The 72089-nt window shown below is 38.7% G+C and overlaps 1 protein-coding gene and 1 pseudogene across 1 annotated transcript; one reads left to right on the top strand and one right to left on the bottom strand.

Moving 5' to 3' along the window:
- Window positions 1-26001: 26001 nt before the first annotated feature.
- Window positions 26002-27812, bottom strand: LOC112616526 (annotated as a pseudogene).
- Window positions 27813-29270: 1458 nt separating this feature from the next.
- LOC112616002 (nuclear RNA export factor 2-like) lies at window positions 29271-51048 on the top strand. The gene is made up of 21 exons (XM_025372956.1): window positions 29271-29490; window positions 40770-40869; window positions 41197-41329; window positions 41928-42011; window positions 42123-42227; window positions 42346-42426; window positions 42535-42604; window positions 42763-42851; window positions 42972-43079; window positions 43266-43375; window positions 45086-45122; window positions 45530-45598; window positions 45677-45732; window positions 45880-45987; window positions 46104-46162; window positions 46271-46386; window positions 46498-46540; window positions 47217-47289; window positions 47782-47964; window positions 50566-50626; window positions 50772-51048. Exons 1-20 carry the CDS (start codon window positions 29454-29456, stop codon window positions 50585-50587), a joined length of 1683 nt encoding a protein of 560 aa, XP_025228741.1. The 5' UTR covers window positions 29271-29453; the 3' UTR covers window positions 50588-50626; window positions 50772-51048.
- The last annotated feature ends 21041 nt before the right edge of the window (window positions 51049-72089 follow it).

Consider the following 72089-nt stretch of genomic DNA (forward strand, 5'->3'; position numbering starts at 1 on the left):
CTAAGCCAAAAGAACAAAGCTGGAGGCATCACGCTACCTGACTTCAAACTATACTACAAGGCTACAGTAACCAAAACAGCATGGTACTGGTACCAAAACAGAGATATAGACCAACGGAACAGAACAGAGCCCTCAGAAATAATACCACATGTCTACAGCCATCTGATCTTTGACAAACCTGACAAAAACAAGAAATAGGGAAAGGATTCCCTATTTAATAAATGATGCTGGGAAAAGTGGCTAGCCATAAGCAGAAAGTTGAAACTGGATCCTTTCCTTACTCCTTATACGAAAATTAATTCAAGATGGATTAGAAACTTAAATGTTAGACCTAAAACCATAAAAACCCTAGAAGAAAACCTAGGTAATACCATTCAGGACATAGGCATGGGCAAGGACTTCACGTCTAAAACACCAAAAGCAATGGCAACAAAAGCCAAAATTGACAAATGGGATCTAATGAAATTAAAGAGCTTCTGCGCAGCAAAAGAAACTACCATCAGAGTGAACAGGCAACCTACAGAATGGGAGAAAATTTTTGCAATCTACTCATCTGACAAAGGGCTAATATCCAGAACCTATAAAGAACTCAATCAAATTTACAAGAAAAAAAACAAACAACCCCATCAAAAATTGGACAAAGGATATGAACAGACACTTCTCAAAAGAAGACATTCATACAGCCAACAGACACAGGAAAAAATGCTCATCATCACTCACCATCAGAGAAATGCAAATTAAAACCAGAATGAGATACCATCTCACACCAGTTAGAATGGCAATCATTAAAAAATCAGAAAACAACAGGTGCTGGAGAGGATGTGGAGAAATAGGAACACTTTTACACTGTTGGTGGGATTGTAAACTAGTTCAACCATTGTGGAAAACAGCGTGGCAATTCCTCAAGGATCTAGAACTAGAAATACCATTTGACCCAGCCATCCCATTACTGGGGATATACCCAAAGGATTATAAGTCATGCTGTTATAAAGATACATGCACACGTATGTTTATTGCGGCACTATTCACAATAGTAAAGACTTGGAATCAACCCAAATGTCCATCAATGATAGACTGGATTAAGAAAATGTGGCACATATACACCATGGAATACTATGCAGCCATTAAAAAGGATGAGTGCGTGTCCTTTGTAGGGTCATGGATGCAGCTGGAAACCATCATTCTCAGCAAACTATCACAAGAACAGAAAACCAAATACCACATGTTCTCACTCATAGGTGGGAATTGAACAATGAGATCACTTGGACACAGGAAGGGGAGCATCACACACCAGGTCCTATTGTGGGGAGCGAGGAGGGGGGAGGGATAGCATTAGGAGATACACCTAATGTAAATGACGAGTTAATGGGTGCAGCACACCAACGTGGCACATGTATACATATATAACAAACCTGCACGTTGTGCACATGTACCCTAGAACTTAAAGTATAATAAATATATATATATATATACTTCTCTAAAAAAAAAAAAAAAAAAAAAGACTGTTTTTCCCCCATTGAATGTGCTTAGCCCCTTTGTCAAAAATCAGTAAAGACTTTCAATTTTCTGTTCAACATATAAGGAGCTATATTCTTCCCATCCTCACAATACAACAAAAGTAGAACAAGCTGAAAATCAACAACTCTTCCTAGAGCCATCAGAGAATTGAGGTCACAGTGCAAACCACTGCCTGCAAAATTGGAGAGACAGGTGAACACAGAGAATCAATGCTTATCAGAGTAGAAACCAAGAAATAAAAGTGAGTCATTGAATTGTGTGCCTGGGTAGGAAAACTTTGACTACAATTGATAGGTTACTGGAAGCTCAGTTGAGAGCAACCAAGAGGCCCAGTCATAGGGGAGCCCCCACATGTTAATGAGTTTTCCTTTCAGGAGCCTCACTGGGATCTCAGATGGCAGATCAGAGAAAAATTCCCTAATGCTTTCAGCAAGATTAAAGGAAGAGTAACCATGTTGAAATACACCTAGTATATTCTATTTTTGTTAATAAAAGCCTTCCCTTGTGGGAAACTATTTTACCAGAGCGTATCTTGAATATTACCAGAGTCTAACCTACCTGGGGAAAGGGAAATACCTCACTACAGTCTCTTTTAGCCTTTAATGTAGGGTACCAAGAAATAAACTCCATTGAGGTCCCATTTAGAATTTCTATCTCACTAATAGGTGAAGAGAGGAAACTAATAAACACATTTGAAGATCACAGCTTTATAACGCAGGAGCCACATCAGTAGGGCTCCTGTGTTATAACAGGGAAAGAATAGAAATAAATCTATATCTCAGACTTTATTTAAGAAAAAGTATTTAGGGAAACTCAAAGACAATAAAACATATAAAAATAGGGACACAAAAGGAAATTTTAGCATATTACACCTATCACTGCAGCAAAGAGTAAACATAGTCCAACTCCTAGCCAGATAAACAGAAAAGCTCATACTAAAGGCCTATTTACCTCAGTTCTTCTTACCCATGTCTGGCTTTCAACAACAATTACAAGGCATACCAAAAGACAAAAGATGCAGTTTGAAGAGAGAGAGAGCAAAAATTGAAACAAGACTTAGATATGGCAGAGATTTTGGAATGATCAGACCAGGCATTTAAAATAAGTATGTTTGATATGCTAATGGTTCTAATGGGAAAAGTGGACAGCATGGAAGATCAGAAGAGTAACATAAGTATAGAGATGAAAACTCTAAGAAATATTTTTTAAATGCTAGAAATGAAAAACACTGTAACTGAAATAAAGAATGCCTTTGATTGGCTCGTTAGTAGAGTGGACACAGATAAGGAAAGAATCAGTGAGACTGAAGATAGGTCAATAGAAATTTCTGAAACAAAAATGAAAAAAATTAGAAAATAAACAGCAGAAAGAACACAAGATCTGTGGGACAATTACAAAAATTTAACATATGCATAATGGGCGTACCAGAAGGAAAAGAAATAATAAAGGAAAATAAGAAATATTTGAAAGGATAATGTCTGAGAGTTTTTCAAAATTAGTTACAAAAACCAAACCATGGATTCAAGAAGTTCAGATATTACCAAGCAGAATAAATAATTTTTTAAGTATCCACACCTAGGTATATTGTACTCAGGTTGCAGAAAATTAAAGACAGAGAAAATCTTGAATGTAACCAGAGGGGGAAAAATCTATAGAAAATCAAGGATACTAATTACATAGGATGTCTCTTCAGGAACCATGCAAACAAGAAGGGAGTGGAGTGGAATACTTAAGTTGAAAGAAAACCCACACCAACATAAAATTCTGTATTCAAGTCAAGGCTATTAAACTTCCAAAATGAAGGAGAAAGACTTTCTCAGATAAGCCAAACAAAAAAAAAAAAAAAAAAAAAAAGAGGGAATTTGTTGCCAGTAGACCTGCCTTGCAAGAAACGTTAAAAGAACTTGATAAAAGGAAAACTATATTGTTCAAAAACTTGATCTGCATGAATAAAAGAAGAACATTAGAGAATGAATAAAGGTAAAATAAAATATTTTAATTTTCTTATTTGATTTAAATGGCAACAATGTATTCAGTGATTACAATTTATGGGTAAGTGAAATTAGTGACATCAGTGTTATAAGGAATAGGAGTGAGGAATTGGGAATACTCTGTTATAAGCTACTTGCACTATCCATGAAGCAGTATACTGTTTTTTGAAAGTGGACTTGAATTAGTTGTGAATGTATATTACAAACTCTAGGATTACCACTTAAAAAGTTTTTAAAAAGAAGCATTATTGATATGTAAAGAGAGGAGAGAAAAAGAATTTATATAAAATGCTTACATAAAAGCAAATAATGCAGGAAAAGAGTGTAAGACAAAAAAAGAAACAAGAAGGGCAAGTATAAAAAGAGTAAAAATAGGGTAGATATTAATTCAACTATTCATATGTGATCATCAAGAGACACACTTTGTCTAGGACAAGCATAGATTGAAAATGAGGTGGGCAGAGCAACATGGCAGAATAGAAGCCTACACCATTTATCCCCACACTAGAACACCAACTTTAACAACTATCTACACACAGAAAAGCATAGTCACAAGAACCAAAAATCAGGTAAGCAATTACAGCACCTGGTTTTAACTTCATATCAATAAAAGAGGCACTGAAGAGGAAGCAGAGACAGTTTGCTGCCTCCCTCATACCCAGCACCAGGTGTGCAGTGCCAAGAGGGAACCTGTACACTTTGGGTAGGAAGAGTGCAGCAACAGGGGGACTGTAAATTGAGCTCAGTGCTGCCCTGTCATAGAGCAGAATAAAGCCATACTGGTCTAAGCCAGCACACAAAGTAAGCATTTGGACCAGACTTAGCCAGAGAATTGCCTGTCCCAGCAGCTAGAACTTGAGTTTCTTGGCAAGCCTCATCACTGCAAGTTGAAGAGCTCTGGGTTCCTAGGCAAACTTGAAATGCAGTCTAGGACACAAGGACTGCAATTCTTAGGAAATTCCTAGTGCTAGGTTGGTCTTAAAGCTAGTGAACTAGGGTGGCATGTGACCTAGGGAGACACCAGCTGGTATGGCTTAAGGGAGTACTTGCACCATCCCTCCCCCAACCCCAGGTAGTACAGCTTGCAGCAATGAAATTGAGTCCTTTCTTCTGCTTAAGGAGAGGAGAGGGAAGAGAAAAGAGGACTTTGTGACTTTGGCTTGCATCTTGAATATCACTTCAGCCACAGTAGTATAGGGCACCATGCAGAGTTGAGACCTCCATTCCAGGCCCTGGCTCCTGGATGACAATTCTAGCACACACTGGCAAAATGGGAACCCACCACTTTGAAGGGAAGGACCCAATCCTGGCAGGATGCATCACTTGCTAACTAAGGAGCCCTTGGGCCCTTAATAACCAGCAGTGATACCCACGGAGTACACTGTGGGCCTTGGGCTCTGAGATGTGCTGGCTTCAGGGATGACCCAGAACATTCCCAGCTGTGGTGGCTATGGTGAAAGACCCCTTCTGTTTGAGAAAAGTAAAAAGGTAAAAAAAAAAAAAAGGGGGGGGGGGGAGTAAAGGGGACTTTGTCTTGCACCGTAGGTACCAGCTTGGCCACATTAGGGTAGAACAACGAGGAAGTTCTTGGGGTCACCAAGTCCAGGCCTAGGCTTTTAAACAGCATTTCTGAACTTGCCCTGGGCCAGAAGGGAGCCCACTGTTCTGAAGGGTGAGCCCAGTCCTGGCAGCATTTTCTATATGCTGACAGAAGAGACATTGGGCTTTACGTGAACATCACCAGTAGCCTGGCAGAACCCCTGTGGACCAGTGGTGGTGGCCACAGGAAGAGGCTCTACTGACTGTGGAAAGGGGAGGGAAGAGCAAGGAGGATTTGGTATTGAAGTGTGAGTGCCAGCTTAGCCACAGTAAAATAGAACATCATGTCAACTGCTAAGGTTTTTGACTCCTATCCCTGGATCCCAGACAGCATCTCTGGAAATGCCCGGGACATGGAGGAAGTTGCCACCCTAAAAGGAAGGGCCCTGGGAAAGACCTCAGTGCTGTGCTGGATTCAGATCTGACCCAGCACAATCCCAGTGGTGGTGGCCACAGTGGTGCTTGCATCACCACAGTCCCAGGTCTAGGTAGCTCAGCACAGAGAGGGAGACTCGGTTTGGAATAAAGTAAGGAAAAAGAACAAGAGTTTCTGCCTGGTGTAATACAGAGAACTTTTCCAAATCATATCCAAGTCTACCAACACAGTACCTCTATGAGTCTGAAATAAACACAGTATTATTTGACTCTAGGCCCAAGTCTCTTTGAATACCCGGAAAGCCTTCCCAAGAAGGATGGGCATGAATAAGCCCAGATTGTGAAGAATACAATAAATACCTAACTCTCCAATACCCGGACACAGATGAACATCTACAAGCATCAACATCATCTAGGGAAATATAGCCTCACTAAGTGAACTAAATAAGGTACCAGGAACTAATCCTGAAGAATGAGAGATATATGACCTTTCCGAGAATGTAAAATAGCTGTTTTGAGGAAACTAAAAAAAACTCAAGATAACACAGAGAAAGAATTCAAAATTCTATAAGGTAAATTCAACAAAGAGACTGAAATAGTTAAAAAGAATCAAGCAGAAATCCTAGAATTGAAAAATTCAACTGGCATATTGAAGAATGCCTTTAATAGTAGAATGGAACAAGCAGAAGAAAGAATTAGTCAGCTTGAAGACAGGCTATTTGAAAATACACAGTCAGAGGAGACAAAAGGAACGAGAATGAAATACAATGAACTGTGTCTAAAAGATCTAGAAAATAGCTCCAAAAGGGCAATTCTGAGTTACAGGCCTTAAAGAGGAGGCAGAGAAATAGATGGGGTAGAATGTTTATTCAAAGGGATAACAACGGAGAACTTCCCAAATCAACATTCAGAAAGAATATCAACATTCAAGAACACCAAGCAGATTTAACCATAAGAAGACTATCTCAAGGTACTTAACAATCAAACTCCCCAAAATCAAGGATACAGAAAGGATCATAAAGGCAGCAAGAGAAAAAAATAGTAATAAAAATAAATAACATACAATGGAGCTCCAATATGTCTGGCAGCAGACTTTTCAATGGAAACCTTAAATGCCATGAGAGAGTGGCATGACATATTTAAAGTGCTGAAGGAAAATAACTTTTACCCTAGAATAGTATGTCTGGCAAAAATAGCCTACAAACATGAAGGAGAAATAATGACCTTCCAAGACAAACAAAAGCTGAGGGAATTCATCAACACCAAACTTGTCCTACAAGAAATTCTGAGGGCATTCTTCAATGTGAGAGAAAAGGATGTTAATGAGCAAGAGGAAATCATCTGAAGGTACAAAACTCACTGGTAATGGTAAGCGCACAGAATATTATAACACTGTAACTGCAGTGTGTAAACTATTCAAGTAGAAAGATTAAATGATGAACCAATCAAAAATAATAAATACAGGCTGGGTGCAGTGGCTCACGCCTGTAATCCCAGCACTTTGGGAGGCCAAGACGGGCGGATCACGAGGTCAGGAGACCAAGACCATCCTGGCTAACACGGTGAAACCCCATCTCTACTAAAAATAAAAAAAAAATTTAAAAAAATTAGCCGGGCGTGCTGGTGGGTGCCTGTAGTCCCAGCTACTCGGGAGGCTGAGGCAGGAGAATGGTGTGAACCCAGGAGGTGGAGCTTGCAGTGATCCGAGATCATGCCACTGCACTCCAGCCTGGAGGACAGAGTGAGACTGTCTCAATAATAATAATAATAATAACAATAATAATAAATACAACAACTTTTCAAGATGTAGACAGTACAATAAGACATAAAGGAAAAAAAAAAAGTTAAAAAGCCAGGGGATGAAGTTAAAGTGTAGAGTTTTACTGCATGTTTTTACTCATAAGAGGGAGTTGAACAGTGAGAATGCATGAACACAGGGAGGGGAACATCACACACTGGTGCCTGTCAGGGGGTGAGGGGGAGGGGAGGGATAGCATAAGGACAAATATCTAATGCATGCGGGGCTTAAAACCTGGATGACGAGTTGATGGGTGCAGCAAACCACCATGGCACATGTATACCTATGTAACAAACCTGAACGTTCTGCACATGTATCTCAAAACTTAAAGTATAATTAAAAAAAAAAAAAAAGGCCGGGCGCGGTGGCTCATGCTTGTAATCCCAGCATTTTGGGAGGCCAAGGCGGGCAGATCACCTGAGGTCAGGAGTTTGAGACCAGCCTAGCCAATGTGGTGAAACCCTGTCTCTACTAAAAATACAAAATTAGCCTGGCATGGTGGCGGGTGCCTCTAATCCCAGCTACTCGGGAGGCTGAGGCAGGAGAATCACTTGAACCCGGGAGGCAGAGGTTGCAGTGAGCCAAGATTGCACCATTGCACTCTAGCTTGGGCAAGAAGGAAACTCCATCTCCAAAAAAACAAAACAAAACAAAACAAAACAAAAAACAACTGCAAAATAAATAAATAAATAAATAGTAGAGTTTTTGTTAGTTTTCTTTTTACATGTTTGTTTGTGTGTTTATGCAATCAGTGTTATCAGAAGTTTAAAACAGTGGGTAGTGTGATTGGATTTGCAAGCCTCATGATAAGTTCAAGTTGAAAAACATAAAACATACACCAAAAATGGAAAAAATTAAAGCTTACCCTCAGAGAAAAACACCTTCACTAAAAGGAAAATGGGAACAAAGGAAAGAAGGAAGACAAGACTGTAAAACAACCAGAAAAACAAATAACAAAATGGCAGGAGTAAGTACCTACTTATCAATAACAACATTAAATGTAAATGGACTAAACTCACCAATCAAAAGACATAGAGTGGCTGAATGGATGAAAAAAAACAGAAGTATTACATGCTTCACCTATAAAGACACACATAGGCTAAAAATAAAGGGATGGAAAAACATATTCCATGCCAATGGAAACCAAAAAAAGAGCAGGAGTAGCTATACTTGTATCAGACAAAATGCATTTCTAGACAAAAACTGTAAGGAGAGACAAAGTCATTATGTAATGATGGAATCAATTTAGCAAGAGGATATAATTGCAGATATGCATGCACCCAACAACGGAGCACTCAGATATATAAAGCAAATGCTATTAAAGCTAAAGACAGAGATAGGCCCCAGTAAAATAATAGCTGGAGACCTCAACACTCCACTTTCAGCATTGGACAGATCTTCCAGACATAAAATTAACAAAGAAACAACTGACTTAATCTGCAGTATAGAACAAATAAACCCACTAGATATTTACATAACATTTCATCTAACAGCTGCAGAATACACATTCTTCTACTTAGCACATGGATCATTCTCAAGAATAGACCATATGTTAGGTCACAAAATAAGTCTTAACACATTCAAGAAATGGAAATAATGTCAAGCATCTTCTTTAATCACTATAGAATAAGACTAGAAATCAATAACAAGATGAATTTTGGAAATGATACAAACACATGGAAATTAAGCAATATGTTCCAAAATGACCAGTGGATCAATGAAAACAATTAAGAAGGAAATTGAAAAATTTCTTGAAACAAATGATAATGGAAACACAACATACTAAAACCTATGTGATACAGCAAAAGCAGTACTAAGAGGGGAATGGATAGCTATAAATGCCTACATCAAAAAAGAAGAAAACCTTCAAATAAATACCTAATGATGCACTTAAAGAACTAGAAAAGCAAGAGCAAACCAAATGCTAAATTAGGAGATGAAAACAAATAATAAGAATTAGAGCAGAAATAAATGAATTTGAAATGACGAAAATACAAAAGATCGACGAAAATGCAAAAGATCAACAAAACAAAAAGGTGGTTTTTTGAAAACTTAAAATTGACAAACCTTTAGCCAGACTCATGAAGAAACAAAGCGAGAAGACCCAAATAAATAAAATTGGAGATGAAAAGGGAGTCATTACAACCAATGTCACAGAAATTCAAAGAATTATTAGTGGCTACTATGAACAACAATATGCCAATAAATTTGAAAATCTAAAAGAGATGGATAATTTTCTTGACATGCAGTAAAGTAAGACTGAACCATGAGCAAATCCAAAACCTGAAAATATTAATCACAAGTAACAAGATTGAACCCATAATGAAAATATTCCTAGCAAAGAAAAGCCCATGACCCAATGGCTTCACTGCTGAATTCTACCAAACATTTAGAGAAGAACTAATACCAATCTTACTCAAAATGTTCCAAAAAATAGCAGCAGAAGGAATAATTTCAAGCTCATTCTATTAGGCCAGTGTTACCCTGATACCAAACCCAGACAAAGACACATTACAGAAAGAAAACTACAGGCCAATCGCTCCTATGAATATTGATGCAAAAATCTTCAACAAAATACTAGCAAACAGAATTGAACTATATTTGAAAAAGATCTTTTATCATGACCCAGTGGGATTTATCCCAGGAATGCAAAAATTGTTCCAAAAATGTAAATCAATCAATGTGATACCTTATATCAACAGAAAAAAGGACAAAAACATGTAATCATGACAATGGGTGCTGAAAAAGCATTTAGTAAAGTTCAACACCCCTTCATGATTAAAAAAAAAAACTCTCAAAAAACTAGGGATAGAAGGAACACAGCTTAATAATAAAAGCCATATACAACAGACTCACAACTAGTATCATACTGAATGGGGAAAAAATGAAAGTGTTGGGGTCCGCGTGTTTCCTAAACAAAGGAATGAACACACAAGACAACAGAGGACAAGACATACATGGCGGCCGCCCCGAACGGCACACACTGCTTTATTTTATCCAGCCGTTTGTGGAATGTTGCCAAGTCACGGGACCTGTGTTGCTTCTCTGACCTTTCCTTGACTCACAAGATCAGTAAAACACTGACCAGTTCCCAGAGCCCACTGTTTACAGCTGGCTCCTTTATCCTTCTTGTTTGCAGAGAAGGAATGTCCTGCTTTGTTTGCAAGAGCAGGGCTTATCGGGAACTTCTCATTTTCGAGCACACAGTCCTCTACATCTCCCCCTTCTTATTTACAGGTTTGAATTTCTTTCAAAACCATCATCACATGTTGGGCTCGTTGGGATTTGGTGTTTGCCCTTTGGCACCGTTTCTAGTAGACTGTGAAAATGACAAAGGCAAAAACAACAATCAATACATTACTAGAAACAGAAGTCAGTAAGGTTTTTACAGGACTCATAGGGTTTAAAGATTTCAAGCTTTGCACAATACCAGTCATTAAATCTGCGCCAGTCAACAATGGTAACTGATTATGAAATGTTTCAGAAATATTGTGTGTTAGTTCTTGTATTTCCAGGGAAAGATTGTTATGGCCAATTAAAAGCCTTTTTATCTCTGTCCAATTATGTACAGTGCTGTTAAAAGGAACAGGGGTAATACAAAATTGAGTAGTATTCCAGTCACATTTTAACAAGGCTCGAGTATTTAACAATATCAGCTGATCCTCTATCCAAGAAACCACTTGTTCTAAATTATCTACTTGTTCAGTCAAATGAGCATCGATGTCTCGTTGTTGTTGCCACAATAAGTGAGATTGTTCATGCCATTGTTGCACGAACTCTGCATTTTGGATATTCTGATGTAATGCCAGTCCAGCAACAGCAGCGGTGGAAGCAATGGCCACAAGTCCCAGTACTGTTGTTACGAGGATCCCAACTGCTCTCTGGCTGTGGTGGACAAGATCTTGCATTACTTTGTAAATTTGAGTAACCCCAGTAAATTTACTCCAGGTGCGTGTCAAGTTTACAGGTAACCAGGTTTCTTTTTCAGCTCTTAAAATATATATATTGGAGAGAGTCTCATTTTAATTATTATGCCATCAAGTAGTATTTATACAGCTTAAAAATGTACAATTGTCCATACAGTTAACAACTCCTGTATTATTATCCCATTTAAAGATTTTTACTAACAACAAGTAAGGTTTTTTAACACAAGTAATGATATATTTAGATCTCTTTTGATGTAAAGATATATGGAAAGGATTAGAAAGATTAGTGGTATTTAAGGACATGTTTCCCTTAAAAGTAGACCTTGGTTTGCCAGCAGCTAGTAACTTTTATATATGACTTTGTATTTGTGAAGTGTTGGCCAAATGTGGCATAGAGGGTGACAAGCCACCATCATGCCAAATAGTTTCGTTACCATCAGCATAAATGTTGTGATTATTTTTATGCCATTGTAGGCTAAAGTGGCTAAACTTACTCTAAAAATCTCCATGCACACTCCAGTCAGTGACAAGGTATCTATAATTTCTACCTTTTACCTCTAATAATAATCGTGGTCTACTTCTTTTACATCTAGTCCACTTTAATTGGGAAACACCTCCAGACACGTCAGGAGTAGGACATAAGGATAATGTAGTAGGCAAGGTTTTGTTAAGTAGAGCAGTATGATTATATTTAAAACTCTGAGTAACAATAATCATAGTAAAGGCAGCAGTGTGACTATGATTTTTAGCGCACAGCCCAAGCCTCATGAGAAGGATGTAAACAATGTGGACTGTTCCCAAGACATATAGGTAACCCTTTCACCCCAAATTGGTATGAACTGTTTACTGTACCCGTGTCTAACTCAGGATCCTGATTTTAAAAAGGTGATGGCATCCAAGTAGTAGTATTAGTAAATACTAAAACTTCTTTGTCTCCCTAGGCCACACCTTGATATAAGGGTGGAAAGGGAATATAAGTCCAATATGTGAATTCTCCAGCTGTTATTTGGCAACTCACTACAGCTAGTATAGCCAGAAATAAGGTCAATGAGGTTTTGGGCTGTCCAGCTTGTTGAACAACTCCTTCAGCTTCTTGAGTAAGTTTTTTCAGCTCACCCCATGTCGGGGATTCCGCTCGACGGGTTTCGTAGGTGAAGGTTTTCTGAGTACTCAGATTTAATTTTTGAAATGCCGCCAGGAAGTCTTCTGGCCGGCTCCTCTTCGCCATGGCACTGCTTTAACCGTCGGGATGGGAACCACTCGTCTCCAGCACCTGTACAAACGAGAGCATAACCTCGACCCCATTGTAAAACTTTTCCTTTTAAATATTGACCTTGTAATGAAGGATAGTACACCCACAAATTGTTAGATTGTGGCTTTTCTAATGGTTGTTGAAAATGTTTTATTGCTGAGATTGCTGTAATTGGCGCCAATAGTTAAGAAAATTTAAAGTAAAAAGAGCTTTCAGAATTTGATGTTTTGGGGAATCTCATCCATTTCCCCCTGTTTGTTTTAAAAGTTGTAATTTTAAGGTAGTATTAGCTTTTTTAATAATTGTTTGACCTTGACTGTTAAAATGGAATACTAGTGGAATGACGAATGTGGTATGAAGAGAGGAAGGCAGCCAATTTATGAGAGTAATAAGTAGGAGCATTGTCAGTTTTTAATTTAGTAGGAACTTCTATAACTGTAAAGGAAGTAAGTAAATGAGTAATAACAGAATTAGCTTTTTTAGAGGGTGATGGTGTAGCCCATTGGTAGTGTGACCAAGTATCAATTGTATGATGAACATATTTTAAACGACCAAAAGAAGAAACATAAGTGACATCTATTTGTCAAATATGATTTTGTTGAGTGCCTTGGGGATTTATACCTGGACTTAAAAAGGGTGCAATAATAGGAGCACAAGATGGACAGGCTTTGACAATAGTTTGGGCTTGACGGCGTGTTATAGAAAATCGCCCTTGTAATTTTAAACTGTTAGTATGATGTAATTGATGTTTATTTTGAGTTTGTTGGACATTGTCAATAAGTAAAGAATTAATTTGGCTATTACCAAAAGTTAAAGGTCCTGGTAAAGTTGAATGTGAACGAATATGAGTGATAAAAAGGGGGGTTGTACAGGAAGTAAGAGTCAAGAACAATAAGGAAAATAGTTTTTGTAAAGGGGTTTTTGGCAGTAATGGTAAAGAAGTTTGAGAAACATACTTAGTTACATACACAGTATATTGGGAATTACTAACTATATTATAAGGGGTTTGAGGCCAATTTTGTAGTACCATAAGAATGGCAAAAAGTTTTTGTTGTTGTTGTTGTTGTTGTACAGATTTAAATGGATAATGAGAAAATTTTGAATTATCCGATGCCCAGTATTTAGCTTTTCTATTGTTAGAAGTGTTAGTAAAAAAGGTGGGACCTTTAACCGGAGTATTAGAAATAGGATTATAGGGCAGGAAGGAACATTGCTGTAGAAAAGCAAATAATCTATGACTGGGATAGTGCTGAGAAAAGGAACCAGTATATTCAGCGCAAGCCACTTGCCATCTTTTATGAGTTTCTAGTAAAGATTTAATGTATTGATTAGATAATTGGGTAATAATTTTTACAGGGTCAGTTCCAAGCAATTGACGAGCTCTATGTCGCCCTTTAATAATTAATTTAGCCAATTTATCGATATAAGGGTGAATTTTTTTAATGGCTTTATTAGCCAAAAATAGCCACTCCAGAACGTTATTATCCTGATGTAAGATGGCTGTTGGTGAATGAGGAGTATGAAAAAGACATAAAGAGAGTGGAAGATCTGGTATAATATAATCAAGGTGAGCTTTACTAATTTTATTTTTTATAAAAGACCTTTTTTTTTTTCTTTTTTTGTAGTAGGGGATAATTGTCGAGAACTGTTTAAATCTGAATTTCCTTTTAAGGTAGCAAACAAATGTTGTAATTTATAAGTAGGAATATTTAAGATAGGATGAAGTCAATTAATATTTTCCAACAATTTTTGAAAATTATTAAGGGTCACAAGTTGATTTTTCCTAATTTGAACCTTTTGTGGGTGGATTTGTTTTTTAGCCAATAGATACCCCAAATATTGAATGGGGAACTGAGTTTGTACCTTTTTAGGAGATATTTGTAAATTATAATGAATTAACTGTTGTTGTAAAACCTTAAAAACTTGATTTTGGAGGGTTACATCAGGGTAGTCAATAAAATATCATCCATATAATGATAAACTAACACAGTTGGAAACTGATTTTTTATAGGATTTAAAGTCCTATGTACGAATTTTTGACATAAAGTAGGGCTATTAAGTATACCCTGGGGAAGAAGCTTCTACTGATATTTTTGAATGGGCTGTCCATTATTATATTTAGGAATAGTAAAGGCAAACTTTTTACAATCTTGAGGTTGTAATGGAATAGAGAAAAAATAATTTTTGAGATCTATGACCATTAATTTTTAACTTTGTGGGATAAGGGCAGGATTCGGAAGACCAGGCTGTAAACTTCCCCTAGGTTGAATGTAAACATTTATAGTTTTAAGATTAGTTAATAAACGCCATTTTTCACTTCTTTTTTTTTTTTTAACATGACAAAGACAGGGGAATTCCATGCAGAAGTACTTGGCTTTATATGCCCCTCGGCCAATTGTTTTTTGACTTACTCTTTTAAAGCCCTAAGTTTTTCTTTAGATAATGGCCACTGTTTCACCTAAATAGGAGTGGTAGTTTTCCACTTTAATTATAAAACTTGAGGCTGGTGAACAGTGGCTATGAGTTTAAAGGATTATAGCCCATTTTGAACATCATATTTTTGGCAGCTGAGGAAATATGAGGAATGTTTAAAAAAGCACCAAATTGTTGTAAAAGATCTTGTCCCCAAAGATTAATATTGATAGGAACAATATAAAAAAACACTTGACCTTGTTGACCTTTAGGACCGACACAGGTTAAAGGTTCTATGTTTTGATAAACCACAGAAGCAGCACCCAAGCCAGTGAGTAAAACTGAAACTTGTCTTTTTTCCCATTGTATAGGCCACTAATTTAAACAAATGATAGACACATCCACCCCCGTATCAATTAACCGTTCAAAAACTATTCCATTAATGTGCAATGAACATAAGGGCTCTTGATTAGAAACTAAAGTTTCCCAAAAAACAGTTTTTCCTGTGCTACCAAACCCTCCCTGTCGAGATACCTCTCTAGATAGGAACGGAAAAAAAGGCAATAAAAGTAATTGTGCAATACGCTCCCCTGCCTCTAGGTGTATAAATTGTGAGACTTGCACCATAATAAGAATTTTATTAGTAACATCAGGATCAATGATTCCTGGAATCACCATTAACCCCTGTATAGCACTGTTGTTTTGACCTAACGAAAGTCCTACATGTCCTTTTGGCAAAGGGCCACACACTCTAATAGTTAATTTATATACTCCTCTATTAGGAGACAAGGTATAAGGCTGAGTAATAGCTAAGTCAGCAGCGGCGCTCTGTTTAGTTGCTACATAAAGTTGAGAAACTGGGGTAAGGTGTGGGATCCTTAAGGGGGACTTGAATTCATTCCTTGATGTTGTAGGCCATTGCTCACTGGGTATTGTAGTAGACTTGTATTGTAATTGTTGGGGCCCCAAGCTTGTGGGCCCCGGCTCCCATTTCCCAGGAGAGGAGACAGTAAATTTCCACTTTTATCAGTTTTGGAACGACATTCATTTGTCCAATGTCAGCCTTTACCACAATGTTTGTACACCTCTGAAGGCAGCTTTCTGCCTTGAGGGATAAAAGTGTTCAATTTTTTACGACATTCTTTCTTGAAATGTCCAGGTTTACCACACTGAAAGCAAACACCTTGTTTGTTATTTTCTTTTAAGGCTTTAGACAAAGCTCCAGCAAATAATTGAGCATTATAAATAGCCCCGCCAACACCAGCACAAGTTTTAATATATTTATCTAAATTGGCCCCACTGGCCTTTAACGGTCTCAACAATTTTTGACAGTCAGCATTAGCATTTTCAAAAGACAATGTTTGTAACAAAATTTTTGAAGCAGGGCCAACAACCACAGTTTTCAAGACAGCATCTTGAAGATGGGCTACGAAATCGGAATATGGTTCATTTGTGCCCTGTAAAATTTTCACAAAGGAAAGGGAAGATTTTCCTGCTATCTCTACCTTATTCCAGGCCCTTAAAAACAAAGTCTTGATTTGAGTAAGGGCAACATCATCTAGGCCAGCCTGAGCATTAAGAGTAGCATACTGGCCTGTGCCTGTGAGTTGTTCCTCAGTGGGTCCTGGATCACACGTAGCATTTTTTCTAGCCTGTACATGCGCCTTGTCCATCCACCAGCTGTGCAATTGTAACCACTGAGAACGATCAAGAAAAGCCTTCCCCAAAGTCTCCCAGTCTATAGGAATCATCAAATTTTCTGATGAAAAAGCATCAAGAAGACCAAGGATGAAAGGAGATTGAGGTCCATAGTTAGAAATGGCAGCTTTCATTTTTTTCAAAAATTTAAATTGTAAGGCATTAAATTGGACATTATTGCCACCATTTGGAAACTGAGCATTAGGAGCAAAAGAAGCACGAATAATTGGAAACAGATCCAGCTCCTTAAATTTTCTTATCTTTTTCTTTTCTCCCTCCCCCAATGGCGGGAAAGGCACTGAGAAAACTTTGCCAGACAAAGGTAAGGAAACTGGGGGATTGGAGGCACTGGAAAATCCTCTTCTAACAGGGCAGAAGGAAAAGAAACAGGAAAAGCTCGCAAAGGTGAATTAGAAGAATGTATCTGTAATATCTGTTGAAGCATTCCCATAATACACTGCATGTTAGAATTCCCTTTAGAAGAAGGAAGAGCTAGCTCTTCCTCTTCTCCCCCTTTTGCTACCCCCCCCATCCTCTGTTACCCTGGCATAAATGGGCTCCATTTCAGATTTATTTTTTCCCAAATCCTCAGATGCCTTTCCTCCTGTGGCTACATCACCACACTCTGAATCAGTCTCAAGTAACTCTAATGCCTGAGTGATAGAGTTACACAAGGTCCACAAATTTAGAGGCATAGTATCCCCTAACTGGTGAGCTCTAAGCAAAGTTTTACTACCTGTAACCATTCTCTCCAATTCAGCTGCACTTTAGTCTGATACTGAAACCAGTAACAATGGCGGCCGCCATGTATGTCTTGTCCTGTGTTGTCTTGTGTGTTCATTCCTTTGTTTAGGAAACATGCGGACCCCAACAGAAAGCCTTTCCCCTAAGATCTAGACATGACAAGGATGTCCGATGTCAACACTGTTATTCGACATAGCACTGTGAGTCCTAGCTAGAGAAATCAGACATGACAAAGATATAAAGGCATCCAAATTGGAAATGAAGAAGTCAAATTATCCGTATTTATAGAGGATATGATCTATATTTGTAAAATCCGAAAGACTCCACAAGAAAACTATTAGAACTGATCAACAAATTCAGTAAAGTTGTAGGATACAAAATCAACACACTAAAATCAGTAGCATGCGAGCAATTTGAAAAAGAAGTTTAAAAAGTAATCCCATTTATAATAACCACACATAAAATTAAATACCTAGAAATTGACCAAAGAAGTAAAAGATCATTATGATGAAAACTCAGTTTTTATCTGCAAATGTCTTTATTTCTCCTTCATGTTTGAAGGATATTTTTGCCAGATATACTATTCTAGGGTAAAAATTATTATCCTTTTGAACAAACTTTCTATCCCTATCTCTTTCTCTACCTCCTCTTTAAAGCTAACATCTCTTTCTCTAACTACTCTTTAAGCCCAATAACTCTTAGATTTGCCCTTTTCATGCTATTTTCTAGATCCTGTAGGCATGCTTCATTGTTTTGTATTTTTTTTCTTCTGTCATTTGTGACTATGTATTTTGAAATAGACTGTCTTCAGGCTCACTAATTCTTGTGATCAATTCTGCTATTAAAGCGTTCTTCGGTATGCAGCTCCAAAATTTCTGCCTGATTCTTTTTAATTACTTCAATGTCTTCGTTAAATTTATCTGATAGAATTTTGAATTCCTTCTCTGTGGTATCCTGAATTTCATTAAGTTTCCTCAAAACAACTATTTCAACTTCTCTGTCTGAAAGGTCACACATCTCTGTTTTTCCAAGATTGGTCCCTGGTGCCTTATTTAGTTTGTTTGGTGAGGTTATGCTCCCCTGGCTGCTCTTGATGCTTGTTGATGTTGGTTGGTTTTTGGACATGGAAAAGTTAGGTATTTATTGTACTCTTCACAATCTGGGGAAGGCTTTCCAGGTATTTTAAGGGACTTAGGCCCCAAGCTCTATAACACTGTGGTTCTTGCAGACTCGTGGAAGTAACACCTGTTGGTCTTTGTTAAGATTTGGAAGAATTCCCTGGATTACCAGGCAGAGACTCTTGTTCTCTTCCTTTATGTTCTCCCAACAATCAGTCAATCAGTCTCTCTCTCTCTCTCTCTCTCTCTCTCTCTCCCCCCTTACCCCTGCCCAACCCATCACCTGGAGCTGGGGGCGGGGTGACACAAGCACCCCTGTGGCCATCACCACGGAAACTGCCCTGAGTCAGACCTGAAGCTAGCACAGCAAGTGGGTCTCTCCCAAGGCAAGCTGTACCAACTACCTGGCTCCACCTGTGTTTGCTCAAGGCTCTAGAGTTCTACCATCAGTAGATGGCAAAGCCAGCCAGGCCTGTGTCCTACCCTTCAGGGTGATGAGTTCCCCAACGCCCCATGTGGATCCAGAGATGCTGTGTGATTTTGGATTTTTGTGAAGGTGCTTTTTTGTGTGCAGATAGTTGTAAAATTTGACATTCCTGCAAGGGGAATGATCAGTGGAGCCTTCTATTCTGCCATCTTGCTCCATCCTCCAATTTCTTTTTATTTTCTGGGGTTTTGTTTGTTTTGTTTTTTTTTTTGTTTTTACTTAGTATATATAACCTTAAATATTTAATATAATATACTTATTTTGTTGACTATGTATTACCTGTCTCCCAACTACTCCCCACCCCCACCCCAGAATGTACATTCTCAGTGACGTTTCCCAAGAATCTAGAACAGTATTTGGCACCAAGTGTGTGCTCAATTCTTAGTGGAAAGCATTAAGAATAAATTAAAAAGACAAAAAGTAAGGATAACACAAAACTCTGTTACTGAGGTTCAAATATCTGGAAGCTTAAAAAATACATACAAATATATATTTAGTAAAACAAGTTTTAAGAAAAACAGAAAAACAAGAGTAGTAAGTCCTTAACAAAGTTTTGAGTTGACTCTGGCTCCCTGTAGATATTTCTAGTCAATTTTATTAAGTTCATTTTATTTTTATATGTCTACTGAGATTTGTCTATTACATTGTGAAAATAGTAAAAGCAAACTAGATGGATAGAAAAAAAATATCATGAGGAGTTAAGTTTACCTAACATAAATAAATTTCGATAACTATATAATTAGATAAATTAACAAGGAAATGACACTGTAGTCTCATATATGGTGTAAAGTAAGTCCAATACTATACTTTAAAAGACCAGAAAGATAATAACATTTCAAAAAATCTGTAAAAGTCTGAAGCACATATTATATTACTAAGTGGTAAGTGAAGACTCCTCATTTTATTCTTGTAAGTGGTTGTATCAGTCAGGATTCTCCAGAGAAATAGAACCAGTATATATTTTCAAAGAATATATATTTTCAAAGTATTTTTAATTTAAATTTATTTGAAAGAATTGGCTTATGCAATTGTGGGGGCTGGCAAGTTTGAAGTTCATAGAGCAGGCCAACAGGCTCATACAGGAGCTGATACAGTCTTGCATCAGAATCTTTCTTTATCTGGGAAACCTCGGTTGTTGCTCACGAAGCCTTTCAGCTGGTTAGATGAAGCCCACTCATATTATTGAAAGTAATCTCCTTTACTTAAAGCCAACTGATTGCAACTGCTAACCACATCTACAAAAAAACCTACACAGCAATGCCTAGATTGCTGTTTGATTAAATAACTGAGTATTATATCCTAGCCAAGTTGACACATCACAATGACTAAAATGCTCTCATCAAGAACTTTCTCTGAAGCATCATGTCAATTCCCGGTCAAACTTCTACTCAGATCTGCCCCAGTGACTTTCAATGCACATATTGCCACACACTACCCTTTCAATTCTATAAATATTCATTGAATATCTACCATGTGGTAGCCACTACAGGAATATCTGTCCCCAAGGAGCTCCAGAAATTTGTTTTGTGTGTAGTAACTTTATTTGATATATCAGTAACACTTACTACTTTCAAGTGAATAAGTCAGCTTTCAAAGGATGCATCTGAGTAAGCTACTGAAAAAGTTTTACCAACAAGATTTAATAGGTTATTTGTCTATCATATCATTTAGTGTCCAGCATTAAGAGTCACTTTGTAGTCTCAAAAGTTTCCTCTACTGTGTTGATTGAAAATTTAAAGACAACTTCATCATAATGAGGACACACCATCTTCTTTATATTCTGGCCTCTTGTATGATTTATATTCCGTATCTTTTAAGTCCATCCAGTTCTGTCTGCACCTACCTTTCTTATTTTTAATACACTTTTACTACACTAGTTGGTCTTTTCTAAAAATCATAAAGTGGGACCAAAATAAGGAATTTGCGTCACATAAAAGCTAGAATGTAATGGGGATGGTGTGAACTCATTATGTTGACCAATTGTAATAGCATTTTCTTTTTGGCTTATGTTACTGAAGTTGCATTGTAAGAAACAATTAGAATTCTTATAATATTACAATTGTTGAAGTGAGAATACTTGCAATAAACTTTGTGGCTACTCTGTTCCTGCATAATTTCTGTGCTGGCAGTCAGATATTTTTGATCCTGCAACTGTGGTCCAAACTTAGGTTTAGGGTCATTGTCAGGCCACCTTTATTGTTAGTCCTCTCCTATCCTTGACCAAGTTAATTGAGCTTTTTGTCTTCCAAGTCTCAGAAATTGGCCACAGTCTTACTTCTCCATATTTTCCCCATTCTGTCATGCTGCTTAGGATTAAATTCCTTCATGAACAAGTTTCCTCCAGCTTCTTGCCAATCATCTCACATCTGGTCTCATGTCTGAGCTACAGTCCCCTGGTGTTAGATCTCCCTTTATCTGACAGCTGACTTTCCTGGATCTTTATCTCCTACCTGAAGCCAGAGCCACACAAAGTCTCCTCCCTAGAGGTGACTTCAGAGATTGTGGCAAAGAAGCATCCCTGATTGCCGACTACATCCATCCCTTTGCCATGCCCTAACTATAAATCAGAGCTATTTATATAACTGCAAGTAAAAGGCAAAGATAACTTTGAAAAATATATATTTCTTTATTGGTTTCTTTAAATTTGGCATATTATTTTATAAAAGAAATGCATGTGCCTACCAAATATGGTGAAAAGTGAACATCTCGTCTTCTCTCTCCTCTGATCTCACTCCTTGGAGAAACTACAGGTAACAGTCTGTCTATCAGCAGTGGTATTCAGCCCCTGCTGCATCTTAGTATCACCTGAGGAGTTTTTCAAAATGCTGATATCTGTTCTCCACTCAGTGATCTGTTGCTAAATGTTTACCAACCAGAGCTGCAGGCTGGGAGGCTGAGTTGTAGTATTTGCTGATTTCCATGGCATAAATACTGTTTCCATGGCCAATTTCAACATACCAATGTGAGATAGTAAAGTCAATCAGTGCAAAATTCCTGAAGATTTTATGATCAAGCCTCATGATCCCGTATAAGTTGGCTTCAGCAGACCACTGCCTCCACCCTCATCCCGTTCCATAATAATTAAATCAGAATCTCTGAGGATCTGTTCAAGGTAAGTTTGTCTCACACAGAGCCCTTGTAAAATAGTGTTTGGCCGCTGGGTTTGTAACCTGTCTCTATCATTTAATAGTGGTATAATGTTGGGAAACTTACTGTGCCTCAATTTTCTTCATCTGTAACATGGGAGTATTAATTATGTCTACTTTATAGGATAATTCTGAGGATTAAAAGAATTCATGTAAGACACTTAGGAGAGTGCCCGGCATATTAGCAATTTTTACTCTCTCTTAACTCAATTTATTCATATCAGCTAGACTTCTTTGAGAAGACTGTCCAAACTTGACTCTAGCTACAATTTTTAGTGTTAATTTTTGCGTGTGTTAAGTTATCCAAAGGAACTCAGGAGTTCTGTGCTGGAAAAAATTAAAGATGACTTAGATTGAGAATTTAGACTGAGTACAAATAAGAATTTTAATTAAAACCACAACTCAAATTCATAGAATGGTATATTTCATTCCTTACACCATAGGGTAAAGAGGGTTAGTGAACATTTGATTAGGGAGAAACATTTCCTTTTCACCAATGTTGCGACCCTAGGTAAAAGAAGCCAAAAACATACTCTTCTGAAGATGTTTCACTCCATGAATTAAATACAGGTTTGGTCATAAATAATTACCCTGAAATGAACTTCTGAAAGACAGATTAAGCACTCAGATTCACTGTTCATATCATCAAAAAGCTTGATCTCTGAAAACAAAACCTCTAAAATAATAAATAAAAAATAAAAAGCTCTATTCACTTTTAATAAACAAATTTTAGAACCTGAAATCACCTTGGAGATCATTCTCTACTGAATTAAAAGTGAAGGACTTTCTGCTAATTAGATCTGATGTATAAGCAAGTTCAGAACAATCCTATGGCATTTTCTCAAATATTCTTAGGCTCTCAGTTATTCTCTCCATCAACTGAACTTTGATTTTTTTTTTAATGCTCAAAGTTCCTGCTAACCACACTTTACCAGGACCCTTAGAACAATAGGAGACTTAGTAAACAAGAAAATAAAGGAAAAATAATAGAAGGTTATTTCTAAATAACATAATTGGACAAGCTTGGAAATGCCCTCCTGCAGCAACAGAGCTTATGAGATAATATGTAGGATTCAATTCCAGAACAAGTTGATCTAACTTATAATGATCTAGTTTGTATAAATAATCCACATTCCCACAGCTCTTCTAGATTAAACAATGTTTATAGTGGAAAGAGTAGGATAAAATTACTATGTAGGCTAGTTTACAGAGTAGCAATTATGCTCTCAGACTTGGATATTTTAGTCTGTGGTTTTCTTTAAAAGTGTTTTTAAATTTGTATATGATGCAAAGTATCAGGGAGTAGAAGGAAGAGAACCAGCATTTTTTTCCCATATATGTCTGTGTCTATTTCTGGACTTTCTATTCTGTTCCTTTTATTTATTTATCTTTGCCAATATCCAAACTGCCTTGATTACTACAGCTTTTAATAAGTCTTAGGTAATACTTGTCCTCCAATTTCATTATTTCTTTAATAAATTTGTTTTGGTGAATCTAGGTGCTTTGTGTTTCCACATTAATTTTTAAAATTTTTTTATTATACTTTAAGTTCTGGGATACATGTGCAGAACGTGCAGGTTACATAGGCATACACGTGCCATGGTGGTTTGCTACACCCATCAACCCATCATCTACCTTAGGTATTTCTCCTAATGCTATCCCTCCCCTAGGCCCCCACCCCCGATAGGCCCCAGTGTGCGATGTTCCCCTCCCTATGTCCACGTGTTCTCATTGTTCAGCTCCTGCTTATGAGTGAGAACATGCGGTGTTTGGTTTTCTGTTCTTGTGTTAGTTTGCTGATGGTTTCCAGCTTCATCCATGTCCCCTCAAAGGACATGAACTCATCCTTTTTTATGGCTGCATAGTATTCCATGGTGTATATATGCCACATTTTCTTTATCCAGTGTATCACTGATGAGCTTTTGGGTTGGTTCCAAGTCTTTGCTATTGTGAACAGTACTGCAATAAACATACATGTGCATGTTTCTTTATAGTAAAATGGTTTATAATCCTTTGGGTATATACCCAGTAATGGGATTGCTGGGTCAAATGGTATTTCTGGTTCTAGATCCTTGAGGAACCGCCACACTGTCTTCCAGAGTGGTTGAACTAATTTACACTCCCACCAACAGTATAAAAGCATTCCTATTTCTCCACATCCTCTCCAGCATCTGTTGTTTCCTGACTTTCTAATGATTGCCATTCTAACTGGCATGAGATGGTATCTCATTGCGGTTTTGATTTGCATATCTCTAATGATCAGTGATGATGAACTTTTTTTCATATGTTTTTTGGCTGCATAAATGTCTTCTTTTGAGAAATGTTTATTCATGTCCTTCACCACTTTTTGATGGGGTTGTTTTTTTCTTGTAAATTTGTTTAAGTCTTTTTGAATATTAGTCATTTGTCAGATGGATAGATTGCAAAAATTTTCTCCCTTTCCGTATGTTGCCTGTTCACTCTAATGATAGTTTCTTTTGCTGTGCAGAAGCTCTTTAGTTTAATTAGATCCCATTTGTCAATTTTGGCTTTTGTTTCCATTGCTTTTGAGAACAAGCATTTTTTAAAGTTGTTATTTTACACAGAGTACTATGGGTAGCAGTTTCCATAGGCTGTCCTATGAAGTCTCATGACAACTACAGAAGTTACGTTTTTTTGTTTGTTTTTTATTTTTGATGCAACTGAGTAATTTTTATTGCAACTGGAAGACAATACATCACAGAAACTTATGGTAGGTCTGGGGAAAAGTGTTATTTACAAAAAATGATGAAATAGTTTGTCTTTGGCAATATGATTACATACAAAGAATGCAAAATGCAGGTATGCATGCCTTCCAAGCAACACCATCAAGTCCCTAGAGTTTGGCTGATTGTGCCTGCCTCCATATTGTTTCTTTAGGTTCACACGAACATAATTGAACATCACATTCTTTCTCCTTTATGGTTCTCCCTTTTTATTCATGATATTGGCATGAATATCAGAAAAAATGGCTTTTGAAAAAGTATTACTCTCCTAAATTAATTTGGCCTTGTAGGTCTATTGGCCAGCCAAGGTCAGATGACCCTAAGCATCAATAGTAAGCCTTTTGGTCTTCTCATTGCTTTATCACTTTTTTTTTTCTGTAAAACAAAACAAAACTCAGAAATGTTACAGAATCAGAGTATTAAAAAATGTACAAGTGCATATGCTTCCCAGACACACACGGATACATTTTTCCTCCACATTTTCATCATGGCAGTATTAAGTAGTGAGTGTGAATGGCACAGCATGAAACTGGTTACTGAATCAGCTATGAGCTCAGATGGCCTCCACATACATACTCAAGAAATGTTGCATGTTTAAATAACTGAGAGTGTGCTAAATCTCATCTAATAAAAGGAGGAGGGGGTTGGGGAACTCAGACCACAGTCATGTAAACCTAAGGGTTGGGCCTGAATGACGATTACTTTGCACACGTGCCTTCTAGGTGCTGAATGGTTGTTCCGGTGGCATTGACTTTGATCTTGCAGATTCAGCCACAGGTTTCTGATAAGCTTGAGGAAGCAATGGTAATTTTAGCTTTTTCGGTTTTGTCTTCAGATGATGAAAAGCTTTTGTAAAACAGCTGAGTGTCAATGTGAGTTATATGGCTTCAATCTCCTTTAAAAATAAAATTCTTAAGGGTCCAAAACAAAGAAGATTAGACAAATTTAGGAGATATACCTAATGTAAATGGCGAGTTAATGGGTGCAGCACACCAACATGGCACATGTATACATATGTAACAAACCTGCACGTTGTACACATGTACCCTAGAACTTAAAGTATAATTAAAAAAAAGGGGGGGAGGAAAGAAAAAAAAAAAAGAAAACCAAACCAAAAACAAAACAAGAAAAAAAAAAAAAAGCTGATGTTGCCACAAATCATTTGAAATCTCCTGACATGCTGAAACCAAATGGCCGTAAGTTCAAAACAAATCAGTGACTTGTTTTTAATTTTTTTGTGGTTTCCTTTTGCTCTTTCTGCCCCTTTGCCGTCTGATTGGTGATGTTATTCAAACAGGATCGGATCTCTGCTAAGTGCAGGAGCCACCCGGCGCTTCTTTCATCTCCTCTTCTTCGCCTTGGTGGGGGGCCGTGGGGGGAGGGGTGATTTTCAGTGCATCTCTTTTTGAGGGGCAGTGTGTCGCTGGGGACTTTCCTGGACTTAGCAAAGTCCTGGCGTTTCTTGTGCTGGGATGTGTACCCGCTGTCCCCCAGAGCATCCTTGGGCTCCTTCTGGCTGTGTTTCCTGTCTTCCTCTTCCCTGTCACTGTGGCTCTCGTGGCTCTGGAAGCTCCCCTCGCTGCCCTCATTGCCCTCTTGCCTCTCCGTGCTGGCAAACTTGCAGTGGTCGTCAACCGAGGAGGAGGAAGGGATGGAGTTGCTGGTGGGCGAGGTGCTCCGGACATTGGAGGATTTGGCATTGCTGTAGTTGTGATCCTCCTTGGGGTCTCCGCTGACCACCGAGGAGCCACACGATGGCTTGCTCTCAGTCTGCATCCTCTCCACTAACCACTGAGGAGCCACACGATGGCTCGCTCTCAGTCCACATCCGGCAGCTGGTGATGCCATTCCTTATGGCAGCCGTCATCTCAATGGGACTGATTGGCAGCTGCCACCCACCGGGAAACAGTCCTCTCAGCTCAGGACCCGCGCTCTGCTTTGTATCGCTCCTGGAGGAAAACCTGCTTGTATCTCAGGGGGAGTATCATGGCCCTGGTAGCATCAATGTCAGGATCTTGGAGAAGGGATCCATTTATCTTGAAGAAGGTACTGCCCGGCCAGACGGGTGGACCTGATGTGCTTTGATATGCCTGAGGACAGGTGGGAGGTGTATTGAGCACGTGTGGGTATGGGTGTGGGTGATAAGGGTCTTTTTCAAAGCCTGAGTCAGATTTTGTCTATACTCTGGGTCTATGCACCACAACGACCCTTTCCCAATACTCTGACTCCTCTCTTTGTCCACTTTCTTAAAATACTTATTCAATGACAAATTGTGTCTCACTGAGTATTTCCACCCAGTAGGTGCATTTGCAAAATACGGAAAATGTTCCGAGATCCAGTTGTAAATATTTTTCACTGGCAGGCGCTTGGTTGAAGAGTCCTCAATGACCATAAATATAAGGCAGCTAAAGGAGTAAGGGGGGGTTGCAGTTGGGGTTCTACCTGGCATCGTAGGGCATATCAGAGTGGGTGGGGATGCGGACTGTCATCCTCCAGGTCCTGGACCCGGCTGATACTCTTGAGGATTGACTCCCCAAAGCTCTTCAGCAAGTTCTTGCTCTCATGCAACCAGCTCAGGTTGGTCAGCTCTTCATCTTCCATGGTCCCTACTTTCAATAGGATGTCAGGCAGAGAAAAGTCGAGATCATCGTCTTTCTAGAAGGCCTTGGAGAAACCGCTGCCCCAGTAACACTGACTCAGTCCACCGCAGACACTAACTCCTGAGCTTTCTGGCATCTTACTGGGAGGCACGACGGGACCCATTTACATGAAGGCTCCTGAGTCGGAATGGGTCCAGGAAACCGAGGTCAGCATTGCTTCCGTCACAGAAAGGACAGAGGGGCCTCCATAATAATCACGAGAATGCTGGTCTTCTAGGGGCTTTGATCACCTGCCCCCGCACTGCTTCTCGTGGCCGCATTGCGGGGATGCGGCGACGCTGGACTCGCGTGTGGCCTAGTCGCCAGATCGCGCAGTCTCCCAGCCGAGCTGCTGCCGGAACCCCGGCTCCTGTGTCCGGAGCCCGCCTGGGCCAGAAGTTAGCTTTTTTAATTCACTAAAGGTTTAGGATTGATAGTTCGTGAAACTGTTTTACACATTTTAGGGTGACTCCAAAATTCTTCATCAATATTAGACACATGCTGCTTATGAAAATGCAAAATAGATGCAGTTTTTCTACAAGATCATTATAAGCTTATGCATTTGCCTGGCACATACTTTTGTAATTTCCACTGAGAGTGAAAATCATCAAATCTTACTCATCTTTGCATCTCTCACTAAGCATTATAGCCGGACACAGAGAGGTGCCCATTAAATGTCTGTTTACAAAACAACAGACATCAAAGGAAAGCTTTAGATCTGGAATAACTAAAAATATTCTGACATTATTTGGTATATGTTAAATAGTTCATAATAAAATTTATTATAATTTAAATAGTGCATAATAACATTTTAAAAATCCATGCAACAAGAATGTCTCATATGATGAATTCCTAGAAATGATGCTGCAAGTTCAGAGGTCTGTAAATTATGTAAAATGTAAGTGGTGAATATTTTTCAAACAAATGTATATTGTGAAATTCAAATATTATAAACTGTTTAATTTACAAAACAAAATATAAAGAAGAAAGCCATCATGATTACTTCCTTAACTCAGCAATGGCAGCAATATTCTTAATCTTCATTACTACACACAAACACACTCATGTAGTAATGTGTGTTGCTCATCCTATGTACCAGTGGAATACAGGATAAGGGATGTGGCCTACCTAAGGTGCTGTAAAGAGAAATGGGTCTGGTTCTTACTCTAGTGCTCTCTCCAACAGATTAACACCTATTTATTCTTCTGAACACCTTTCCTAATTAGCCTCCAGAGAAATCAGTAGACATTACTTTTGTAGACGTTCCCAGTCTTGTTAAAACAATTAAAGAATGGGGCAGGGAAATGAGCACATCAATGAGATCACTCTGTTATTATCTAACTCTTCTTCCCCAGAAGCTATTGTCTTTGAATTTGCACAACAACAAAGTTTGCTGGCTGGATGACCTGTCTAACATTATAAAAAAGGCCCCCAAAGTCAAGATCCTGAACCTCTCTAAAAATGAGATGAGAAGAAAGGGCCAGATCAAATTTGGGTTGAGGGTAAATGGTAGTGCATATCAGGATGATAACAAGAAATAGGATCCCCAGCAGACACAGGCCAGCTCCTGGAAATGCCCTCACTGGCCAGACCACCCACTCTTGCTCTTCTTTTTCTCCTAGGAGCAGCTTGCGCAAGTACTTCAAGGATAGCGGAAATATAAAAATGCTCAAGTTTGTGATGGGGAAGACTGGGCAAGGTAAGGGGGTGTGATGGGAACAATCACAGGGGCCAAGGACCAGGGTGTGGCAGCACCCCCAACCCCAAATCCTTGCTTCTCTTCTCTACAGACCTGCGGGGGCAGCTGCTGAAGCACACAAAACATGACATTGTAGACTCCCTCAGTGTGTTGTCCGAAACTCAACATGACATCAGCTCCTTCCTGGTGGACATAGATACCAGAAGGCGAGCACCTACTTCCTCCCTTGGACAGGCCCAGAGAGCCAGAGGTGGGTAGGAGGTTAAGGGGGATCTTGAGCACCAGAGCTCTTCCCTTTCAGAAATGGATGCTCTACTTTTCCATCTATGGTGTGTTGAAAGAAGGTGAGTGTCTGTAGAGTCCCCTCCCCAAATCCCCCACTGCTCCCTCCCCTTGGCTGGGCTCCCTCTCAGAACTCTCCCAGCTTCCCTGACCCCTTTTGTTCCCTTCCTATTCACCCTGTGTTCTTCTGTTCCCACTGTACTCCCAAAGAATTACCTGTCTTATTTCTAAGTCATAAATTTAATAAAAGTTTAGAAATACTTGCTATATTGCCAAAAGAAAAAATATTAAAATCTGAAAAGCTGGAAGAACATATTTGCAATGGTATTGCAGACTTTGTGTTAATATCCCTGTGCTAAAGGACTTCGCTTACCAGGAGAAAGTGTAACAAATATCAACAGTTAATTTCCCTGAAAAGCAAAATGATTCTATAATAAACATCTGCGGCCGGGCGCGGTGGCTCAAGCCTGTAATCCCAGCACTTTGGGAGGCCGAGACGGGCGGATCACGAGCTCAGGAGATCGAGACCATCCTGGCTAACACGGTGAAACCCCGTCTCTACTAAAAAATACAAAAAACTAGCCGGGCGAGGTGGCGGGCGCCTGTAGTCCCAGCTACTCGGGAGCCTGAGGCAGGAGAATGGCGGGAACCCGGGAGGCGGAGCTTGCAGTGAGCTGAGATCCGGCCACAGCACTCCAGCCTGGGCGACAGAGCGAGACTCTGTCTCAAAAAATAAAAAAAAAAAAAATAAAATAAAAAAAAAAATAAACATCTGCATCCAAACCACATTTGGTAAAGAAATGAGAATTAAAGGATGTCACAGTATGTGAAAAAATCAGTTTGCAGAAAATTATGTGACTTCAAATTCTTAAAAGAATATATATGTATAGTGTGTGTGTGTATATATATATATGTATGTTTGTTACTTACAAATATTTTAAGGTAGGTAAACATCTGCCTTGCATATCTAGAAAGTGTGCACCAGATTGGTAAATAGACTACAGTGAATATCTTTAGGTCATCGTGAGGTGATCACATTGATAGAAGGTGCAGAATGACTTTATTTTCAAAATATACATTTTGTAGTGTTGAATATTTATAATTAGGCAAACTTTAGGGACAGCAAGGAGCTGGTGATTCTGCAAATAAGTTTTCTCCTCTTCCATAAAGAAATACAATGTAATGCATTGGACAGAGACTGAATAGCTGAGTTCTCTGTTTGTAACAAGTACCTGGGTCCGAGGCCCTGTGATTGTAGCTAACCAATTCTGCAAGAGTATCTCCCTTGGAAACCGCTCCCTGGGGGTTAGACTGGTAGTGAACTTAGGGGGCAGTAAGAAAAGTAAGTTCAGTCTCGTCTAGCCCCCAGAGGTCTCCTCTCTATGCCTTTGAAGAAGGGACTTCCTGTAAGGACTCCATCTTGTCCACTAACAAAGTTGCTTGGGACTTGCTCTCACCTTCTTGTGCTGCCCTCCCCAAACTTCTGCAAACCCCGAGCTCTAGACCACACAGATTCCCTTTAAGAGAGCCCTGTGAGGACATTGGTGAAACGTCACTGCCTTAAGGACACACCATGGGTGAGTTGGTCAGCATGAAGCCTTGGCTTTAGGTTCCCACAGGGCAGGAGGGACTGAGCCCCCTCCCCACCTCCATTCCAACCCACATGACACCTAGCGGACTCTCCTTTAAATGGGAAGTAGCAAGAGCCAAGGCTGACTGTTTCCCACTCTCTTGAGGTCTTGGACCTAGTGGGTCCTGACACATCCATCCTGGCACCACATGGAAAACTTCCCCTCCTGTGGTTATGGTAATGGCTGAGCCGAGATGTTCCCCTGGTTAGGGGAAAGGTCTGAGTCATGTGATCCTCTCTGGTCCAGGATTTGGGGAGTGAGGATTGTCACCTGAGGTGAGGGATATTGGAAAATAACATTCTTGAGATTTATACTAGGGGTGGAGGAGGGACAGGGAACCCCCCAATAACCTCAAATTTTCAGCAGCCATTCAAAGTAGATTGTATTACCACTATAGCGTTTTTGAGGCTTGTTTTATAGGTCAGCATATAATCTGTTCTGAAATGTTGCATGTGTTGTCATATGCAGTGTTCTTTCTGTTAAGTAAATTTTGTTCATTTGTTTGTTTTTTGAGACGGAGTCTCGCTCTGTCGCCCAGCCTGGATTGCAGTGGCGCGATCTCGGCTCACTGCAAGCTCCGCCTCCCAGGTTCACGCCATTCTCCTGCTTCAGCCTCCTGAGTAGCTGGGACTACAGACGCCCGCCACCACGCCCGGCTAATTTTTTTTTTTTTTTTTTTTTTTGGTATTTTTAGTAGAGACGGGGTTTCACCGTGTTAGCCAGGATGGTCTCGATCTCCTGACCTCGTGATCCGCCCGCCTTGGCCTCCCAAAGTGCTGGGATTACAGGCGTGAGCCACCGCGCCCAGCCTCTGTTAAGTAAATTTTGTTAGTCATGTTTTTTAAATCTTCACCTAATGGATTTTGTGGCTGTTTTATCTGTCATTCAGTGAAGTATATTTAAGTTTCCTACTGAGAATGTGGATTTGTCCATTTCTTCATTTACTTCTGCCAGTTTTTACTGTGCATTTTTTTCTCCATTTACTTCCATCAATTTATTGCCATGTGTATTTTGGCTTTGCACTAAAAAGTACATACAAATTTGTTTTATTAACATCTTTATGTTGAATTGAACCATTTGTCATTACAAAATATCCCTTCTTCTAGTAATGTTTTACTGAAAGTATATTTTTTCTCTTATGAATAGTTATAACAGCTTTCATTTGGTCAGTGTTTTAATGGTACATTTTTTGCCATTTTTTTTCAAATGTCCTGTGTTTTGTTTTACGTATGTTCCTATTAAGGAGCATTTGATTGAATTAATTTTTTTTTTTTTTTTTTTTTTTTTGAGACGGAGTCTCGCTCTGTCGCCCAGGCTGGAGTGCAGTGGCGCGATCTCGGCTCACTGCAAGCTCCGCCTCCCGGGCTTACGCCATTCTCCTGCCTCAGCCTCCCGAGTAGCTGGGACCACAGGCGCCCGCCACCTCGCCCGGCTAGTTTTTTGTATTTTTTAGTAGAGACGGGGTTTCACCGTGTTCACCAGGATGGTCTCGATCTCCTGACCTCGTGATCCACCCGTCTCGGCCTCCCAAAGTGCTGGGATTACAGGCTTGAGCCACCGCGCCCGGCCTGATTGAATTAATTTTTAATTGAGTCTTATGATCTCTGCTTTTTTATTTGAAATCTTCAGTACATTACACTTAACATAATTCCACATATAATCTGGCTTAAATATAACATTTTCTTGTTTGCTTTACATCTATTTTCCTATTCTAATGTTCTCTTTTCCTTTGTAAAATTTAAAATTATTTTTAAATTATTAATTTTTGCCTCATTTGGATTGATAATGTGACGTTCTTCTGTCATTTTTGTAGCCTACCTTTCGGATTACAACATCCATTCTTGCCTCTAATGTACGTTAGTTCTTTTACATATCCTTAGACAACACAGGTACCCTCCAATATTTTAACTATTATAATACCCCTCCCAGTATATTGGTGTGCATTTTTAATTATATGCATTTATATATTTAAATTCCTTTTAAAAATTATTTTTAATTATTATCTTAAGTTCCGGGCTACATGTGCAGGATGTGCAGGTTTGTTACATAGTTAGACGTGTACCATGGTGGTTTGCTGCACAGATCAACCCATCACCTAGGTATTAAGCCCAGCATGCATTAGCTATTTTTCCCAATGCTCTCCCTCCGCTAATCCCACCCCTCCGACAGGCCCCAGTATGTGTTGTTCCCCTCCCTCAACAAACTAATGCAGGAACAGAAAACCAAACACTGCACGTTCTCACTTATAAGTGAGAGCTGAACGAGAACACATATTTAAATTCTTTAAAGACATTATCATTGTGTTATATAGTCAGTATTCATTTAGATTTTCCTACGTATTTGCCAATGTAATTATTCTTCATTCCTTCTTGTAGTTACGTGCCTCAATCTGGGATCATATTTCTTTGGCCTGAGGATGAATCTTTAGTTTTGACTGGTGACAAATTTGCTTAGCTTTTGTTTGCTTTAAAATGTCACAAGTAGGGCCGGGCGCGATGGCTCACGCTTGTAATCCCAGCACTTTGGGAGGCCAAGACAGGTGGATCACTTGAGGTCAGGAGTTCGAGAACAGCCTGGCCAACATGGTGAAACTTTGTCTCTACTAAAAATACAAAAATTAGCTCAGCGTGATGGTGTACACCTGTAATCCCAGCTACTCAGGAGACTGAAGCAGGAGAAGCACTTAAACCCAGGAGGCAGAGGTTGCAGTGAGCCACGATCGTGCCATTTCATTCCAGCCTGGGCAACAAGAGTGAGACTCCAGCTCAAAAAAAAAAAAAAATTAAAAAAAAAAAAAAAAAAAGTCACAAGTAGCCTGGAAAACATGGCAAAACCCTATCTCGACAAACAAAAATTAGCTAGGCATGGTGCATTCCTGTAGTCCAGCTACTCTAGAGACTAAGGTGGGATATTGCTTGAGTCCAGGAAGCGGAGGTTGCAGTGAGCCAACACCATGTCACTGCACTCCAGCCTGGGCAGCGAGAGTGAGACCTGTCTCAAAAAAAAAAAAAAAGGTCAGAAGTGTGAAAAAAAATCACTTAAAGTGCTTTTTTCTATTTTCTCACTCCACAACAACCATCAGCACAGAAGACTTCTGTGATCAAATGTGTGGGGGAGTTTTCCCCACCAACAAGCAAGCAATCAACTTTATAGTAAACACCTGCTGTGTGTCCGCTAATTTAATTTTGATAGCGTCAAAATTAAATCAGGTTACCTGGAGATAGCATCAGATCCCACAGGTTGGGGGCTCAGTCCCCAAGACTGGCCCCCTCCTTCAGACACCACCCATTGGAAGTCTGGGGCTCCAGAACTTCTGACTGATTGCCTTCAAGTTGGAGTTCCTATGACCCTCTTTTTGAATGTGATTAATTTGCTAGAATGGCTCACAGAACTCAGGGAAACACTTACATTTACCAGCTTATTATAAAGAATATTGCAAATAATGCAGACAAATAGATGTATGGGGCAAGGTAGCGGGAAGAGATGTGGAGCTTCTATGCCCTCTCCAGGTGTGCCACCCTCCAGGAACTTTCATGTGTTCATCCATCAAGAAGCTCTCTGAACTCTGTTCTTTGACTTTTTATGTAGGCTTTTTATGTATGCATGACTGATTAATCCATTGGCCATTGGTGACTGACTTACCCTTCAGCCCCTTGAAAGTCCCAGCCCTTTAATACTGCCTTGCTCTTTCCAGTGACCATCCCCGATCCTGAAGCTACCTAGGGACTGCCAGCCTAGCATACAAAAAGACTTCACTTTGGAGTTTATAAAAATTTTAGGAGCTGTATGCCAGGAAACAGGGTTGAAGATCTAATATATGTTTTGCAATATCACAGATGTTTATTTAACTTCCATTTTTGTATCTTCAAAAAAACCCGGAAATTAAATAAACACACAATTCTAGGCCTACGGCTATTATACTTTAGCACTCTGAATATATAACATTACTTTCTTCAAGCTACATTATTTCTGTTTAAAAATTACATATCGATCCAGTCTTATTTTGGCTCATTTGAAGATAACCCATTGTTTTGATTTTACTTTGAATATTTGCTTTTTTCTTTGGATTTCAATAGCTGTACTATGATGGACCTGGGTTTGGTTTTCCTCATGCCCCACTGTACTTGAAATATATATTGCTTCTTGCATCTGTGACTTGGTATCTTTTATTACTTTTTGAAACCTTGAAATACTGCTTTTGCACTACTCTCTTTTCTTCCTTCTAGAACTCCAATTAAACATGTTTGGTGTATTCACTGTATCTCCTTTAATTTTGCCCCATGTCTTTTTCATTCTTCATAATTTTGCGTCTTCATACTTCATTCTGGATATTTTCTTCAGATCCTTCTTTCCAAACCTCCTTGTTGTTCAAGGAGATGTAAAAGAACTAATATGCATTAGACTGGTAAGGCAAGACTGTACATTGTAATCTGAAGGGTAAAGACCACAAAAGTATATCTGTTATGTTATGCTGCTAATCACAAAATTGTTCTTAATTACAGTTATTGAATTTATGAATTCTAGAAATTCTGTTCATTTTAATATATTTTCCAATTCTTGGCTGAAATACTTAATCTTTTATATTCTTGACAATAATGCCATTATCTGATTATCTGGATTTTATGTGTTTTTTATTGTCCTTTTTATTTTTTATTTTTTGCTTGCTTGGTTTTTAATCATGTCATTTTTATCTCCTTCTAGATTTTTTTTTTCTGGGAACTATATATAATAAATTGTAGATTTATTTATTTCAGTCTTAGGATGAAGTTGTCTTGCTCCAGGGAAGATTTTTTTTCTGTCAACTTGCTACGTTGCAAGGAAAACCCCAAATCTCTTTAATCTCATTGATGATTGAGATGATTAATTTGGACTTCAGTCCCTTGGAGGGCTGGTCTATTTCTAGTTTACCCGTATTTACCTGACATAGCTCTTAGAGGTTCCTATCTAAGCCTGAGTGGTTTGCCAAGGTCCCCTCTCCTTGACATATCCAACTTCATATTTTATGCTCTTAGCTCTATGACTCTGTGGGAATTTGGTACAAATTCACAGCATTTTAGCATCTTACCTATATCCTCAGGAATCATCAACTGCTGCTAGAAAAAAAATCAGCCCCCAGGATTGGGATTACATTCTGAGTTTCCTTTTTTCCCCTGGTATTTCCCCCATAGCATCTTATTGTATCATTAGCTTTTTGATGCCTTTAAATAATTTTTTATTTTAAATTATTTTCCACACTTTTCTAGTTGTTCTCAGTTGGAAGTTTGGTGCAACTTAACTAGTCTCTCTTTGCTGGAAGAAAAACTCGGTTTATTTTTTCAAATGCTGAGTTTGGTATAGTTCTTATTATCCTCATTATTATCTTCTTTACTGTGTCTTCTCTCTAATGTTTGGAAGACAATGTCACAGGAATGGGAAAACAAATGTAATGTGCTTTCCATGAAGTTTTCCAGATGAACATATATGGCTAGCATGGATTCGGTACATCAGAAGTTTTTCTCGTTTTATTGTATTGCCATTGCTCATCCTCATCTTATGCTTCCATCCTTGAGTGTTTGCCTCTTGTTTATGAGACTGTCAGGTCTCTTAGCCTTCAACTACTCTCTGATATCTCAGCCACTCCCCTGATAATAAATTCTAGATCCTTCTCTTCCCGCCATCCTCCTGACTAATTATGAATATATACATTGAGGGAATGTTTTTCAAAATATAAACTTTAAAAAGGGCAATTGTTTTATCAACATATACACATTTTCAAAATGGTTGGTGAACTGGTGAGAATATAAGCTCATTCACTCACTCTTGATTAACATGCAGATAAGTATAAATGTATATTTTAAATGCCACTTCTAAAAATCTCTTAAATTTGAAAGCATTCATGTTTTGACCAAAGTAATCCACTTGTAGAATTATTGCAGGAAAAACTGTAAACAAATAATAGAATGTATATATAATCCTATTCTTCATAGCATTGTTTATAGTAGCAAAACTTTGGAAAGATTTATTAAAATTTGAAATTTTATTAGTAGATTAAACTTGTGACAGATTATTATTATTTTTTTTTTTTGAGACGGAGTTTCACTCTTGTTACCGAAGCTGTGATCTCGGCTCACTGCAGCCTCCACCTTCTGGGTTCAAGCGATTCGCCTGCCCTAGCCTCCCGTGTAGCTGATATTACAGCCATGCGCCACCATGCCAGTCTAATTTTGTATTTTTAGTAGAGATGGGGTTTCTCCGTGTTGGTCAGGCTGCTCTTGAACTCCCAACCTCAGGTGATCCACCCTCCTCGACCTCCTAAAGTGCTGGGATTATAGGCATGAGCTACCGTGCCCGACCTGTGACAAATTTTAACTATAATAATAATCGAATGCATAAATTATATTAAAGTCAGAAATTGTTATTTAGATATTTTAGAGAATATGAAAAAGGTAAACTTTGAACTAATCATATTTATTCTTTCCTGAGCTTTCAGCTCAATGAGATTCAACCATCAGTTCTTGCTCTGGTAAACAGGTGACCTTAGCTTTAATTTCCACAATGTCTTTAAAGGAAAGCATATTAATTTGATAAATAATAAAAATCAATTAGGTATTATTTCTGAACATGCAATGATGTAAAATGTTAACTGAAAGAGTAGGTTACAGATATTTTTACAATATGATTGCAGTTTGAAAATATATCTGTGTATATATAACATATTCAATAGCATACAAGTATACAGCAGCAAACATATTCACTTACCACCTCTCTCTCTGTTTCTCTCTCTCAGTCTCTCTGTCTTTCTCCCTCTCTCTCAAATTATTTGTTAAAGAAACTGGGTCTTTTGTCATACATTTGGTTCATTGCCTATCCACAATGATGAAGTCCTAAATTGCTGCTGAGGCCTGATCAGATTCAGGTTTAATGTTTGGCAAGAATATTTCATAGGTGGTACCCATAACAAAGTACATGATATCTGGTTATTTCCCTTTTTGTGATTTTTACAAGGCATTAATGATCATTGTATAAATTCTTTATTTAATTAGAAGTTTTTGAATGACGATAGTCAAATTCTATCTTGCCTTCTTCATATATTAGCTAGAATATTCCTATAAAAATAAAATTTCATCAACAATTGGCTATCTTTATGTACAGCTTGCACAGGGAAGGCAAAATAAATATTTGATTCTTCCCTTTTATTTACAAATTTTCATAAATATAAGTTGGTTTCCTGGCATTCTACAAATGTCATCAATAAGGATCTTCTTGGTTGTTGTTTTTGAGTATCATTATGAACTCATGGCTTTTTAACATATTGATGGGATTCAAACCCTTGTTATAAGATTTTTGAGCAGGGGAATGAGAAGATTTGACTTATGCTTCAAAAAAATCACTCTTCCTGCTCTGATGAAAATGTATGGTGAGGGAGCAAGTGTAAAAGCAGAGGGACAAGTTGGAAGGCAGTGTAATTCAGGAGATAGATGTTGGTGACCTTGCCAGGGTAGTAGCAATGGAGGGAATGAAAAGGGGCCAGACTCTGGATATATTTTAAAGGTAGAGTCAAGAGACTTTCCTGATCAATTGGATGTGAAATATGAGAAAAAGAGAGCACTCCAAGCTATCATCAAATTTTGGGGACTGAACATTTCTGGATCAAATGCTCTAACCCACATTTAATTTCACTTCCAGGGCCATACAGGGAAAGTTCCAAAGGTTGTGAGTAACAAGACTATCTTGACCATGGGTCACACAGTGAAAGCAATGACTTTTCAGAGGAGTTCATCTGAGGCCTGGTCATAATAAGTATATTGTAAAGTGATCAGGACTGAATAGAATGTTTACTCGCAAGTATGTCCTGAGATAACATGGAGTAATTAATATATAATACATATAAAATACAAACTTATGGACGGGCACAGTGGCTCATGTCTGTAATCCCAGCACTTTGGGAGACCGAGGCAGGCAAATTTCTTGAGCTCAGGAGTTTGAAACCAGCCTGGGCAACATGGTGAGACCCCATGTTTACCAAAAATTTAAAAAAAAAATAGCCTAGCATGGTGGTGTGCACCTGTGGTCCCAGCTACTTGGGAAGCTGAGGTGGGAGGATTCAGTGGAGCTCAGGGGGTGGAGGTTGTAGTGAGCCAAGGTCATGCCTCTGCACTCCAGCCTAGGTGACAGTGTGAGACCCTGTCTCAAAAAAAAAAAAAAAAAAATATATATATATATATATATAAAATAAAATACAAACCTAGAGAATCTTAAATTTAGATGCTAAAAGGAAGTTGGCTTCAGATAGTCTAATTTCCTTAATCCCCACCTCCAAAACCACTAGCATTACAGTTGTTTCAGTTGAATGTGATAAAAATAAAATATCCTTTGTGAATACACTTATGGGAAAGATAATTGATACTATCTTGTAGATGTAAATTAAACTTCCAAATCTTGCCACATGGTGAATTGAACATGTTGGTGGGGAATACGGAGGGTGAACAAGGAAATTCCTAGAGTAAATACAGTGTGAAATATAACTGAAACACTTTATAAGCATTTCTGAGTCCACAATTATTTGATAAAGTAGACTTGCTAGCAAAGAAAACCAATAGAAACAAAAAGAATATTACATAATGATAAAAGGATCAATCCACCAGGAAGACAGAATGATCCTACTTGTGTACACACCCAAACAGCAGAGGCTCAAAATACATGAAAGAAAAACTGATGGAGCTGAAATAGCCAAGTCCACAGTTATCATTGGGGCATTCAACATCCCACTCTTAGCAATTGATAGAATTACTATATAGAAAATCTACAAGGTTATAGAAGATCTGAATAGTATAATCAATACAATAACCAGATCTACATGACATATATAGAACATTTTACCCAACAACAGCAGAGTACACTATTTTTCCACATGTCTTCTAACATTCATGATAGACCATGTTCACAGACATAGCCCATGTCCTGGGCCATCAAACAAACCCCAATAAATTTAAAAGAATGAAAGTCATACAGAGTATTCTCTCTGATGACAGAAAAATCGCTAAACACTTGGAAACTATAGTTGACACCATTTCTGATCATTGTTCAGCTCCTTGTTATAGAAGAGTGGAGGTTAGAAGCATTGTCTTCTCAGCTGAAAGGCATTTTAGGCTCAGCAAAAAGAAAGCTCACTCTGTGTATTTCCAGAAGAGTATTGTTGAGGTCAAGGCTGGAAGCAGAGAGACAGTTTAGCAGGATGATGCATCAATCCATCCTGTCATGAAAGCTTGCACTAGAAAAGACAGTACAGCTTGCTGATTGTTAATAAAATCAATTTGGTGGCTGATTGCATTTTGGAAGTGTGAGAGAGGTTGCCTATCAGGTTTTGGTGAGGTTGTTAGACTACAATGGCATAACAGAAGGCAACATTTGGATCCTTCCTGGGGTTTGGTTGATGTCCAGTCTAATCCATGAACATTCACACTCTGTTCTTTATAAATCCTGCTCCATTTTCCAAATAGTTCCACACGGTTACCTCCTCCTTTAAGATCTCTTCCCTAATTGTGTCATTTGTGAGAAAAGGCTCTCCTATCTGGACAGGTAGAGGAGTTTGCTTTCTGGGGTTTGTGTGACTGCTCTATTAGGGCAGGTTGGCACTTTGCTTGCCTTACTATTATGTTAGGCCAAGAAATGGTACATGGTATATGACCACTGATTTGTCTTCGAACTTTTATTTTTGTTCCTAATTTCAGAACACAGTGATGGTAGCAGCTCTCCTCAAGGAGAAAATAAAGGTGGAGATTCTTCCCAGGGGAGTTTTGGAAAGGAGAACTTTCATGATGAACATGATGGGTATGAGCTCCCACCTCCCCACCTTCAGAAGGAAGATGAAAATGTAGAGGTGGGGGATGTCCACGAGGACCCCCAAATAAGAAAGTAAGTGACCAGGCAGGCTGGTTTGCACATAGCAGCCCCTGGGACTTTGTAATTCTTTCACTCTCTGTAGTTTTATTTTTCCTCTCCTTGAAAAACTGAAGAATGCTAGAAGTGAAGTAATGGCTGAGAAATCCTAATTGCAGACCTGGTTTTAAGTGAGTTGAGGGTGTATGAAAAACTGTGTCACATTTCTATGCATTTCTATACATTTATAGACATATCTTTTTATCCATTTCCCCACAGCAACCCCTCTACCTTACAACCCAATAGTAGGAGTGTGGAATGCCGTAGTGAATACCAAGATAGAATTCCTCCAGAGAGAGAAGTGGAGAAGAACACACAGAATGGAGACCTGGGGACCTGGTTCAAGGTCACAGTGAGTGTCCTGAGAAAATGCAAAAGCTGTGCAGGAAAGGTGGGTCAGGGAGAGTTGTGTTAATCACACGTAGAAATACTAGATATTTTTCTGAGGACGGGGGGAGTTAACATCTAAGCACAGGTTCAGAAAAACAATGTAAAGGGAACAGGCTGACTGCAAGAGGACACAAGAGGTTGTCTAAATGCAAAGGTGGAAACTACTGCCAAGAAGATGGAGCAGCTCTCCGCAAGATGTCTCATGGCTCAAGCTAAGTGTAGCAGTGTTGAGTTTCTGGAGTTCTTGTCAGAGGTGCAGGCTGGATCTTCAATAGGTAGAATCTCCCAGCACCTTAAAAAAAAAAAAAAAAAAGGATCATTTAGAACATCTGAATTTTATTATCTGGGAAGTACATTTGGAATAGAGAGAAAAGGACAACTAGGAAATCCATGTCTGGCAAAAAAAAAAAAAAAAAAGTTGAAATCATGTTAATGGTCCCTATCTCAGAAGTCTTTTAAAGCTCCATTAGAAGGTTAGAATAAAACACTTAGTTGGGTTATTTTCCAGACTTAATTCCATGTTGTCTCTCTTCTATCCTATCCCTTCTTCTCACCATTAGATTCCCTATGGGATAAAGTATGATAAGACTTGGATAGTGAATTCAATCCAGAGCCATTGCAATGTCCCCTTCACTCCAGTCGCTGTAAGAGAAGATGGTGAAGCCAGATGAGTGGGCACAAGGGAGGGGGAGACGCCTGACTCAGCAGGAGCCACTGGCCTCTGACACTATTGCTCTTGCCTTTATTCCCTGTAGTTCCACTACAACAAAAATCAGGCCCACTTCTTTGTTCAGGATGTTAGTGCTGCCTGTGCATTAAAGAAAGTCAACTGCAAGATTCATGATGAGAAAAACCAAAAGGTATATGTCAACAACACTCCCTATATGTAGTCTCTGGGAAGGAGGACAGGCCAGGGGCTAGTCTTTGTCTTTTTGAGATTAGAGGTCCTGGTGCTTACCTTGCCTTGCCTTCTTGCAGGTGTTTGTTTTTGTCAATCTTTCTACTAAACCCCAGTCTATGCAGAAAATGTTGAAACCAAAAGAGATGGCACAGCTAAAGGTAATACATACTCAAGGCACCTCTTCTTCCCCCGCACCTATATTTCCCTGTCATGACCACCACACCACCAGAGCCTCAGAGCTGCTTTCTTCGTCTCTGTCTCTGCAGTTGACCCTGAACAAACGATATGATGTCTCCCAGCAAGCTCTTGATCTCCAGAGGCTCCGCTTTGACCCAGGTATGGCTGACAGCAGCAATTCTAGGGCAAGTAGGGGCAGAACAGTCTGCCTGGGAGGGAGATTTATATGGATGGCAACTTTGGGAGGGGTTGGTGCTGGTGCTGGTCCAGTCAGGCCCCTCACAGCCTTCTGCTTCCCTTCTCTTGGCTTCCTGGAGACTTGGTGAAACATCATATTGATATAATCCTGAATCGAAGAAACTGCATGGCTGCCACTCTGAAGATCATTGAAAGGAATTTCCCTGAGGTGAGGCCTTAGGCCCAGTGCTAGTATTTAATTAGAGGGGTGGAAGAGATGGGGTGAAAGGCAGATTTGTCTCCAAGCCTCGAGATAGTATCCGTCACTCTAACTGTTCTTACCCAATAGCTATTATCTTTGAACTTGTGTGACAACAAACTGCACCAGCTGGATGGCCTGTCTGACATTATAGAGAAGGCTCCCAAAGTCAAGACCCTGAATCTCTCCAAAAATAAGGTGAGAAGGGGGAGCCAGATCAACTTTGGATGGAGGGTGGATGGCAGTATACACCAGGATAATGGCAACAAGCAGGCAGAGGTACCTGTGGGTGACTGTGAGGGCTGGGGGAATTTGGGACCCAGGGTTGCAGGTGTCTCTCTTTCCCTGGCCCTCCTTCTCCAGTTTCCTCCCCATCTTTCTTAGCTGAAGTCAGCATGGGAGTTGGGCAAGGTGAAAGGGCTGAAGCTCGAAGAGCTATGGCTAGAAGGGAACCCCTTGTGCAGCACCTTCTCGGACCAGTCCGCCTATGTAAGGTCAGTGGCAACCCCTGTCGCCCCTCCTGGGCACCTTTGCTACCTGGGTGACTGAGCTGTGTCTGAAAGTGCCCTTCTGCAGGAAGGAGCGGCCTTGGTCCTCTGGGAGAACCACAGACCTCCCCTCCTACTCTCTCTCTCTCCCCTCTCTCTGTGTTACTCACTCATCTGTGCTTAGAGGTCTCCTTTCCTTCCTCTGACATGCTCCCCTTTTCACCTGCTCTGGGATGTGTTTCCCACCTGTCTCCACCAAGCTTCCTCCAGCGTGCCCTCCGTAAGTATGCTCCAGGAAGCGGGGCTCTCCCACCTCCCCAGGACCAGCAGTATTGAGATGCTGGTGCCCTGGACCGAGAAGACTCCTTTAGTCCAGGTCCTCATGCTGAGACAGGCCTTCCTGCCTCCATGCTGAGATGGGGCTTCCCTCCCCTGTCCCAAGAGGAGTTCTCCTCTTGCTCCAAAAATGTCCCGCCACCTGTCCTGGGCTGACATTGGGGCTTCCCTGCTTCATACTGAGGGCCGAGGCCCTGGGTGGCTGCTGTCATGCCATCTCTTCCTCTGGCCCAATGCCAGGAACTGGGCCCTCCTTGAGGAGAAACCTGGGTTTCCTGAGTCAAGGGACCAGAAGCAGGCCACGTTCCTGAGGCAGGAGTGGAAGGCAGAGGGCCGAGGAGGTTGAGGAGACAGAAGGACAGGCCCCTCAGGGCACTGCCCCTCTTTCCCTCCACACTTCACATCGTCCTGCCTGGGCCCTCAGAGGAGCCCTGGGTAGCCTGAGACAGGTAGCATTTCTCAGTCAAGGTGCCAGCACAGAGGGGCACAGGAGTCAGGGACCATCAGAAGAGAATGCAGTGGTCGGGAGAGGGGGTCCCCAGACTCTGAACCCCATGCTGAGCTGGGGCCTGACCCTTCACTCCTCCTGGGAGAAGGTCTCTTGTCCCCGTGGCTGCTCTGTTTCCCATGCTCAGCTCAGACTGAGCTCACACAGGTGAGAAAGGCTCCAGCCGCATCCAGTGGGCCCCAGCCCAACAGGTGCATGTTTTCCTTTCCTGCCTCGGTCCCCAGGGCCAGCTGGGGGCAATGAGGGAAAGGGCTGCAGCAGGGGAGCCCTTTTCTCCTCTATACCTCCCTGAACTCCACCTCTACAGTAGAGCATCTTTCCCTTCCCTTTACTTTGCATCCTGTTTCTCCCTTGTCTCTCCTCTCCTATGTCTCACCTGTCTCTCCCTCCCCTGCCTTCACCCCATTTCCGTTGTCATCCCCCTGCCTTACCCTTCCTGTCTCCTGAGCCCAGCCTCACTCAGCTACCTATCCCAGCATCCTGGGCATCCCTAAGGGCTGACCTGGTCTTGGCCAGGGCCAGGCCAGGCAGATTGATGGACAGCCAGTGGGGTAGCAGAGCCCTGCGCTCCCACTCCATTTCCTGCTCCCTGCGGAGCCTTCTGTTGGGATTTGGACAAAGGGGAGGGAGGGAGGGGGATGAAACCCTGGAGCTCCCAATGCTGCTTCTTGTGGCACTGGAGAAGAGAGTCAGGGCAGTCTAGGTGGAAGCTAACCAGGAGGAAGGAGAGGGAGGAGAGTGAGAGGGGGAGGGGGAGGAGGAGGGAGAGGGAGAGGGAGAGGGAGAGAGAGAGGGAGAGGGAGAGGGAGAGGGAGAGAGGCTGTGCAACTCTGAATTGTCAATCACTTCATTCTATTTTTTGTTATGGACAGTACCATCCGGGAATATTTCCCCAAGTTGTTACGCCTGGTAGGTATTCACTGTCATCATTGTCTCCTCTTACTCAAGTACATGACCTCCATGCCTGCCCTCAAGTCCTTTGGCTCTTGCCTAGATTACATGTTTGTATCCAACCCTCATCCACTTTAAAGGCATAGATTCCTGAAAAAGACAAGAATATTCTCCCTGGAATAAAATGTCCTTGAATACACACAGGCACTCATACTCACTAATTCACACAAAAGTTGCATCTAATAATATAGATGCTTCCAAGACCCACTGTTGAAGACTCCAACTGTTGTCTTGCTGATAGAATTTTGAGGGGGCAATTTCACGCCTCACCTCTAACCCTTTTTCCCTTCGGGCCTGTTCATCTCCTTGCTCATCCAGCTCTACCTCCCTGGTATGCACTGCTGACTGCCTCTTTCCTTGCTCAGGATGGCCAGGAGTTAGGATCTCCAATTATAATTGGCATTGAAGCCCCTGAGATATTAAAATCTTGTAAGGTAAGGAGGGACCAGATTTGAGATATTGTAAGGGACGTTTTTTAAACCACATAGTTTCAAGATGTCTTTTGATTCCAGGAAAGCTATAAAGGATCTGAGACCATAAAGAGTCTGGTACTTCAGTTCCTGCTTCAGTAAGTACCCCAGAATCCTAAGGCAGTGGAATGCTGAGACAAGACAGGCCACCCAAGCAAATGTCTATTCATGGATTTAGGAAGTCTTCAAGTTTCATTTGGGGGCCCAGGCCACAGAGATAGCCTATCCCCACTGCTCTTTCACAGGTATTACTTGATCTATGACTCTGAAGATCGAAAGGGTCTCCTCAGTGTTTACCATGACAAGGCCTGCTTCTCCCTGACCATTACCCTCAACCCTGAGGACCCAGAACCGTGAGTGTCACAGCTCTGACTCTGGTCTGGGGCCATGTGGCTCCCCTGAAAAGGCCGGTTCCTGGAAATGTCTGCACTACCCGGACCACCCACTCCTGTTCCTCCTCTTCTCCTAGGAGCAGCTTGGAAAAATACTTCAAGGATAGCAGGAATATAAAGAATATCAAGGACCCTCGTGAGTGTGTGATGGGGGAAGATCAGCATGGGAAATGGGGTGGAAAGTCAATAATAGGGTACAGGGTATAGGGTGTGGCAGCCCTCAATGCTTCTCTTTCTCACACAGACCTGAGGGTTCAGTTGCTGAAGCACACAAAACGTGAGATTGTGGACTCCCTCAGTGTATTGCCTAGAACTCAGCATGACCTTAACTCCTATGTGGTAGATTTGTGCATCCAGACGGTGAGCACCTGCTTCCTCCCTCAGTCAGGCCCAGAGAGTTGGAGTAGGTAGGAAGTAGGTAGGTGGGTAGGAGGATCATGAAGGCTCTAGTTTTTTCTTCTTCCCTTTCAGGAAAGGATGCTCTTCTTTTCTGTCAATGGAGTATTTAAGGAAGGTGAGTGTCTATAGAGTCTTCTCTCCACATCACTCATTACTCCCTTCCCCAGGCTGGGCTTACTGCAATAACGCTCTCAGCTTCCCAGGTTGCTCTTCTCCCCTCCCCTTGCATTCTTCCTCTCCATTTGTGTTCTTCCTCTCCCGGCAACTTTCTGTTATCTTTGTGTTCTTTCCTTTTTGTTCCCTTCCCTTTGTGTTCTTCCTCTCCCCCAATTTTGTTCCCAAACGTCATTACTTCCTGACCTACATCCATACCTGTCTGCACCTGCACCGCTCAGGCATTAGGGACACAGTCTGTAGAGTTTGATGGTTCTCATCCCAGGTTGTTACTTTGTGAACTTGGAACATTGTCCTGTTACCTAACCCCTCAGTTTCCTCATTTGCAAAATGGGGTTGGTAAGCTCATCTCCTGGGCAACCGTGTAAAATGAATAAAGCGAACTTATGTTTGTCAAGAGACCTGACACATGTTATGGGGTTCTATCCCTGGGAGCTAATTGTTCCTATTGTTGCCCTCTCAGTCCCTGAAACCCCCTCCTGACTCTCAATGAAAAGTTGTCCCAGCCTGGCTCCCTTCAGGGTGCAAAAAGATTATCTCCCTGACTGGAGAACCCTGTATGAATTTGTAAAGCATATGCAACTGTAAGGAGGTATCATTGTTTGTTGTTTTTAAAGTGGAAGGAGAGTCTCCAGGTTCTGTTCTTGCCTTCACCCGAACTTTCATCTTGACTTCTATCAGCAATTCCAAGTAAGTGCTGTGTTGTGGGTGGGAGTACCCATCCTGTCCTGGAGCCAATGGTGTGGTAATGTGGTGGTGCAGTCCTCGGGATGTTCTCAGTACCATGGAAAGCCAACTGGTAGATCCATGGAGAGGTCTAGATTATGAGAATACCAGATTCTCTTTTTGGCCACAATACTTACTAATTAGCTGTGTATCTTTTTGTCCAGTTATAAGATTTCTCTGTGAAACAGTCCTTTTCTGAAAATGGGATGTCTACTTATTTTGTAAAGTGTAAATGCATTGGGGTTAAATCTACAAATCTAAGGAAACCGGTAGACAATCTCTCCAAAGGTGGACTCTGCAGCAGGGGTAAAGCCTACCAGCCAAGGAATCTGAAAGGTGGGCAGAGTAGCGGCTTGGAAGGAATGTGGTTCCTCAGTGGCAGTGGAAGTAGGATTATTGTTGAAAGTGTGGGGTTGTCCATTTTTCCAGTTGTCTGAGAGCTTATCTTTCCTTCAGTCTGTATATTGTGAATGACAAGCTGATTGTGAGGAATGCCAGCATGAAGGAGACCCAGAGTGCCTTCTCCATCCCAGTGCCTGCACCCTCCTCCAGCTCCTTGCCTACCCTCTCCCAGGAGCAGCAGGAAATGGTGGAGACTGTCTCCATCGAGTCTGGGGTGAAACTTGAGCAGTCTCAGAAGTGAGTGCTGGGAGTCTTTCAGGATAGATGTGAGCTGGGAAGAGTGGGGAGTGAAAAACGGAAACTTTCAGTTAATTTGTAAAAATAACTATTTAGATGTTGTGTTTCCAAAAATGAGTGGGCTCATAAAGTATATACATTAACTGTGATAATGAAATTAATTTTTAAACAATATAGAGTTCAGATCACATGACATGATCTTGTATATATAAAATCCTATGGAAACCACTTAAAAACCCGTTAAAATTAATAAACAAGTTCTGCATTGTTTCAGGATACAAAATCAATATACAAAAACCAATTGTATTATTATATACCTGTAATGAACAATAAGCAAATACAATTAAGAAAACAATTCCACGTACAAAAGCATAAAAATAACATAGGAACAAATTTAACAACAAAAAAATCCAAACCATTTACTTCGAAATCTGCAATACATTATAGAAAGAAATTAAGGAAGACCTAAATAAATGGGATGATATCCCATGTCCCTGGATTGGAAGAATTAATATTGTTAAAATGTCAATACTCCCCAAATTTATATATAGATTCAATGCAAATGCAATGCATATCAAAATCTCAGCTGGCTTCTTTGTAGAAATTAAGAGGTTAACCCTAACATTTAAATGAAAATACAATGAATGCAGAATAAAAAATAATTTTGAAAAAGAACAAAGTTGGAGGACCCACTACAAAGTTACTGCAGTCTTACTACAAAGCTACAGTAATCAATCCATACTGAGTGATACAGACCTAAGAATAGACGTATAGATCAATGTAATAAAATGAGAGTCCAAAATAAACCAGAATCCTTACCTTTATGGTCAATTGTTTTTCTACCAGAGCGCCAAGAAAAAGTCAATGGGTAAAGAAAGAATAGCCTTTTCAACAACTGGTGCAGGCACAACTGGATATCCACTCACAAACAATGAATTTGTACCCCGTCATATGCCATATACAATAATAAATCAGAATAGCCAAAGGCCTAAAAGTTAGAGCTAAAACTATAGAAATCTTAGAAGGAAACAAGAGTGAATCTTTGTGACCTTGAATTAGACAATGGTTTCTGGCATATAACAAAACACACATACACACACAAAATTAGATAAAGTGGACTTTTCAAAATTTAAAACTCGTTTTGCATCAAAAGGCACTATCAATAAAGTGAAAAGACAACCCAAGAATCAGAGAAAATATGTGCATTATTATATATTTGATAAGGGACTTGTATTCAGAATATATAAAGAACTCTTGGAACTCAACCATAAAAATGAAAATAACCCAGTTAAAATCTAAACCACACTGAGGTATCACTTCACACACAGCAAGATGGCTACCATTTTTTGAAACTGAAATAACAAGTGTTGATAGGAGGAAAGCAACAGGGAGAGCTGTGTTAAAAGATACAAAATTACAGGTACATAGGAGGAATAAGTTCTAGTGTTTTACAACATTGTAGGATGACTATAGCTAACAATAATATGTAGTTTCAAACAGCTAGAAGGAGGATATTAAATGTTCCCAACACAAAGGTAAATATTTAAGATGATGGATATGCTAGTTACATTCATCTGCTCACTGTACATTGCATGTATCAAAGCATCATTATGTACCCCATAAATATGTATAATTATTATGTCAATTAAAAAAATTTTTTTAATGTTGACAAAGCAATGGATAAATTGGAACCCTCATACATTGCTGGTAAGAATGGAAAATGATGCAGCCACTATGGAAAATAGTTTAGCAGTTCTTCAAAATGGTAAATATGGAATTACTATATGACACAGCAATTACACAAAGAGTGATGAAAACTTGTGTTCACACAAAAACTTGGAAATGAATGTTTATTGCAGCATTATTCATAATAGTCAAAAAGTGGAAACAATCCAAATATTCATCAATTTATGAAGATAAATCAAATGTGATATAACTATATAATGAAATATTACTTGGCAATAAAATAGAATGAAGTTGTGATACATGCTATAACATGGATGACCCTCGAAAATATTATGCTAAGTGAAAACAGCCAATCACAAAAGACTACATATTGTATGAGGTCGTTTATATAAAATGCCCCAAATAGGCAAATCCATAGAGACAGAAAACAGATGAATGGTAACCAGGGTCTGGGCAAAAAGGGGAATGAGGAGTGACTGCTAACAGGTAAGGAGTATTTTTTTTAAGGTGGTGGAAATGTTTTGGGTAGATGAAATTGTAATGGTTACACAATCTTGTAAATATACCAGAAAAATCACTGAATTGTACACCTTAAAATGGTGAATCCTGTCTTATACCACAATTTTAAAATTGGAGGATAATTTTTAGTTTTGAATTTCTATTCATTATTTCTTGAACATCTTTTTTTGTCAATATGTATTAAGCCCTTGTTCATTTGAACAACCCGATTTTTCTGCTTTGTATTCTAGTGGGCAAGAATGTCAGCAACAGGCATTTTGGTTTTCCCTAGGCCTTTATTCATTGTTACAATAGTGCTCATATTGGTACATGTGTCCCAGCAAAAAGTAGCATAGATTAAGGGGTGGCATTGCATAGTCAGTGTGTCGGAGATCACCTGTCCTTCTCCCACCCCAGGTGCCTTCAGGACAGTGAGTAGAACTACACCAAAGCTGACCAGGTTTTCACTATGCTCCAGGTGAGATCTGGGAATCAAGTGGGTAAAATGTGGATGTTTCCTGTATTTCAGAAAGGCCAGAAAATTGAGGCCAGGTTGTCTGGGTATGGAACCCAGGGCATCTGGCTCTTTGGATGTCCCAACTCCTTTTCTTTAGTTCCTCTAGACCGAGAGCAAGATCCCAGTGGAGGCCTTCAAGCAAATCCCCTAAAAGGAGCCCTTTGATGTCTTCTTTGTCTTCATTCACATCCTCTTTGTTTCCTCTTTTTACCAGCCTAACTAAGGCCATGCCCAGGACTGGGGTTGGCGGCCTGGCTCACCAGAAAGCCAAAGTTAACTTGCAGGCGAGGTAACATAACCACTCGAAGAACCAGTTATTCTGTGTATTCGCCCCACTCATGATCACCATTTATTTTCATAATAAAGAGTGATGTTACACATTGTACACTGCATGTCCTGGATTGCTCTTCCCCTGCCCCAACCATGAGCCAGCAGGGCCAGGACTGAAAGACCCTGCATCCCTGTTCATCCCTGGCTGGTTGTAGGAGATACATCAATCAGGCTTGCATTCATAGGTAATTTGTCAGTAAATTCTGATGAGAAAGGGCACACGCTCCTTCCAGAGATGGGCCTTGGCCGTGAGAGACAGTGGGACTCTGTCAGATGCTCAACCTGGAGCCCAACAGAAGCGGGCATGTTACCTGGCACAACGGGGGCTTCCATCCACCGTCCCGACCCCTCCCTTTCCTGAAGGTGCACTATGCGAGGAGGAGTCTCAGGTTAGCATGTGCAGGGGGAGGGAAGATTCAGTCCATCCGCCCAGCTCATTCCTCAGAGAGCTTACACTGGGTGCTCCATGTCCATGTTCTTGAATGGGTTTAGCCACTTGTTTTCACTTCTAAGCAAACAGCAGCAGCACAGAATCTCAGGTTACGGTCATTTCGGTAGGAACTTTCTCAACAACTGGCATTTAGCAGTTCCGAATTGCAGGCAAGAGTTGAATGGGACATTTGCACAATTTATTTTCCACACTTCTGTAATACTTGCACGTTAGACAATCAGTAGGTACACTTTTCGAAATTAAAATAATAATGGTACGACGTTTTCAAGTCACAATCCTATAGATTATTACATAGGAGAGGTACCACCAGTTTACAAATTATGCCTCCACTTTTGTGTTTGGCATATGTTATTTCCTATCAGTTGCCACTTTCCTACCACTTGCCACATTTCAATTCTTTATGTACATGTACATTCAGCAGCCATATGTTGGAGTGTTAATCTCTTAAAACTAGGAACTAAGGGGATAGTTGCAATCACATAAAGAATAATGCCAACTTTGTTCTTCCCTGTAGTGCCTCAATAGTCAAAGACAAGCTCCTGTACCTCTCTAAGCCTTGGTCCTCTCACCTAGGGAGCAGAGACCACACTGTGCACTTCTCAGCCTCATCGTGGGGACTACAGATGGTCTCACATGTTACTTATCAACCACAGTGTCTGTTCAGGCACTCAGAGCTCAGAGCTGCCTGGGTTCCTTTGTGTGCAGGAATCATGGAACCCATCACATGGCCCCTCTACTTTCTCTCTGTACACCATCAGGCTTCCACAGCCTTGACCTCCTTTTCTAGCCAGCTCAGACCCTGTGGTCTTCCAGTCTCTCATCCTCCTGCCAGTTCCCACAATTCCTTGTGGTCTCATGCTCCTGAGCAAATGCTAACCCTAAAGTCTTCTTCATCACATACAACTGTATACCCAAAGTCACAGTTTCTAAGTAGCAGAATTGAGATGTGAAACTAGACAGTGGGGCCTCAAAGTCTTGAGTATGGAATAGCTGCACACTCATTTAACCACCAGTCTTTTATTTTAATCTCCAAAACATCATGTTGCATGAGCATTAGTGCTATTCTCATTTAAAAGAAGATAAAAATTAGGCCCAGAGGAGTAACATAGTTAATACAACTCAGGATTTTGGTATGCAGTCACTCACCTGGGCGACCCTCAACTCTAACATAGATTCATACTCAATGTAAAAATATAGTTAGACCTGAAGAAGTCAGCACAGGGGAAATGACTCAACCATTTTCCTCTGGTCATGGATAGATGTGCTCTTGGAACACCCCTTTTCTTACTCCAATCTTTAGTTCGTGTGTACACTCTCTCCATTTTTAGACACAATAAGAAAACTGTGGATTTGATGTTCAACTATAGGGTGAAGCAGCAGAGACAAGAAAGAACATAGAATGAAATGAAGGTTTCCAGGGGGACATATATTAATTTACAAGATTAATTATGTTCCTATGGTTTTTCACATTTTATTTATTAATGCTCTCTGTCTCTCTCACTAACCTCCCGTTCCTTGATCTCTCTAATTTTCTCCCACTTTCAGACCTTCTAGCACTTTCTTTCCCTTCCAAACTTGATTGCAGGCTCCATAATTTCATGCACAATTGAGGCAAAATCCTCAACTTCCTTGCAGTGTCAGCAGGGTCACTAAATTTTATTCATGATAATAGCCTGGGAATCAGAAATTGGTAAATGCACACTGGTGCCAGGGACAGTATTTCTATAGTTAACTGCTTTCCGTTGAATTGGAACTATTAAAGCTCAAAAGATATATTCTACCCCCTTTGCAAAACAACCAAAAATTAATGGCAAGTGAAAAATTGGAAAAGTATTTGTAACATATTTTAGTGAGAGAAGATTAATATACTGGACATATAAATAAATCTGACTTAGCTGAAAGAGTGATGTCTATGGCCAGCTATTATATATTTCAAATAAATATTAAACTAATTCAAATATATACACATTTTAAAGTATATATAAAAAGCAAGAGATAAATACATGAAAAAGCAAATTTCAGAATATACATATAATAAAATCCAACTGATTAAAAAGAATGCATATTTACATATTAACATACATATATGAATTTCATTGTTTGAAAATCATAGTAATAATAGATATTTACTTCTAGTGCTTTGTTCATGGTTTCTACAACTCTTCAGTAATACCTCTTACTTTCCTCTATTAGAAAATATTTTCCTGTTAAATAAGGTATCAAAAGCATCAATCACAAGAAATAGAGAAAAAAATATTAGGAACAACTTGTATTTGTATGTTCTAAACTAAAATGGAACACTTTATTATCAATATTTTAATAGATAAATCTTTCAAATAAAAATACATATATTATACACAAATATATATGGGAAATATAAACTTAGTTTTCAAGAGTGGACATCTTGGCAACACAAGGGACCCTTGTAGTGATGAAACTTCTGTATCTTTATCAATATCAATACATTGCTTGTAATATGTATTAAAGTTTTGCAAGATATTAACTTTGAGGGAACCTATGTAAATACCATAAGAGATTGCTCTGCATTATTGATTACAACTGCAAAATCTACAATTATCTCAAAATAAAATGCATAATTAAAAAAAGGAAGGGGAAATAAACATGTTTGCAGTTTTTTTAAAAAAGCATAGACATCTTGTGGGAATGGGATGGGAAGGAGATAACATGGTAATTTTCTTCTATAAATACATGTCTATTGTATTAGGGGTTATATTTAGAATAAATAATGAATTTTGAAATCTGCAAAAGTAACATTATATTTTGATAACACTGGATACCCCTGCTTGCAAATCACATCCCTAAAGTAATGTTAATCATATATTTTTTAATTTAAAAAGAAGATTGCAAAAAGCTTTTCAGACTATGTATCTGTGTTTATGAATTATGTATATAGCTCATTGTGTATAATCCCATATAAATCCATAATACCCATAACATTATAGAAGGTTAATGTTAAGAAGGTTGAATACATAACACTTAGATGACCTCATTTTCTCCTTACAATAATCCTAATTAGGTAATGTCCGTAATCACCCCTTACTGACAATAAACCCATCCTTTGTACTTATCATGTTTTTGAATTGCAATATCATTTTACAAATATATGTACATATATGTTTCTGTATCTATGTATCTCTGTCTAACTATCTATCTACTTATCTATCTATCTATCCACTCTCCTAATAAAGTTCCCATTTACTGCTTACCTACTATGACAAAGGTCAGAGCAAAGAGGTCACGGTCATGAGTGACCACAAGGCCAGTGGCTACAAGGGCATGGCCCACACGACCAAGCTATGGATGTGAGGCAGTCACCCTCCTAACGCCACCAGGACTAGCTGTACATCATCCGTCACCAATCTAGAGATCAGTCTAGAGTATTTACCTTCTAGCAAGAAGCAAATGAAGATACAGAGAAAAAACCCTGAATTTTAGAAGCCTTTGTTTTCTCCAGCGCCATTGCCCCTTTCCTCCCCGCCTCCACAATACAACTACCCATGTACCCAAAGCATGATAGAGAATGGTTCGGTGAAGGGGAAGGTTAACCTAAGATACTGTGAGTATTCTCAACAGGACAGACATAGAATGCTGAACTAAGCAAAGCCAGATGTAGGTGGAGCCAATTAAGATGATCAAACCAGTTAAAGAGACAATGGCCCTACATATTTTTTGCACACTGGAATACATGTTGAGCAAATTTGAGGCACCGCTCAGATAAGGCCATAAATTTTTCTCCTTATCCTCAACTTAGTGCTAAATATATGAGTACATCATATTCTTCCCAGTATGCCCTTTTCTTGTAGCCACCTGAAGTAACAGGATAGAAATCCACCTAAAATCAGATTCAGATGTCAAGACTGATAATGCCACACACACAGCAAGAGGGTATGAGAAGATTTATTACTAACATAATGAGCCTTCTCAGGAGGGCACGGTGGGCCTCCCAAACTGGTCTAAAAACAGCTTGAGAGACCAAGAATAGGAGACTGACTTGAGATTTGTGTGTTGTTTAAGGGGTAGGGCCAGGGTGAGAGTTCCTGTGCACAATCAGGTGCTTGCATGGTTTGAATCTCTTACTGGTGCTGAAGGACAGAGCACCTAGACTTTCTTATAAGCTTACCTGGTGTGGGGCAGAAGGGAAAGATGCATGACTGAGGCTTAAAAGCTGTCAGCAAGTATTTTAAAAAAGAGTTAGACTCTTTATTATATGCTTCCACGTGGAAATTTACTTTAGAAAACGTCATTCATGACAAGATTCTCCTGTAGAAATCCCAGGCATGTGTAATAGTGCTTTACACAAGTGCAAAGAGCCAAGCCTCACTTACAGCAACCCTGTCTTCAGCCTTAACTCACTACCACAGTCTAGTGTCTGTGGTTTCCTCTGGATCAATATGGTTTCCTCTGGATATTCACTGGTTCCTGATGGAAGATAAACACTCTAGACATCTCTCTGAACTGGTGACTACTGAGGTACAACTGGTCTTGTTTTTGTTTTTGTTTTCTGTGCAGGTAACTGCTTGTGCCTGTTGACCAGACTATTCACCTCTGGCCTTAAGACTCTAACAACTGCAGCCTCTTTTCCCCGGACCCAGGACTCTTACATCAGTACAGTATTGTAGTAGGTTCTCAGTGAATGATTACATATATATACACACACATATATATGTACACACATATATACACATATATAAAAAGAAATGAATTATCTCTCACTAGAAAGATTAAGAATAATATCTATCAGAATTACAGTAAGGAGAAAATAGAGAAAGTTTGTTTTGACACATAGTAGGCCTTCAATACATGTTAGTTTTTTTACTCCTCTCTTCTGAAAATGAGGTGATGTTCACATAAATAGCATAACACTCAGGGACCACAGGGAAATGTAAACACAAAAAGTGAAGTGTACATACTATTATATATTGTATGAGTTTTGGTGCTCTTTTGGAGTGCTATGACATGTTACCTGATGGAGGTGAGAAGAGGGATGGATATTTGGACCATTTATTTTTATTATTTCATAAACATTCCCATCTATTATTCTGTCTTTATATTTAACATAAGAAGTGCACATTTCCATCGAGGTTGAAAAATAATGGTTCACAATCCCTGAATATGCAAAATTCAGTCAAAATGTCTGCACCATTGCGTACAAGAAATAGTAAGTTATCGGTTAATAGTTTGCCGATAGTAAGTTATTGGCAAAACTGTTGCATGTGTCTATTAAATGATAAAACAGAACAGTCAGTTTATAGCTTACCTTGGGATTCTGAAGTGGCATTGGCACAAATCTGTATTGAATTGGCCTTTTAAAATTGTCATAACTTTCCTTGTAATAAAAGGTGTCTAGCACCACCATGAGTGTACTGAAGCTGGAAAAAAATGGTGAGAAGGCACAAGGTTTCAATTTATAGAGACCATCCTTGGGTATAAACAGAGGCCTGTAACGGACAGCCTACTAGGTAATCAGAGGAAGCCTGAGACAAAGACTGTGGCTGAACTCTGTACTAAAGGACAGTCTATTGGAAACAATTCATTTCAATATGCACAGGGCTGCCTGTGTAGACATAAGACCAAGGAACAAGGGGGATTTGAGATGTCTCAGAAGATTTCTGTTTTGACAAAATGATTCAAAGACCAAAAAGCACCTGCATGCCTTGAATCTATGAAAGACCTATGGGAACTTTACTCAGTCACATCCCCAGAAAATGAGAGCAATGTGACCAGAACATATCTGTGATATCTGCCTAACTCCACGTGGGGAATGTGATTAGACTGGTCAATGGAGACACAAGACACTGATAGGACTTCTTTTAGGAAGCAGAACATGTAAATAAAAAAGTCACTCCATGCGGTTTAAGGTAAATTTAAGATGTTCTTCCTCACACCTTCTCCTAAGATGTTTACAATCAAATCATTCTTCAAGTGTTTTAACAATTAATAACTGTTTGTAGATATGGACCATTTTGTTTAGACCAAGGAGATGAGATTACCCATGCATATATTTGGGTCATTAAGTAGAATGTTGAAATAGGTGAAAGAAAATATTTTTGTTTGTTTGTGTTGTTTAAGCTCAATCCTGGTCACTGCAGCAGGAGCCAAGAGAAATGGAGAAAGCAGAAGAGCCTTTCCCTTTATTCTTGAGTTAATCTATACACCACAGATATCCTTTGCCAGGTGTTCCAGACGGTCCCAGGAATATCTGTCAATGTTGAGTAGGACTGTTTTATTTTTATTGGAGGTCTTGACATAAAGTTTCTGGAATTCAAAACTGCTATGGAAGTATGATTTCTCCTATACAGAAGCTTATGTTTATTGACAAGGACCTGGATTTAGCAAACAAGGGAAAAAGTACAAGAGCGCAGCCATGAAGTACACAAAGCAGAAAGAATTGCACATTCATGTGTGTGCGCACACACACACACAGAGTCAACCAATTTTACGTTTGAAAATTGATCAGGTGATAATGAAAAGTGATTATTCAAATTTACATTGAAAACCAACATTATATGCCAGAGACTTTACCTGTATCAGGCACGTATAATGCTTTCAAAATTCTGTCTCAGTTGCTTCCCATGATTACAAAATATTTATATCTGTTCTATAAAATGCCTTCCAAAATAAATATTTTTTTGAGTAAGAAACTATATCGCATTTTCTTCTCTCTATTCAACCACAAGATATCCAATATTAGCAGTTTGATGTGTATGCTCATGACAAATCTATAAATCTATATTTTATTCATATCTATAGCTACGTCTATATCTATTATAGATAAATATATAATGCATATGTAAGTATATTCACATACTACTGTGTATCTTGATATTTTCAATTCTATGTCATTTTTCTCATTTGCATTTCTTTAATCACTAGGACATTTGGATATATTTTCATATGTTTGATTATAATTTAAGGTTCTTTTGTAAGTAGTATACATATGATCTTTTATTCTCTCCATTGAAATTATGAATACAAGTATTAGGTTGGTACAAAAGTAATTGTGGTTTTTGCCAATTAAAGGTAATATATTAGCCACATACCTATAGTATACATTATAAATATAATCTGCCAATGTTCTCTATATATCGACTTGTTTCCCACACAGAAGCTCTTCCTAAGCTTTCCTTTCGTTTCTAATTAGGAACATTATATGGCTCATTGCGAAACAATCGACCCCTGTACTGGAGAGTATTGACCTCTGCCTGACCATCTCGATCATAAATAAGGAGATTGGCTGGGCGTGGTGGCTCAAGTCTGTAATCCCAGCAGTATGGGAGGCCGAGGCGAGTGGATCACTTGAATCCAGGAGTTCGAGACCAGTCTGGCCAACATGGGGAAACCTTGTCTCTACTAAAAATACAAAAATTAACTGGGCATGGTGGTGCATGCCTGTAATCCCAGCTACTCGGGAGGCCAAGGCAGGAGAATTCCTGGAACCCAGGAGGTGGAGGTTGCAGTGAGCAGAGATCGTGCCACTGCACTCCAGCCTGAGCAACAGAGTGAGACTATCTAAAAAAAAATGTATATATAGATATAGATATATAGATAACCGAGGCATTTTTTATTAGTTTCATTTTTCTGCATTCTCTTCATCTCCTAGTTTAAGATTGGATTAGTTTCACTTACCATGTTCTTGAGGTTCATCCATGTTGTAGCATGTATACATATTTTTACCGCTGAATAGCATTTCATTATGTGACATACCGCATTTGCTTATTCATTTACCAGTTAATAGATATTTGGATTGTTTCCAATGTGGAAGCATAATTATGCTGTTGTAAACATTCATGTAAGAGTCTTTGGGTGGACATAAGTTTTCATTTTTCTTGGGTAGATTCCTAATAGTGGTATTGTTGGAACATATAATAAATTTATATTTAACTTTTATCTTTTCAAAATTTCTATTTTTAAGTATAAAAAACTTCATAATAAAACTAGTATCTAGTTATCTTTGGATTTTTTAGAACTTTCCAATGAAGTTAAGGTTATTCACATTTGTTAACGTGTTCTAATTTATCTTTAGTAAATTGTTTTTTCACATCCTTTCTCTACTGCAGACTTCGTATTTTAATTATCAATCTATATTAGCTGTTTATGCTGATCATTTTTATTGTTTTTCTCAGTTTTTTGCCTCTTAAATTTGCTTCTATTTATGACATTAGACAATAATTTTGAAGAAATGAGAATATTTATTTTTGTGGATTTTTTTCACTTTTTATCTTATAAATTTTTTGTTCCTGTAAACGTTTGATAATATTCACCGTTATTTAATCATAGACATTTATCAATTACATTATAAAATTTTAACTCTTAAATTTAATTGCTATGTGTTTAGTGAAATGTCATAAGCCAAGGGTTACAAACAGAAGTCCTCACGTCCTAAAAATAATTGCCCAGAATCATTTATGGAATAATTATGTATTTTAATATTTGAATATGATAAGTCTCTTCAAATAATTTTTTTTACATTTTACTTCTTAAACTGTTTTCCAAAGTGGCTGCACAAATTTGTATTCCATCCAGTAATATATAAAGTTTCTAGTTTCTCCATAACCTCATATTTGTTATTGTCTGTCTTTAGGTTATAGCCATTTTAGTGGGCGGGGAGTTAAATCTCATTTTTGTTTTAATTTGCATTTCCCTAATGTTTAATGATGTTGAATATCTTTTAACCATATCTTCTTTCATTAAATGCTTATTCAAATCTTTTGCCCTTTTAATTTTTATTATTTGCCTTCATGTTATTCAGCTGTAGACAATCTTTTAATATTATCAATATTTCATTAGATATATGATTTGCAAACATTTTATCCCAATGTGGGATATGTCTTTCATTTCCTTAATAGTATTTTTGAAGTGTAAAATTTTTTTATTTTGATGAAGTACAATTTATCATATTTTTAAATGGATTATGCTTTTGCTGTTATTCCTAAGAAATCTTTGCTTAACTCGAGGTTAAGATTTTCTCCTATATTTTATTCTAAAAGTCTTATACTTTTAGCTTGTACATTTAGGTCTGTGATCCATTTTGAGGTCATTATTGTGCATAATTTGCAAGGGAAGGGTGTAAGTTTATCTTTTTACATGTGGAATTTCTATTATGCCGGCATCATTTATTTTAAAAATATATAATTTTTAAATGTCCTGGCACTATTATTAAAATTAATTGACCATAAGTGCAGAAGTTTATTTGTGAACTTTCAATTCTGACCCATTGATACACATATCTGTGCTTATGCCAGTACCATACTGACATAACTATAGCATTATAATAAGTTTTGAAATAAGGAAGTGTAAGTCCTTCAACTTTGCTCTTCTTTTTCAAGATTGTTTTGGCTATTTTGGGACCTTTGCCCTGCCATATAAATTTTAGTATCAGCTTGTCAGATTTTCTTTTCTTTTTTTTTTCCAGAAACACCTGCTGAAATTTTGATAGGGACTGTATTTGATCTGTAAATCAATTTGGGGAATATTGCCATGTCTTTTGATTCATGAGCATGAGCTGTCTGTATTCACCTGTCTCTCCAGTTTTGGGGCCAAGCATTTGTCCTGTGACCTAAATTCTCTGATGGATATGAGCAAAGTTGTTGATTTTTCAGTTTTTTTCACCCCTTTTCCTTGTTATAAGGACAAGAGTGATGACCTTCAAGCTCTTTATCTGTCAGACCAGAAAACAGAAGTCTAAATTAACACTAACTTAGTTCCAGGAAAATATAAAAACTTTGCTTCAATATATATCCATTCTTCTGCCCCTCCTTTGTTATTATTATCATATATATTACATTGATGTGTACTATAAGCCCCCAAAATATAGTGTTATAATGATTGCCCTATATAATCTTGCATCTGTAAAGAAGAGAAGTTGAGAGTAAAAATATCTTTATCTTTTTTTACATTAACCTACACATTTACTCTTTTCATTACTCTTCATTTCTTCCTGTAGATCCTTATTACCATCTGTTGTCACTTCTTTTTTCCAATATAGTGCCATTACTTCCCCTTCCTTTGTGTTATCATTGTAATAAGTATAACGTCTTTCATGTTATAAAGCTATCAATACAGCTTTATAATTATTATTTTATGCAATTGTGTGTTAAGTCATTTAAAAGGAAAGAAATAGGCTGAATCCAGATTTTGGCTCTTGTAAATAGTGCTGCAATAAACATGGGACTGCAGATACCTTTTTGATATATTGATTTCCTTTCTTTTGGATATATCAAGCAGTGGGATTGCTGGATCATATGGAATTTTCATTTTTAGTTATTTGAGGAACTTCTATACTCTTCTCCATAGTAGCTACACTAATTTACATTCCCACCAACAATGTGTGAGGGTTCTCCTTTCTCCACATCATCACCAGCACCTGTTATTATCTATTTTTTTTTATAAAATACATTTTAACTAGAGTGAGATATCTCATTGTAGTTTTTATTTTAATTTCTCTGATGATTAGAGATGTTGAGCATTTTATATACCTGTTGGCCATTTGTACCAATCAAAGGAAGAATGGGTTAAAACATGTGGTTTGTATAGCCAATGGAATATTCTTCAGTCATAAAAAAAGAATGAAATACTGTCATTTCCAGAAACATGGATGGAACTGGAGGTCATTATGCTAAGTGAAACAAGCCAAGCACAGAAAAACACATTGATTGTTCTCACTTATATGTGGAAGCTAAAAAATGATCTCATGAAGATAGAGAGTAGATTGGTGGTTACCAGAGACAGGGAAGGATAGGAAGGAAGGGAGATGAAGAGAAGTTGATCAATGGATGCAGATACATGATTTGATACATGTAATAAGACCTAGGGTTTGATCAGTAGGGTAACTATAGTTTACAATCACCTATTGTACATTCCAAAATAGTTAGAAGAAAGTAATTAAAATGTTTTTAATGTAAAGAAAAGACAAATATTTAAGGTGATGGATATCCCAAGTACACTGATTTGATCTTTGCAAATTATATGAATGTATTGCTATCACATGTACCTTCAAACTATGTGTATCTATTAGCATCAATGAAAAATCTTTTAAGAAGAAGAGAGAAATAATACATATATATACCGTTACATTTATCTATGTAATTATCTTTACCAGTGCTCATTATTTCATTGTATAGGTTCATATTAGCATTTGGTGTTACTTCATTTTAGCCTGCAAAAATTTCCTTAGTCTTTCTTGTAAAGACAGGACTACTAGCAATGAATTCTTTCAGTCTTTGTTTACCTGGGAATATCTTTTTTCACACTCTCACTTTTGAAGTTTGGTTTTACTATTAGGTTGGTGCAAAAGTAATTGCAGTTTTTTACTTTTTTTTTTTTTTTTTTTTTTTTTTTTTTTTTTTTTTTTTTTTTTTTGAGACGGAGTCTCGCGCTGTGTCACCCAGGCTGGAGTGCAGTGGCGCGATCTCGGCTCACTGCAAGCTCCGCCTCCCAGGTTCACGCCATTCTCCTGCCTCAGCCTCCGAGTAGCTGGGACTACAGGCGCCCGCCACCACGCCCGGCTAGTTTTTTGTATTTTTAGTAGAGACGGGGTTTCACCATGTTAGCCAGGATGGTCTCGATCTCCTGACCTCGTGATCCACCCGCCTCGGCCTCCCAAAGTGCTGGGATTACAGGCTTGAGCCACCGCGCCCGGCCCTGCAGTTTTTTACTTTTAATATTCATTACTTTTAATGGCAAAAAACGCAATTACTTTTGCACCAGCCTAGTAGATATGCAATTTTGGCTTGACTTTTTTTTCTTTCTTTCTGCGCCTTGACAGTCATACCTTTGTTTTCTGGCCTCCATTATTTCTGATGACAAATCAGCTATAATATTATTGTGACTTTCTTGTATTTGATGATTCCATTTTGTCTCACTGCCTTGCAGGTTTGCTGTCTTTGGTTTTCAACAGTTTGTGATGTGCTAACATCTCTTACTCTTTATTCTATACTCTTTATTCTATTTACAGTTAGTTGAGATTCTTAGATATTTAGATTACCATTTTTCATCCAATTTGAGATGTTTGGGGAAATCATTTCTTCAAATATGCTTTAACAGATTCATTTCAATATAACTCACATACCATACAACTCATCCATTTAAAATGTATAATGCAATAGATTTTAGTATCTTCACAGAATTATGCATCAATCACCACAACCAATTCTACAATATTTTAGTCACCTCTAAAAGAAACCATACTCCTCTTAACTGTCACCCCAATCTCCCCATACCTTTAAGCTCTAGGCAATCACTAATATACATTTTGTCTGTATAGATTTGCCTATTATGGACATTTCACATAAGTGGAATTATATAAAATATATGGTTATTTGTGACTGGGTTCTTAAAGTTAGCATGTTTTCAAGATTCATCCATGTTGGAGCATGTATCAGTACTTCATTTATTGCTGAATGATAGTCCATTGTATGAATATACCACCTTTATCCATTCATAAGTTGGTGGATATTCAACTTGTTTTAAATTTTTGGCTGTTATGAATAATGTTGCTATGAAAATTCATGCACAAGTTTTTGTGTGGATATGTTTTCACTTCTGTGTACATGATTAGAAGTGGAATTGCTGGATTATATGATAACGCTATGTTTAACAATTTGAATACCTGCTAGACCATTTTCAAACTTGGCTGTACCATTTTATATCTCCACCAGCAAAGTATGAAGTTTGCAGTTTCTCCACATCCTTGCCAACACTTACTATTTTTATTATAGACATCCTAGTGGGTATGAAGTTGTATCTTATTGTGGTATTGATTTGTATTTCCCTAACGGCTAATGATATTGAGTATCTTTTCATCTGCTTATTGGCCATTTGTATATCTTCTTTGGAAAAATGTCTATCCAGTTCCTTTGTCCATTTTGAATTCAGTTGTCTTATAACTTTTGAGTTGTAAGAGTTTATTTATATATTCCATATACAATTTCCTTTTAATACATATGATTTGCAAAAATAGTCTCCAATTCTGTGGGTTGCCTTTTCACCTTGATGGTATCCTTTGAAGCATAAAGCTTTTATTCTGATGAATGCAATTTATGTACCTTTTATTTTGTTACTTATATTTTTGTTGTCATAAAAAACAAACCATTTCTTAATTCAAAGCCACAAAGATGACTTTTGTTTCCTTCTAAGACTTTTAGAGTTTATCTCTTACTTTTAGATCTTTGATCATTTTGAATTAATTTATATATATGTATATATATTTGAGACAGAGCCTTGCTCTGTGGCCCAGGCTGGAGTGCAGTGGCACAATCTGGGCTCACTGCAACCTCCACCTCCCGGGTTCAAGCAATTCTCCTGCCTCAGCCTCCCGACTAGCTGGGATTACAGGCACGCACCACCACGCCCCATTAATTTTTGTATTTTTAGTACAGATGGGGTTTCGCCATGTTGGCCAGGGTGGTCTCCAACTCCTGACCTCAGATAATCCACTCATCTCGGCCTCCCAATGTGCTGGGATTACAGGTGTGAGCTACTGCACTCGGCCAATTTTTGTATATTTGCATGTGGACAGTCAGTTATCCCTACACCATTTGAAGACAACACACCAATTTCCTCCACTAAATGGTATTGGCACTCTTTTCTCATATCAGAGAACCATAAATACATAGGTTTATTTTTGGATTCTCAATTGTACTCCAACAGACATTTATATGTCTATCTTTTTACCAATATCACCATCGTGATACATGTAGCTTTGTAGTAAGTTTTAAAATTGGGAAATTGAATTTCTCCAACTTTTTATTTTCCATGATTGTTTTGGCTATTCTGAATCCATGCATTTTATTTGGATTTTAGAATGAACTTGTCGTTTTCAGAAAAGAAGTGAAGTGGTATTTTGATACGGGTTGTGTGGAATCTGCAGATAAAATTGGGGCATAATGACATCTTAATAATATTCTGTCTTCGGATCCATGAACAGGAAATTTTCTCTCATTTGTTTAGATTTCATTTTATTTCTTTCAATTATATTTTGTAGTTTTAAGTATACAAGTTATCTATTATTGGTTAAATTTATCTCCAAATGTTTTATTCTTCATGGTATTACAAATGGAATTGTTTTATAAATTGTATTTTCAGAGTGTTCATCACAAGTGTATAGAAATGAATTTATGTTTGCATATTTATCTTGTATATTACCACCCTGTTGAACTTGTTTATTAGTTCTAATAGTTCGAATCACCCTATAGGGCCTGTTTATGGATTCCAATGGGGAAGGAATGGCTGAAATCTCTTGAATGATACTGATATTTACCTCTTGACTGTATGGCTTCCAGTGCCCAGAGAACAGAAGTACTCAGACCCTGCTTACTTGCAGTTGCCCACATCCCATGAGGATGTGGGTACTCACTCACAGACTAAACCGAGCAGTCACCTTCATTCATTCATAACCACATGCTGAAAGACAAGAATGTGCCATGCTGTGTGCCAGGCAGCAGGACAATGCCTACATTAGCTCTAAGGCTCAGCCAGCCCCTATTTCTCTGTCTCATATTTAAAGGGTTGTGAAGAGGACTTACTCCAGCCACAGAGATTTCCTTCCTAGGAAAGCTGCCCCATTGGGGTCACACCAATACTGGATGACCTGCTTCCATCTCTGCTCATCAAGATCTGTTGATAAGTTCAAACTGTAGAGAGGGCCCCTCAGAGAGGATACTTCCCAGTGTCACATCCCCATAATGGCTGGCCAAAACTTCTCCTCAGCTTCTTTGTATGATCCTCTCTTCCATACTCTCTGCACACTCCTTTCCCTGGGTCTAATACATCACCCAAGATCCCCAATATTAACTTACCCTCAGAGAATATAAACATAATTTATGTACACAGCCACGTGTGTGATTGCACATTGAAGCAGAGATTCCAAAGAACTATGTATAATGTATTTTGGGCAAAATAAATGACCTCGAAAAGCATGGAAGGAGAAAGTAACATAATACTTTTTCTTCCCATATTACTTGAAATAATATTGCTCTTTATGACAGTCCTATATTAATTTTGTCCCACCACATACATACATTTTCCAGACCATGGGAATTTTTGAGACATTTTTTGTAAAGCCACAGTTTTTCTTTTTTAAAAAAAAAAAAAGAAGAAGAAAAACAGAATTATTCAATGTTTTGGTGTCTTGAACCTCTTCTCTTGTTTTGTGAGAGGATAATGATTCCTGTCTTCAAGAGGAGGCAAGTTCTTGGAGTGATTCACAATCACCAGTAGAATTTGATAGCCTTGTCAATGAAAACAGTCAAACAATCATAATTTTTTCACAGGGATAAATGAATGAATGGATAGATATTATCCCAGGCATCCCAGTTTGAAAACGTCATTCCTAAATGGCTTGTTAGCATCTGAATAGCAAATTCTGTGTGACTAGAACAAGATTGAGCTTGGTCAAGAATTCTGGATAATAGCAAAATGAATACCTAGAAAAAGTAGCAAAACCCTCATTCACGGATATGTGTCTATGGCATCAGGGAATTATCTCCACAATGTCTTTGGCCAGCAGCCACAGTTCTATCTGATAGTCAGATCTAAACTCTGCAGAAATAATACACGCAAAAAAGAAATATGTAAAAGATATTGATAGTGAGTATTAAATTTTGCCTAAGCTTGTCAAAGCAGTCTGTGTTGTGATACAACTCACTGAGCTGATGAAAGGAGTTGAGGCTACAAAGGAGGGGAAAAGCTTCTGAATAATCTCTGGTAGGATACAGAGATAAAACAATGAAAGTAAAGAGCAAGTATTAACACACGACGAGAGTGCTCTGGTTGAGAATATGACTCCAGAATGCAGGCAAAAACTCGCTGGTAGATAGGAGTCCATGAGACTTTAGAGTCAGAGAAAATTTAAGGGGAGTATATAATTTTCAGAGGGACAGGTTCAATTAATTGTAAACAATTTCCTTTGAAATCCTACTAATGAAGGTTTAGGAAACTGAACATCAACTTATCTTTACTACTCTCAGTGCTCCTGGTTCTTCTCTGCCGCCATGAATGACTGGCAGATACGTGGGCACATTTCTTCTAACATTTGTGCCAATTCATTGTGTAAAGGAACTATGTAGCATCCTGTAGAAACCAGTGTGTTCCTTCTTCAATTGGTCCTACACCAGGATGACCTCAGACCCCTGTAGTGTCCAATCAGTTATCTCTGAGCCCTGTCTATTCACCTGAGAGGACCCCAGTCGTCACTCCAGTCATACTAGATTCCCTCTCCCTTCCACCCATCCAGCCTCCATAAGTCCTGTCCATTGTTCTGGGTACAGCTCCTCTTCAAGGAGACTCTGACATCTCCAGTGAGGCTTCCCTTCTCCTTTATACATTAATGTAGTTTTACAGAGGTCATCATAACTTCCACACAGACCTAGACCTTGTTCAGTGGTTATCTTGATATTTCACAGCACATAGGCCACAAAGGATGTTGAGTGACCACATAAATGCTCATTTATGCGTCAGAATCATTGATTCTGGCGATCTTAATATCTCTGGGACAGAGGTTCTGTGGTGCAGTGGTTAAGAGTACTGGCCCTAAAGCCATGTCATACTGTTCATGTCATCATGTTCAAATCCAAGATGTGGCCCTCACTAACTTAACAACTCTATTGATGATGAAAATAATGATGGTGTAGGTGAAATTCTGCTCCCTGTACCAAGAGGCCTAGGTGTTGGGGGTCATGAGTAATGACTAGTCCCTGAGGTGCTGTGTCATTCAGGCAGAAACACAGTTTGTTGACATAGAAAAACTGAAGTAAGGGGTAGGGCATTAAAACTTTTAGAAATACTATATTCCAGGTATTATACATTTTTTATCTCCCTTGATCCTACCATTTTTATTACCATGACTCATATCAAGTGTTAGAAGTGACTTTCCTCAGAGAAAAAATAACGTGAATTACTTTTCAGGGACTCAAGTCCTGGAAATACTAAACATCCCAATATTTTTCTATCCTATCATGTGGATAGACTTTCAATGTCCTCAAGTATATTGTTTGTATTTTCTCTTAAATAGTGAACTATACTACATTTTAAAATTAAAAAACTATAAAATTTGAAATGTTTTGTGTATAGTGATACATGTACATATACATATGGCTTTATATACATATAACTACAGATTAATGTCTTTGGTATAGCTTTCTCTATATATAGCATATACAAATTGTGCATAAATAGCATATACATTATTTATAAGTGCATATATATAGACACACACACACACATATATACATACATACACACACAAAAAGAGATGTAGGAAATTATTTATGACCTATATTGAAGACATGGGGTTAATATGCTTGGCATATAAAGATCTCTTAATAGAGAAATTGGCAAATAGGAACAACAGAAAGCACAAAGAACTATGTAAATATACAATAAACATTTGAAAATGTGCTCAACCAAATGAAATGGCAAATAAAAATCCAGAGATATCATAATAAGGAAAACAGGTAAGGTAATATATTACATACAGGGTAATCACAATTTTGCAAAGAAATGTATTTTATGTGTATATACATTGGAGTGTTTTGATATATGAGAATACATTACAGAAAGAGAAACAATCTGAAGAATATGCACCAAGTGATTAATATTGAATGGATAATGAAGTACCTAAAATTACTACTAAAAATTGCTAATATGTGTTGGATCTTTCAGCTCTCAAGCAATGCTGTGAGGTGTATTTAGAGAAAGCATTCAGTCACTTTTCTTATTGGTAGAATGTAAGATTAGAAGTATGAGTATTCCTTTAACAATAAAAATCAACTTGAATCTCCAACGGGCTTTCCGGCTAAAAGCTGAAGGCCAAGTAAAAACCTTGGAGCTAGGGCATTTTTTTTTTAATCTCCCTGCTTCAACTTACTGTTCATAGCACGTGCCACCCAAAAAAGATAAACGAAGCCTGGTGCTAATAAAATACTTAGGTTATTCTCTGATATCCTCATTTTTTAAGGTGTATATAAGATACCTTTTCTCCTTTGGATTTTTCAAATGTCTGAAGTGTTCCTAAGATAATTATGTAAGTCATAAAACAGCAGTTATTGTGAAAATGAATGATGATTTTAAAATTATATCCATTGATAGACATACTTCGGCAGTAAGATCATTAAATCTTCTTAAACGTGTACTAAGTTCAGGCTATATAAATTCAAATTGTAATTATGATAGGTCACATTTTTTAGTGTTTACAAGAGCCTAGCAGTGTTCAAGGACTTTGTCTGGGTTGTGTTTTATTTAATCTTTACAACAACAACCCTATAAAGGAGATATACTTATTTTCCTCATTCTACACAAGTGGAAATCCAGGCACACAAAGGTTAAGTAACCTGGCCAAAGCACCTAACACCATTCCTCTCGTAACAGCTGAAAAAGTTTTAAAATACACTGACTCCAGATAGTTTATTTTTTAAGCTCCCAAAGGACAATGTACTTTTTTGTTTTATTTTTTTCTCTTCCAAATTTTACACAAAATGAAATTGACATGAAGTAAGTGACTCAATGGCAGCCAACTAGTGAGTAGATGGCACTGAAATTTGAAGGCAATCAGTCTGTTAAGAAAATGTCATTTGTTTAATAACATCAGTCCATGAGGTTTGAAGTTGAGCAAAGCCCTCCATACCTTACATCAGTGAGCATTTTAATTTTAAAAGCAGTGATAATTATAATACAGCACACTATTTATAAGACAACTGGACTGTTGAAGATGCCCTGGACTATTGATAATTATTTCTGCAAAAGGGAAAACAACAGGCACAGAAACAGATTGGAGATAGCCTATAGAGGATGGGGAGAAGGATTGACTTCTAAGAGACATGAGGAAATTTGGTGGGGGGAGGCGGGTGATGGAAATGTTCTGTATGTTGATTGTGGTGGTGAAGTTATACTAGGCATACGTTTGTACAAACCCACAGAACTGTACACCTAAGTGATGGTATTAGGAGGTGGGGCCTTCGGGAGGTGATGAGACTCATAACTGGGATTAGTGCCTTCATAAGAGAGGCCCCAAAGAAACCCCTTGCCCCTTCCACCATGTGAGGTTACAGCAAAAAAGGCAGTCATCAATGAAACAGGAAAACGCAGTCATCAATAAGCCTGTCACAGAACACACCACGGCATGAAGCTATGCCATAATTTATTTAATCTGATCAATATTTAGATTGATAAATATTTAGATTATTTTCAATCTTTTATTATTTAAAAGAAATCTTCAGTGAATATTCTTGTATCCACCGTATTTTGCAATGTGCAAATATTACTTCAGGGTAGATTCTTAAAGTGCAATTTCTGGTCTATGGCTACGTGCATTTGTGTATTGATAATTGCCAAATAATCATCACAGACGGTATAACAATTTGCATTTCCACTAACAACATACAGTAGTGCCAGTTTTCCAACCCTTTCTCCAATAAAATTTGTCAAAAGTTTTGTTGTTAATCTGATAGATGAGAAATAATATACCGTTGTAATTATATTTTGCATTTGCTATTATTAGTGAGATTAAACATTTTCTCAAATGTTTAAAACATACTGATGTGTCTTTTTGTGAAGAGTCTGTTCATATACTTGCATATTATTCCACTGGATCATTGTTCATTGGTCTTTATGAATTCATAGGTGTTTGCTAATATATTGAAGAACTTAATAATGCATAGTTGTGAATATGAATAGAAGACAGAAAAAGAAACCACTAATATCAATCAAAATTAAATATATCCCCCAAAATTTTCATTACAAATATGAGATAGTAAGATATGCCAGGCTTCTTTCAAAAATATATTTTAAAACATCCTTATTCCCTTCCTCCATTAAAATCAGAGCTGCTACTGTATGGCTGACTCTGATCTAAGCCCTGGGGTTACAGGCAGCAGAGACAAAGACACACCTGTGAATTAGCATTGATCTGCAAAAAACGGAAGGTACCGGTGGAATTCTCATGACTCAGTAGCCCCTCACCTCCTTCAACCCTTGACTGACTGTATTGTTTACTATGTGCTGAAGATACATTGCTGAACAAGACGGAAAAAAAAGGGGCCCTTCATTCAGGCAACTTCCAGTTTAACAACCCAAACTCCCCACCGCTTCAAAGGGAGAGTAAAATATTTTATATACTCAGAGGAAAAGAGCACATGCATTCATTAGGAAGGGTGCAGGGCTCAGAGAAAAGGTGCAGTTGAGGAGAGCACCTGGGATCTGGGATCTGCCTTGAGGAAGGGCACCAACAGCGGTCCCCTCTCCTGACAGAAAAGTGGAAGAGGTGCTAAGACCATCCCTACCTGGTGCCATCAGAGAGGGAGGACTGTTATGACCTCCTGTGGATCCTTACAGGGAAAAGCCCTCTTTTGGGGGCAACTGTGGGGATGGCACAATGCCAATGTGAGCCACCATTTGAAAGGAGAAAAAGCGGTGTGGCAGAAAGAATGAGTCTGGTGCAGACCAGTGATTAGTTTCCTAGGATTAGAGGTCTATGTCTACCTTCTTTTAGAAGAGGGGCAGCGGTGAGGCCATGATGAAAGCCCTTGCCCCAGAGTTCACTTAAGAGCAGGTGTTCCTTCTTCCCTGGCATGGCTCCATGAAGCAGGGAAGGAAACGCACAGGAGGACCACCCTAGAGCCCCGGGCCTGT

The sequence above is a fragment of the Theropithecus gelada genome, chromosome X (assembly GCF_003255815.1).
Source record: "Theropithecus gelada isolate Dixy chromosome X, Tgel_1.0, whole genome shotgun sequence".
NCBI lineage: Eukaryota > Metazoa > Chordata > Mammalia > Primates > Cercopithecidae > Theropithecus > Theropithecus gelada.

Bases quoted from the DNA above. Each gene is read 5' to 3' on its own strand.
- LOC112616002 (XM_025372956.1), top strand. From the start codon at position 29,454: ATGCTCTACTTTTCCATCTATGGTGTGTTGAAAGAAG. The intron at 45,733-45,879 runs GTAAGTACCCCA...GCTCTTTCACAG, and splicing joins GTACTTCAGTTCCTGCTTCA to GTATTACTTGATCTATGACT. The intron at 47,965-50,565 runs GTGAGTGCTGGG...CTCCCACCCCAG, and splicing joins AAACTTGAGCAGTCTCAGAA to GTGCCTTCAGGACAGTGAGT.